Genomic DNA, 65,839 nt, shown 5'->3' on the forward strand with positions numbered 1-65,839 from the left:
CATGAAGGGTTCATGTGTGTTCAAGGGATATTTCAAGAATCAAGAGAAGACCGATGAAGCTATTGATTCTGATGGTTGGTTACATACTGGTGACATAGGGGAATGGCTACCAGTAAGTAGATAACACTCAGTCAAAACAAATTAGTCAAAATGACTAGACAGGTAGTCAGGTGTGTGCAACTGATAGTCTAGTCACATTCCTGACATATTCTAGTCAGAAATAACTCAATTCTAGTAAAATACGACTAGAAAATAGTTAAATACGACTAGAATAACAGTTGCACCAGCTGACCCTATTAACTAGTCATTTTTGACTGATTTGTTTTTAGAGTGTACACTCTTCATAATTCATGGTAAATAACGTTCAAAACTGCTCCCAAGGCATCAATAAATGCCTGATAGCTCAAGATTGTGTTGATACTGAACTTGTTGAATGGTGAAATTGAGATGTTGATCAGATTGTGAAAAGTGTTTTTGGTCAGTTCATTTTCATTACCACCTTATTCATTATCATCATCATCATCATCAACAAATTCAAAATTAATTTTCGACGTCGTCATCATCATCATCATTATCATCTTTATCATAATCAATTATGATGGTGATGAAGATGAAATGAGATGATAATGACGATAATGATTAATAGAGGGTCGTGGGTTCGAATCCCACATTGATCCACATTGTGCTGCACTCAACCCAGGTGAGGTAAATGGGTACCGGCGGCAGGAAGTATTTCGTAAAAAAAAACTGTGAGCACAGGAAATCGGTTGCCGATTTTAGCCGGGGTATACACGTGCGCCATACAAGTATCCTATTATATTATTATTATTATTATTATCATTATTATTATTATTACTATTATCATTTTATTATTATTATTATTATCATTATTATTATTATTACTATTATTATTTTATTATTATTATTATTATCATTATTGTTATCATTACTATTATTATTTTATTATTATCATTATTATTATTATTACCTATGATCGTCTCTCTCTAACTCTCTCTTCCAATCTATAGAACGGTGCACTGAAGATCATCGACCGCAAGAAGAACATATACAAGTTATCCCAGGGTGAATACGTTGCTCCTGAGAAAATCGAAAATGTCCTCATGAGAAGTCCTTTGGTCGGACAGGTTTTCGTTCACGGGGAAAGTCTCCAGGTAAGGATTCCTTTAAAAGGGTGTTGCACCCCCATCATGGGGGGGGGGGGGGGGGGAGGGGGGGGTCCTCCGGGTTCAAACCCCTCCCCTCTGCTATTATTCTTACTGGTTTTCAATTCATTTACCAGATTGGGGTCGATTTCCTGCACCGATTGAGTGACCATTATGCAAAAGGTGAATAAATTTCTTGAAGTAATTTCACAATATATTATATATTGAAAGTGATAGAATAATTCAATACTCTTTAATTTCGTTTCAATTGTAATTTATAGTAAAAATTCAAACTTGTTTGTTCGACTGATTATGATGCTGATGATGCTTTCTTCTAAAATTTGCAAAATATGTATGCCTGAAATGTCCTTGATTCTTAAATTGTCAAATAAATTACGGAAACCAAACTCAAATTCAATATTTGTTTCACGTACATGACCTGTAATATAAATCCTAAATGTAACAAAATGTTAATTTACTTTCAGGGGAGTGAAAGCTTTAAGCCCACTAACTGGGACTGATATTTTCATAACAGTTCGGGGGAGTTCGGGTCTCATTAATTTTTGGTACGAAACAATTGCTTTAATCGGAAGAGATTTAAATTCGTCAACTTTTCCTCTGTGTAAGGGAGAGGGTTCTCATAATTACAGGACGGGAACAAGTACTGCATCAATCAGTATTTTTCTGTTTAACATTATTTGCACATTGCTTCAATTTATTCAGTCCTACAACATTGCCGTCATTGCTCCGGAAGAGGAAGAACTCAAGAAATTCGCAGAGAATAACGACATCAAAGGCAAGGTAGAAGAACTATGCGAGAATGAGGTATGTGAATCTAAACAATTTAAGACATACAACTTCCAGCAAGTGCACACCAACATGAAAACATGATGCCATCATACCAATTAAGTAATGATTGGTCCGTGATTGGCGCATATTTAAATTGGAGCGCCGCAAAGAAAAACAAAGTCAACAACAACAACCATGAATCAAACTTTGCATGGCATGAGTGAATCTGATAGAAGTGGTTTTGCCGAAATGTGATATGCATGACAAAAATATCAGTCTTTTGTCGAGGGCTGCCAGTTTGATGTAAGACCGACATGATATCAGTCTAGGATCAGTAATTGATGTTAGTATGGTATCGGGTTGATTTTGGTCTGATATTGGTCTAAAATGCCTTTCCGAATTCTGATGCAAGTCTAAAGGCAGTCAGATGTTGATTACAGTTTGTCTGATTTCAGGGTGATGTTGGTGCTTCGATTTTTGTCTGATGTCGGTTTAATCGATGTCTGTTTCATTCCGTTGTAACTTGATCTGCTGGACATCTGTCTGCTGTACCCTCTCCGATTCCAGCTTGATATCGATGTGATTTCAGACTGATGTTCATCTAAGGCTGTACTTGTATCCGACTCACACTGTTAAAAATGATTTAAACAACGCTGTTTATAAGTGAATCGCACAATAGTCGTTTAAACAGTTTAAACAAGTGTTTAAAATCTTAAACAACCTTGCTTTAAATTATTGATAATTAAATATTTGAATGTAAAGTTTGTTGTTTAAGTGTTTAAAATGTTTAAACAACTACTGTGCGATTCACATAGTTAGCAGCGTTGTTTAAATTATTTTTAACAGTGCACGTTATGGTGTTGGTCTCTTTGGTACCAATAATGTTCAGTCACACCAACGAAACTGACTCCAAACCGATCGATGGTATGTCATTGGTAATAACGTAATAAGTTTGGTCGGTATGGGGTCAGTTTCGCCGGTGTCACGGTAGTTTAAAGTACAAGCTACACATCATTGATATTCTAAGTGAAGGGTAAAAATGAATTTTGGTAAACCATCAACATTTAATATAATTTTTGAAGACGTACTTTATATATCAGCGACGCACATTGATTGAACACTTAATATGTATATACTTTTCTCTTCTTTAATTCTATTTCGTGTTCAGACCGTTCGGAGGGCTATCCAGGCGGACATTGATAAACAATGCACTGCTGCAAAGCTATGTGGCTTCGAGAAGGTAGACATAAATCTTGAATAATTAAAATTAAAACTCTCATTAATATTCTTGCTGTCCCTGTAACATTTTGTTTATACTTCCTTTTTATATACACTTTTTATTATTCATATACTAAGATAGGCCTATTTATCGTATCTCAACTGATTGCATCTCTTAAGCCCGGCTCACACTATGCGATTCGTTGCGAAAAGAAATTGTGATAACATTTGATATGGACATAAAATCTTACGGATCAGAGATCAGATTAGTGGTAGGACTACTGAAATCGAAATTCCGTCCAGTTCGAGTCTCCCTGAATGAATAAAAACAAATTCAAATTCAAATCGTAATGACATCATCGGCTTCTTAAAGCCGATTTGGACTTTACTCCGACCACAGGGCTTGTATTCCTTACATTATGCCAAACTGTTGGAACTTTCATATTTAATGCAGAATGCGATTTCTTGAGAAAAAAAATGCATCGCAACGAATCGCATAGTGTGAGCCGGGTTTTATTTAATAGCATTTTAATCCAATTCTTATTATTATACCAATTGATTGCATCGATCTAAGTTAATCAATTACAATATGCATAGCCTAAATTTATCGAATTCAATCCAAAACTGAATTAATTTTGATCTTATTATGACTATACATTAATTGATTGAGCGAATATTGATCGCAAACTAGTTAATTGATTGCATTTCGACAGATCACACTCACGCCCATTACTGCGACTTCTCAAAGGATGCTTTGTTACTGATCACTCTTTTGTTATTGATGGCATTTTATTTGATTTCACTACATCTCAATTGATTGCATTTCAATGCATTCAAACAGGTAATCATGTTTTGACTGATTGCATTTACAGGTGAGAAAATTCATCCTTCATCCAGAGCCATTCTCCGTCGAGAACGGACTTTTGACGCCGACATTCAAAAATAAACGAAACGTCATCAAGGCCATGTTTAAAGAGAAGATAGATCAACTTTACTCGGAAAACTAGAAAGTACAATGTCATGTGTTTAAAGAGAAGATAGACCAACTTTAATCAGAAAACTACAAAGAAAATACAATATTATGTAGTCCATATTAGACTGTCACGCTGCTAGTTCGTTGCTGTTTTAAAATCTTGGGCGAGATACTGTCCACACAACATTATTGGTTAAAAACTTTCATCCAACTCTGGGTAGATATAGAAACCAACGCTTTACGGTTTTAATCCAATGCAAAAAAAAACATTTGTTGGGTAGATTTTGACCAATATTTTTGTGAAGAGTAATAATGTTACCAAGTATTGGTTAAAAGTTTTGACCAAGTTTTACAGAGTGTATTCAGCAGATGGTCTAATTCGCATATTATTTATGTAACACCATCATGGGAAGTTCACCCTGACACAAAGGTTATTGTAAATATTGGCGAAGGTTTGAGAAAAATCCATCACAGAATTAAAAAGTTATTAGAATTGTAATTATTTGATTTTTGACGTCACTTGCGAGCAGCATTCCTACAGAGCGAATGGTAAAAAATCAATGAAATGCCATTTTCTTAGAAAATTGAAAATGGTATTACTGTACCTTTTGTATATCAAGAGACAAATCATTACACACCCGATCTTGAACAGAAAACAAAAATAAGTCAAAAGGAACCATTAAAAAAAAAAAGAGATTCATGCATTTTATATTACATGACGTATGGGGCAGCTGCTCGTTTATGACGTCACAAATCCAAAACTTAAAATTATAATAACTTCCTTAATCTATAACGGATTTTTCTCAAACCTTCACCAATATTTTTAAACTATATTTTCTGCTATTTTACAAGAAACTTTTCTTCAGGGTGAACTTCCCTTTTAACCCATAAACTTGTCAGTATGGTCTGATTACTCTCTGGTTCGACCATTACCTGATTAAGTCTTGGCCCGGGGGGGGGGCACTCAGTATATAATGCATAGTGGGTATGTGCCGCGGAGGGGACCCCCATTTTTACACTCAAATTTCCGTTCCAAGGCATAGCATTTTTGTCTTTTTGAGAAAAAGAACAAAGAAAGCCGCTCCAAGGCATAGCATTTCCTTCTTATCGAGAAAAAAGAAGAAAGAAATCCGTTCCAAAGCTTCGCATATTTTTCGTTACGCCGTTCCGGTCGCATTGATCTGCTACAAGGAGCTGCAATTTTGGTGAAAAGCGGCCGTAGAGCGCTTTTCGACCATCGCCTAAGCGCGAGCGCACCCGGCGGAGGCCGCGCTAGCTGCGTCATGCACGATTGCCCGTTCCATAGGGATGCATACGCACTCACAGAGATACGGAGATCCGTTCCGAGGACCCCCGTTTTCACAAACATTTGTAGTTCCGAAGCCCGTTCCGAGGACCCTCCTTTTTACAATAAGCCCGCTCCAAGGCCCCCGTTTTTTGCCTCGCCCGCGGCACACCCCTACCACTTTTTTGGTCGAGTGCCCCCCCCCGGGAGTCTTGGTCTTTTGGAGAGTGACGTTTGATGGATTTGTATTGTCTTTGTTAACTCCCCACATTTGTAAAAATTTCTTCTGTATTCATGAAATACGTTATAACTGAATTTATTATATTTTGATTATGTTGTGTTGTTTCTGTTTTCTACTCAAGTTTTTTAAATAAATTCGAATTAAAATTTTTAATTCATTTAGTCGGTCATTCCTTGTCTAATTTCCAAGTTGTCTAATTGCCACTTCACCTATTCATATAGACTAAAAGACTAAGTGCGGTTAGACAAAGGCAAGTTAATCATAATAATATCAGACGAACTGGGTAAAGCCTAAATGTTTAATGGACTAAGTGGCAATTAGACTAATTAGTTAAAGGTCAAGTCCACTCCAGAAAAATGTTAATTTGAATAAATAGAGAAAAATCAAACTAACGTAACGCTGAAAATTTTTATCAAAATTGGATGTAAAATAAGAAAGTTATGACATTTTAAAGTTTCGCTTATTTTTCACAAAATAGTTATACAGTATATATGCACATCTCAGTGACATGCAAATGAGAGAGTTGATGATGTCTCTCACTCACTATTTCTTTTGTTTTTTATTGTTTGAATCATACAATATTCATTTTTTACAAATTTGACAATAAGGACCAACTTCACTGAACCATATAGTATTAAACAATACTAATTCCGCATGTTCAGAGAGGAATCAATCGTTGTTTCACTTGACCATGAGGAGAAAATTAGAATATTTCATACAATAAACTACAAAAGAAATAGTGAGTGGATGACGTCATCAGTCTCCTCATTTGCATACCGACCAGGATGTGCATATAACTGTTTTGTGAAATTAAGAGAAACTTTAAAATGTCATAACTTCCTTATTTTACATCCGATTTTGATGAAATTTGGAAATGTGGATGTGATGTTTCAATTTTTTAAAATACTTTTCAGTTTTTTATTTATTTGGGATTATGGTTATTCCGGGATGACGGTTTTCTCAAAACATATAGCGCAGACAATATAACAATGTAGGTACCACAGAAGGGTTTTGAAAGTGGGTGTGTGTGTTCGTGGGGGTGAAACCCCTAGCCCCCCCCCCTTCCATGCACACACAGAAAATTTTACACAAGTTGTGTTAAATTTTACACAACTGTGATGTACGTATAGAACTCCACAACAATTGTGTGAAATTTTACCTAACCCCTATTTTGTAAAATATACAAAACTATTATGTAAGAATTTACATTTCTGCAAAGTAAATTTTTTACATAATTGCTGTGTAATTTTTTCATTTTGTAAAAAATACACATCTGCGATGTACGTATAGAACTCCACAACAATTGTGTAAAGTTTTACCTAACCCCTATTTTGTAAAATATACCAAACTATTATGTAAGAATTAGATTTCAGCTAGGTAAAAATTTTACATACTTGCTGACTAATTTTTTTTAATGCATCATTTTGTTGTAATTTTTCTTCAGTATTCTGTACCCTTTACTCTGTTATTGTGTTCACCCAATAGGTTCTCCATGTACTAGCAGAGTAAAGGGTACAGAATACAGAAGTAAAATTTACACCAAAATGATTCATTTAAAAAAATACACAGCAGTTATGTAAAGTTTTTACCTTGCTGAAATGTAAATTCTTAAATAATAGTTTGGTATATTTTACAAAATAAAACAATTATACAGAAAATCATGTAAAAAAAGAACATATATTGTAATATTATAATGACACAGACAAGAACACATCGATCATTATATACATGTAACAACTTTTTTTATATTTATATGTTTATTTAGAAACAAAATTACATGAATTATTTATACAAATAATTATAAGGGATTAGAAAAAATAACTATTAATTACAATATTTACAAATAATTAGGATGATTCTATAAAAACAACAACAAGGAATATAAAATGGTAGAAAAAAATTATATATGTACTTTAAGTCATGTTTTGAAAAACTAGTAGGCCTCCCATGTAAATTGCTGAAAGATGCGGTTGCAATATTTTGAGTAGGAAAAAATAAGAAAAAAAATTAAGAGAAAAGAAGAAAAAGAGGAAGAAAAAGAAAGGGTGAAGGGTAGATAATTGTAAAAATAGCGTTTTTAATCATGTATAAGCCATTTTACCCTGATTTTACCCCTGTTGTTCAATTTTCAAAAAATATTATGATGTCACCCCCCCCCCCCCCCTGGAAAGTTCGCCCCTCCTACCAAAACACCCTGGCGCCTCCCCTGGCTATATGGCATGTTATTGCTTCTACATCCGAACTATTGGAAAAATGCAGGCACCCTACACTTTGGAATTCTCTTTTTGGTGACAAGCTAATGAGTCAAGTATAAAACACCTATTGAAAATATCAGGTCATTTAATTATTAACGATAATTAGGGCAAACAAACAATCATTATAGATGATGGAAATGAGAGAAGTGTTTTGAAATATACACAGAATAATTATATCACATACAGGTGCATTTCTACTCTAGTTTACATACAATTTAACTGCCTTTATAAGTTCACCACCCAGATCAGGCCTTAACCAACTGGGGGGGGGGTGGGGGTCTATTTGATGACCCCCTCCCCCTCAACGATTCACACAATATCTCCATAATGCATAGTGGTCTTGGCACAAGCTTTCATGAATTTTTTTTTAACAAGTATCGCACAACTTTCAACAGTGTCAACACCAAATTTATCGTGACTGCACATACAGATTTAAGGCCACGATCCTTTGAAAACTTTTCATCAAGTCAAAAAATGACTAAAAAACATGATTTTGGGTACAAATTCAATGCAATATTTCTATGTTTCAATAAATCAATATAAAAATTCACTTTTAAAATTCAAATGGCTGAAATGACTTAATTTTAGCATAATCATACTTCAATTCAAGTATGCTTGCAGAGATCACTGCGCATTGTGGAGTTATCACGTGAATCGTTGAGGGAGGGGGCCAAATTGACCCGCCCCCATTGGAATAGGGTTAAACAGTCTACAAGTTGACATTTACTAAGTCAGGTTTGAACAGTCTACAGTTTGACATTTACTTTGTCAATTAAAAAACAAAAGCAGTTTAAAAAAATGTTGACATCACTCAACATAGGAACTTCTTTAGAGCAAAAGTTCATTGGAAGAAAACAACTTAACAAAATATAAAATTACTTATAATTAAGACCATACTTCATACAACTAAAAACTTTCTGACTTAACCCTAAAAAGACTAGGTTAGTTTGGGTCCTGTGAAAACTTTTTTTTTGGGGGGGGGGCATCAAGTGCCACCCCTCCCCATGCGCATTGTGGAGTTATCACGCAGATTGTTGAGGGAGGGGGGGCCAAATTGACCCCCCGCTGCCCCCAAAGGAAAAGGGTTAAACAGTCTACAAGTTGACATTTACTAAGTCAGGTTTGAACAGTCTACAGTTTGACATTTACTTTGTCAATTAAAAAACAAAAGCAGTTGAAGAAAACAACTTAACAAAATATAATAATTAAGACCTTACTTCATACAACAAACAACTTTCTGACTTAACCCTAAAAAGACTACGGCCCAGGATCACTGTGAAACTTTGCAGGTGCGTAAAGCATTGCGTACACTACAAAACAGTGTCATCACTACTGAAGTTGAAGCGAAACAAAGTATAGTTATTGAATGCGGGCTGCAAACTGGCTTCAGATATCAGATAACGAGTCGACTAAACAGTCTACAGTTTGACATTCACTTTGTCAATTAACCGCCCCCCCCCCTCCAAAAAAAAGAGAAAGTTTAACAAAACATTTATCAACACAGGAACTTCTCTTAAGCAAAAGTATCTGGAAAGGCAATAAACTTGCTAGCTCACATGAGGACAGTTAGATGTTGGTATTCATTATTGACTCATAGGCTGTCTCGAAGATTCTGAACTCCCTGATCGCACTGCATTTTACAGCTCCTTTCATCTCATAAATGTATGTTTGTAGGAACTCCCACGCACCACAACACTGAGGCTGGTATTCTAGATCCAGGACATACACTGCTTTATAGCATGTATCTACGGCTTTCATTAAGCTACTTTGTTCCAATGCCCGCCTTTCCACAATGATGAAAATTTGCACTGGTTTAAGGAGAGACCCAATGACTAGTATGAACGGTTGAGGTCGACTTTCAGGTACAATATCTTCCAGGAACTTGTCTAGTGCAAGGTTTTCCTGAACAGAAGAATGAGAGAAAAAGAGAAAAATATTCATGCAAAAGAGGTTCAGAACTGGATTGGCAGGAAATATAATTTTGATAGATAATTCAAGCCAGGATTACCTCAAGTACAGATCTTCAAATGAAAAAAAATAAAAATCTGAATCAAAATTCATGGAACACACCGTTGACCAAGAGTTACTGACCCTGACCATTGGCTGGTCACATGACATGAGGTGGCTATTTTCCCGAAACAAAACATGTTCAAGTTCAAGCATATTTTATCCATTCTTGATCAGGAACTTGCACTACACGTAGTCCTCTTCGCTGAAAGAAATGACATTTGCTCGATGTGAAGAATGAACTATGTCGATTTATAAATGTATTATTCATGTCTAGAACAAATCAGGAAGTTGGGACTTTTTTGATTGAACACAAGCCATTTTTATGGGTTCGTGATTCATGTTCCTGATTCTGTCTAAGTTTGGGGGGGGGAGGGGGAAAGCTGCACACTGTCTAAGTGTTTTTACCGGGTAATTGCACATAAAGAAATGTTCAATTTACGAGAATCACAAAATCAATTCTTGTGAGAGTGGTTATGAGAATCAAAATTTATTTTCATGGAATTTGCATTAAACAGTGTGGGTAACCAGATCAGAATCATACATACAATACAAATGTCTCTCGCAAAATTAGAGATTTCTCCTAAGCTGCAACATAATTGAGCCTCTGTTGTATCTAGAATCTCCACTATAAGATACACACTTTATAACATGCTAACTAACAGGACCAAACAGCATTACAATTTTAAAAAAAGCAAGCTGACCCAACTTACATTTTGGACATCTATGAATCCTAGTTGTGCTTCCCGGGTTGAATATCTGCCCCCTTTCCCCTTTCTTCTACCTGGAAATAGTACTGGTAACAAGCCAAAGGCTAGATTGTTCTTTTGCTCTGAATATAAAGAAATAAAAAAAACAGTAACAAAATCGTTAAAAAACATCTCATTAATTGTTAACATATCAAAAAATCAGTCTCTTTCCCCAGATTTATTTCAAAGACACTTCTATTTAACCCTATTCTAACTGGGCATTTTCAGTGCTTGAGATTACTGGGGGGGGGTGGATGTGTCAATTTGACACTCCCCCCCCCCTTAAGACCTTAAGCAAAAAATCTGGTTTCATCACACTCACCCTTTCTTTCTCATTTTTACAGCATTAGCTTGAAGAGTTCAGAGACTTATTCTATTGAGTGTTATTCACTTCATTCTAATAATTTTGTCAGTCTTTACAAAAAATATTTACAATTCTTGACTTATTTTCCTTTCATTTAATATTTTTCTTTTAAGTAAATTAAATTTTAAAGTAAATTTTCTCTCGCACCCCCTTTGAGAACACCACTGAAACTGGTTAAAAACAGCCGATAACTTAAAAATTTATTTTCCCCATGGTGTTTGCCGATTTGAAGACACCATTGCAAAAAAATTGGCTCAGCGAGACGCGACGGGCCGCGGCGCGGGGACGCGACCCGAGTGTTTAGTAATAGCCCGGGGAGCGATGCGAGTGACGCTGTATAGGCCTACGTCCGCGTCCTATTCACTTTCTTTGATATGTGAAATTTATCTGTTCATCATTGATTATCTAAAGAAAATGAATCTTGTCCTCAGATCTGCAGATTTATCTTTATTGCAATGCCTGGACTCATATAAAACTTTGGTGTTCGGGTGATGCAAATTAAGAGCGACCACTAATTTACAACCGCGCTGCAAATAAAGCAAGCGGGGCGAAGGTTCGCGGTTGGTCATCAACGCGACGCAACGACCGAACACGACAGAACACTACACTGATCTGTGGCTAAAGTCATTAAATTTTAAGTCACCACATTCACGTACATGCATATAATTTACCTCTGCAAGAGCTATAACTAGCATCAATCATTTGTTCATGAAATAAAAAAGAAGTTTCTATTCTTACCTTCAAATTTGTCCACATAATCCCCAAGCCCCCATCCTCGCAGCACCGTTTCGACGTACGCCATGTTGCCAGAGTACGGTATTTTGTACTTCAAAATTAAGAACTTCTGAATTTTACTCTGCGCGCACGTGTCAATAAAACAAAACACAATTATGTAGAAAAACTAAATACACAATCGCCGTGTATTTCGCATATCAATAAAACAAAACACGATATGTAAAAAATCTAAGTTCACAATCGCCGTGTATTTCGCTCATATACAAAACACCATTGTGTAAAAAAAAATAATAAATCACAATCGCCATTTCGCATAACACGGATGTGGAAAAACTTTTCCCAATCATCATGTATTTTGGACTCCATTACTATGTAATATTTACCCAAACGAGGTTAAATACCCTTTTTACAATTCACATATGTATTTTAAATGCTTACAAACTGGCAAAGTAGACATTTTTTACCAGATCTTACATAGATTGTGTATAATTTATTCTTACATGCTATTTTTTTACTTAACATTGGCAATATTTCTGTGAGTGTGGCCAAAGGAGGAAAATGTACATTTTTGAAATTTTTAGATGTTCAATTGAATCAATTTCCTGGTATGAAAAATATACAAGGACGCAAAATATATATTTTTTATTGAGAACTCCACTTGGGGAAAATCTATATCAATTAAGTCCTCCAAAATCTGATGCATGGCATGATCTGTTACCTGTTGTTACAGATCGTTCTGTAACGTGAGTCATTACAAAGATTTTCATGAATTGCGTGTTCGTGTTAATTTATTCAAAAAAGGTTTTTACGAATGAGAAGCAACATTTATGCTTTGTGATGAAATAAAGATTTGTAATTAACTCCTAGTATTGTTATGAAATTTTAGCCTTCAAATGTAACGTGACTAGCCATGGGAATGCCTTTAAATGTAATTCACGATGTTATTAATGAGTTGCAAAATTCATGTGTAGCTAATATGTGTCCAATGTCGATTTTCAAATTCAAACAGCAACGTGAATCATGATCGAAAACTCAATTACAGAACACAAACACGATCAGCGGTGCACTGTTCAGTGTCGGAAATATAAAGCTGATTATTTTGTTGATCGCGTTTAAATTTCCCGCTTTCGTGAGCGCAGTATGACCTATCACCAGAAGGGTAAATTCTGGCACCTGCTTGTGTAGGCTTCCACTGCGAGAGCAAATCTAAAGACATTTCAAAACTTTCGTGTTCAATGTCGCACTCGCGATACTGAAGGTCGTGTTTACAAACTCATCTTTTTCGACGTTTGAATTTTACTCCGATCGTGATTTGAAAGACGTTTACTTTTACGACCGGGAATGGAGGACATTGACCACACCCTTTATTTCTTATCATATCCCCGTTTTGTAATCACGTTTTCAATCATGATTCATGTTTCCGTTTAATTTGGAAACCGACATTGAACACACCCTGAATCTAGATGCAATAGATTTTAATGATGTCACGTGTTCATCAGCTCTGTTTAATCACATAATGTTCTCCAGTATTACATTATTTTCATGAAACCTTTCCAAGGATGCATTTTATTAAGTCTCATGTACTTATCAAAATGATTTTTAATGTATAAAAAGGAAGATGAACTTTCTTTCACTTGCTGGGTATACATTCTAATTTTCAATAAATATTATCAATACGTCCTTAACAAGTTAGTTTTTGCATTTGTAGAATGACAAATTCGGCAAATTTAAGCACTTTGATGGCATTTGAAAATTGACAGAAGTATTAATTATTTGATGTTAAAAAAGAAAAAACTTTTCTGTCTTGAAAAGTGAGGGATGATTGTACATACCACCCCTCCCTCTCAGGCTCCGAAGGGGGGGGGGGCATATCCCCCACCAAATGGCAATATTGGCTCATGAATTAGTTATAATACATCATGCCTACATGCATTCTTTGACTCACTCTCAAAAATGGTAGAGAAGAATAAGGTTCTTTTTATCATAACATGGACATAAAACCAATCATACCTATTTTCAAACTTTAGAGTACCTAGTCTAATAAATTGAAAATACTTAGAATATTCATGATACTACACATCTACATATATTATATGCCACATCGGATAACTTCAGCTAATCAAGTCGAATTGCTCAAATAAATGCTACTCTCTAGCTAACACACCACGCACCATGCGAACTGCCAATTCTCACGTACACACTATGGTCCGTATTCTGAAGTCAGGTTTAACTTAGACCACGGTCTAACTCTGTGCTAAACTTATGGGGAGCCAGAAATTCAAAAATTCTGTTTATATTGTATATTTATTATGTTTACTATTTTGTTTCGTTTTGCTTTCATAACGAAGAAAATACTTCAGTTATCATTGCCAGACAATTACGAACAATTTGAGTGTCTTATGAGTTAATAAATTGAATGTTATACTTTTAGGGATTCGTGCCCCAGTTGGCGCTCCATAGTTAAACCACAACTTTAAACCAGGGTATAATTTAAACCCGAGTTCAGAATATGGGCCTATGTCCCTCTCTCCCATTCACTCTGTTACACTTCTCTTTCCTTTTTCTGTCCCTCTTTTTCCTCATTTCTTAAATTCTAGTTGTGTTACTCTTCCTCTACACCACCTCTCTCCACCCCCCCCTCTCTCTCTCTCTCTCTCATCCTCATCCAAATTCGGTTACCATGGTCACATCATGTGAATACTAAATAAACTTTATCAAATCACGAATGAAATCAAGATGAAATCATTTGCTTCTATGATGATCTATAAATATGCAGATTTTATTGCTTGTTTTAGATTTACAATAAACATTGATTAAAGTATAAACAAAATTATTTTTCTTTTGTTACAGACATATGTGCTATAACCATGATGATACTAATTCATGAATACAGCTTATATTGTGTGATTTGCCGAAATGATTATGGTTTGTTACTTCAAGTAAGTCTACCAATCATAAAAATTTGTTGGACAAAAAGTAATGAACTTCATATAGGCTTGTCACGATTACACCTCGGAAGATTTATATATAACCATGAGGATGTATGTATATATCAGTATAATAATCTAATCTCTCAGTATACCACTGAAAAAAATAGATTATGATCGGGTGCACGCTGTAAATAACTTTCATCTGATTCGTCAAATCAAAAATAAGTGTTACAACTTGAGTTAATCCTGGAATAACCTAATCTAAAATAGAGGACGCTAATCGAGGGGGGGGGGGGCTGAAGGTTTTTTTTTTTTCAATAAATGTCTACAACAGATGGAAATGGCAATCTTACTGAGATTTTTTTTTCACGTTCACCCCGGGGCCTCCCACACACTTTTCGCTCAGCCCGCTACTATACTTTAAAAAATAACATGTGCAGTCCCTGTAAAACTAACTAATCTTCCTTATTAATGTAAAAAGATATTTAAAAAAACCCGTGCACATTCACAATATTTATATCATACATATATTTTCCCTTTCTACACATATTTGCTATTTACATAATTTCTGTCAAAAGGATTGCATTTATAATGATTTTCCATGTTATATACAATGCCAATACATGATGAAGGCAATGAATATTAAGAAATGATACAAATGTTATATATAGGCTTATAGACACAACAAAACGATATAACTGCAATTTTAGACTACACCGAACGGAAGTAAAAAATAGCTTATCGACAAAGAACAGCACAACTATCGCGTATACATTTCAAAAAGTCGATTATTTTAAGAGATATCTGTAGAGAAAAACTGCATTATTTTGAAATATATTTTCTACCTAGCTATATAAATGCAAAATCTACAGCTAGAAAAAAAGGTGATTCAAATCATAATAAACAAATGAATGTCGTATCGGTTTTAAAAAATATTTTCGTCTCTCATTGTCAGAGTTAATTGTAAAAAGGATATTGTAGTCTTAAAATGTAATTTATGATCACTTCCCATAGAGATTATAATGGTAAATAAAATAAGAAAAACGTATGCTCTTATTTAGATTTCTTGTACTTGTTTACGAATAAACAAAATAGAAATAATTGTTTTCATTAACTACAATAAACTATAAAGCTATAATGATAACGATTTGTTTTAATTACCCAGGCAAGCCGACATTTTTTTTACTCAATGTAAATTTGTATTATAGGTCAATGTTTCCCCCTTAGAAATTAAGTTAAGTTCTAATATCAACATGATTGCATAGAAAAGACATGCTCGAAGCTATAGGGCGTCCTCATAATCTCACTGGGCCCTAAAGAATGTAACATAAAAGACATGAAAGCAGTGGCGTACTTGGACAAAAAATTGAGGGAGCTCGATATGGCGTATCGAATAAGATTAATTAAAAAGTTGTGAGCGTGCAAGCAAAATATTCGACATTTTTATCAAATCACAGTTTATGATAGATTTGGACATAATATTCATAAAATAATATCACATTTCACCCTTATCGCTTTCCTTTTCTTTCCTCTTCTCTTTTATTTTCTTGATCGTGAATTTTTTTTTATTGGGGGGGGGGGGGCAATAGGCCCCAAGTCTCCCATCTTTACGTCAGTGCTTGAAAGCGATATGCGTAATACTGATACATTGTAACTATTTGCACATGGTTTGTCACAGGTTCAATTTACGCCTAATTGAACAATAACCTTTATTGTAATATATACATGCCCGTATACTTTAGCAGACTGAATATTATACAAAAAATGCACGTAAGCGCGTGCATGCATGGCCAAATAATGAACGATGTGCGAGAAGAGCCAATGGATATACCGCACCGAGGTCCGCAGGACCGAGTGCGGTACATGTATATCCATTTGGCGAGTACAGCACAGAGTTCATTATTTAGGTCCTCTATGCACAAGAATGTGTGTATTGTTTGTTTTATACCCCCCCCTCACCCATGTTACTGAGTTGCCCCTAATGATATATTTTATCTAAACTCTAGATAATTCCAGAACTCGTAGTATCCTGCACTCTGACGTCATGCAGATTGCAGGATAGTGCATTTTGGATGCAATAGTGCAATTCGCTGAATATCATGTGATCCAATTTGGACCAATCAGATTACAGAACATTCTTGGGAGTTGTATAAACACAAATGTTCACATTAACATGCAGCGACATGAACATTATCAAGAAAATTCACAATGGAATTAATATAAAGAACATATCAAGACCCAATATAATAATGGTACATAAAAGAATTTAAAGAGAAATTATTTGCATTCATTCAGTTGTTCATAGCTTCAGGAGATTGCAAATGGAAAACTACCAGTTTGATGTATACTACGAAATAACAAGCAAAGAATTTTTGAAGTACAATGAATATTCTAGATGTCACAATTAAGTCTTGTCACAACAGTGTATGATAGGTTTGTTTACTTTTGACTGCATAATGAAGCAACGGAACGACGAACTTAATCTCAGCAGACCATAGTGATCACTGGCAAGCAAAAAGACGATGTGATAGGTATTGTATGTTAATTATGCTGTTAATTACACGGAAGTCAAGTGAACTTAAAGAAGAATGAAGAACGTTCCTATTATACAACCTTGATAATGTTGGTGTTTGCGAGACCTGGTTATCTGCTGATGATGAAGCTGTGATAGCAGGACTTAACCCTAGTGGATACAATTTCAAGCACATACCAAGAACGGGAAAAGGTGGTAGTGGTGAAGTTGGATTTCTCTATCAAAGTTCTCTCGATGTTAAAGTCCATTCGTCTGTCCAGAGTGTCAAGTCCTTTGAAATGAGTCAGAATCTGAATGTCATAGAGAACTCGAATGCTGTACACCTGGCTGTTTTCTATAGACGGTCAGTGTCGTCAGTTCCTTTCAGGTGTTTCCTTGACGAGTTCTCAAACGTACTAGATGATTACCTCTTTAAGCAAGCCAGTTTAATCATCTCGGGAAACTCATGAATGCGGGCATACCCTGGACGTGCTGATATCACGGTCACAGAAAGAGACTTCCAAGAAAGTGCTCTATGGCATCAAGGCCTTCGATGCTATTTCGGACAACTCTGCTATATATCGCCTGTAATGTGCATATGGCGAGCCAGGAAGATTGTTGTTTCACGTAACATCCAGCCAATAGAGCTGAGTTGCTTCATAGAGGATTTGAAAGAAGCCCCACTGATTGAAAAATGCAAAACAAACAGCTTGGATAGTTACTCTAAATCAACACGCTCCAGTAAAGAAGCGTGCAGTGACTGTCGGTCCATGGAGCTATTGCTCCATGGTCGGTCCAAACACTCAGTGGTATACACCGAAAATCTCAGAAGAGAGCTTCATCGTAGGCACCTTGAGTGACAGTGGTGCTCATCAGATCTTGAAGTACACATAAAAAATATGTATCGACATCAGTGCTCGAAAGTCAAATCCATGATTCGTGAAACAAAGAAAGAGTACAATCTACAGCGATTCAAAGGCTGTTTCGGTGACTCAAAACGACTCTTCAGAGTTACTGGAGATCTTATGAACATAAAGCAGGAATCACCCCCCTGCCCGACATTTCTGCTGAAGCCCTAGCTTCTCGTTTCAATTCATTCTTTGTTTAAAAGATTGAAGCTGTCCGTGCCAGCTAACCAGACATCAGACAAGTTCCAGAGACCAGTCAGACTACTGCAGTGTTGGACTCATTACACCTGCTTCTGAAGGTGAAATTCGCAACATCATTTCAAAGTCATCAGCAAAGTCATGTTAATTGGACCCCATCTCTATAAGAAGTGTATGTCTGCTATTCTTCCGACTGTCACAAATATTGGCTGGGTCTCTTCAGAGCCATATCCAATCTGCCATAACCACCAATCAGCCTACCGGTCTTATCACAGCATAGAGACACTTCTGACCAATCTGATGATGTCCTGCGTCAGACGAACAAAGGCAACATCACACTTTGATACGATCGACCACGGAATACTCCTTGACCAGTTGTAATACCTTAGCGTCGATGGTACTGCTTTATGTTGGTTCAGAACTACAAGTCCTCTCTGATGAATCGCTGTCAGTGTATGCAAACTGGTGAAGCTAAGTCTGAGGCTACTCCTATGACATATGGCATCCCTCAAGGGTCAGTATCTTCAGCTATGTCATTGGCTGCAATGCAGTTGGAGACTTGCATGAAAGTATATCAACAGGTGGATGGACATGCTCAATCATAATAAAATCAGAGTTGATTATTTTTGGATCAATACAAAATACAACAAAATACCCACAGAGGACTTTTGTACCCATGTTGGGAAAATTGTCATTTACCCATCCACCAAAGTTCGCAACCTTGGTGTGATATTTGACACAAGCATGTCATTCGATGACCATATCTCAAATATATCAAGAGCTGTGAGATATTAACTTAACAACCTCAGCTTTGTCCGCAAGTTCCCGATTTGAGACGCAACTGAACATGTAGTCCATGCCCTCATCTCTTCTTGTCTCGATATCTGCAACTCCCTCTTTCCCAGCCTTTCTCAATAACAGCTATCCAAACTTAAACGCCTTCAGAATTCTGCAGCTAGACTGGTGACCCTCACCAAGAAAGCCTGTCACATAACCCCTGTTCTACAGTTCCTTCACTGGTCACAAATCGATAAGCGCATCATCTTCAAGCTCATGTTGCTGTATCATAGAGCGTGTATACCACACAGTACATGGCTCATCACCCGGGTCATCACCAGTCTATCTGCAGAACTCAATACAAGCATACCAACCCTTTCGTGTTCTACGATTATCAGACTCTTCTCTACTCAAAGTTCCTAGATCCAAGCATCCCGCGGGTGACCATAGCTTTTCCAATGCAGCCCCTTCTCTGTAGAACAGTCTTCCTCTTCCTCTCCGCCGGACTTCCTCCGTCTCTTCTTTTAAACAATTACCTAAAACACATCTTTTCATCTTGTAATTTTATTTTTTCACTTGCATTAATTGTATTAACTTTAATAAATATAATTATCCTAGATTATATAGATGTTAATTAATCATTCTTATTTTCATTATTTGATTAAAAAAGAAATGTTTCTGCTAAACTAGGTTATACCTGTATTAAATTTCCTCCAGGATTTAGCTCTGTATCATTTAGTTTGAAAGTTTGTACTTAATTATAAGGTGTAGGACAATTTGTATTTATGTCCTCATTTTTATGATTGTAAAGAGTGCCCGGGGGGGGGGGGCCAGTTCCATTGACGCGTGGATACCATGCGCGGCCATCGGGTCTCGAAAAGCACCCTAAACACGTATTTTCCATATTCTGAAAATGCACCCCTTAACAAGTATTGGCGTGTGAAACCCTACCCTTAACAAGTATTGGAAACAAAACGATACCCTTGGCAAATATTCCCTGAAATGAACCCCTAAACAAATACAGGAATATTTTATTGTTATGTCACGGGTCCTTCGGTCGTCGGTTTTACCTTTACACATCATTTGGTTTAGTATGACCCCACCTTCCACACCTCGCGCAAAATCAGACTCTAAACACGTAGTGTTGGGGCAAAAAGGACATCCTTTATTAAACATTTTAATTTTGTTTCATCATCCCCGCAAATTTGACCTTAAACATGTACCTTTCCTAGCGAAATAGATACCCTTTTTCATTTTTTTGTGTTTTTGACACCCTTATCACGTTACGTACGTAACGTGTCCTTGAAAAAGACACCCTTTTTACGTGTTTTTTGGTCGCGCATGGTATCCACTCGTCAATGTAAGTGGCCCCCGGGAAAGAGTGCCTTGAGCGTCATGCCTGACGGATTTGTGTGCTTTGAAAGGAATCCACCATTATTATCGACATCGTAAGTTGATGTGAGTTTTTATGATAATCAGCAGAAATTGGAAATCAGATCTGTGTTCATATAACTCAGACCTTATTTTTGTACTAAACACCAACCACGTAAGGTGTTTACAAAATTTATGATAGGCCCACTCTTCAAAACTTCGATATGTTGATGAAATATAACTTTTCCCAACAAGCAAAGGCGAGTAGGTCCGGAGAGAGGGAAACCAAGTAGCACCAAGGATAGTCACATATGATATCAAGTGCATTGAACTTAACCCTTTCTTTCAGGTTCAGCCCATCAAGATCATAGAGCCTGATCACAACTTCACTGTTCTCGTGATCAACACTCGCTACATACACCCTGTCCTGCTCATCCACGGCAGCATACAGGTAGACATCCTCCGGAGCTTGCAGAGACTTACCTTCATTCCTATCCCTGTCATAGACCGTCACCACGCTTGGATTGGTGAGATTACATGAACTGGTGACGATCAAACCCGAACTGGTGGATGATGCCTGCCATGTCTTGTGCTTTGTTGGAACATTGTCCTTGAGAGTGGATCCCGTTGGGTCGTAGATGCCCAGGTAACAATACAGCGTTGGACCAACGTTGGATCAACGTTGGGAAATTTTTTCCCAACGTTGCATCATCGATAGAAGTGCACGCGCATACATCGTCAGACCAACAACATTTCCAACGTCAGTTCAACGTTGTCCAGCAACAATGTTTCAACGTTGTCTGGCAACGTTGATCCAATGTTGGCTAAATAGTCAAATACAACATTGCTACAACGTTGGTAAGCAACGTTGCATCATCGATAGAAGTGCACGTCCATACATCGTCAGACCAACAACATTTCTAACGTCAGTTCAACGTTGTCCACCATCAATGCTCCAACGTTGGTATAATGTCGGCTGAGTCATCAATAACAGCATTGCTGCAACGTTGATGGGCAACGTTGAAGCAGCGATGGACGTGCACTTGCATACATCGTCAGTCCAACTATGTTTACAACGTTGGTTCAACGCTGTCCAGCAACAATGCTCCAACGTTGTCTGGCAACATTGCTCCAACATTGTTACAACGTTGTCACAACGTTGCTCCAACATTGCTCCAACGTTATTCCAACGTATGGCAGTAATTAACAAAACATTAATTGGTTTCAAGGTGAAGTCCACCATTACAACTCTTCACTCTAATCTTTATCATCATGTCTTATCCTATCCTAAAATCCTACATCCTAATCCTATATCCTATTCCTATCATCCTACACCTATCCACTGTATCCTGTCATTGACTCCTATATATAGAGCAACTTTGCTATACTTGGCAGAATACAGTTAATATCATTTTCCACACTTAACCTTGAATATTTCACTTAGAATAATATGTTTTGATTATAAATGATATGGTAATGGAGCCACATACTTTTCTGAAACTTTTCATGGTGGAAATATTGAATAAACATAAATACTCTAATTATTATAGCAATATTACCTAAAATTTTGGTCATTTACTGATGTAATGAATATTCATGAGTGCATAATCATTGTCCAGATGAGGCAGGTTTGGCAGTGTTGGTCCAATGTTGGTCCAACGTTGGGTGACATTGATCCAACGTTGGTATAATGTTGGTCCAATGTTGATGGAAAGTTGATTCAACTTTAGTCCAATGTTAGCGTAAACGTTGATTCAATGTTTGTCTAATATCGGTTAAATGTTGTTGTAACGTTGATTCTTTGTTGGTCTAATTTTAAACAAATCCAACGATGCACCATCTCCATCAAACAGTTTTCAACACTGTGCCATCATCATCTGTAACCTGTTCATGATTCTATCAAAAAACATTACAACTATTATTACAGCTATTTATTTCTTTTCATTCTTTCTGTTACAAGTCTCTTCACATAATTAAGAGGAATCAAGAGAATTACGTGTGATATTTATTTATCACAAAAACTCACGTGTAATTGCAGTCTCTCAGTATTTACAAAATCTAAAAGGGAGGTCGCGTAACTTGGCCTCACTCAGAGTAACGTAACTACTGCCTACTGTAACTAAAGAGTGCCTCTTTTTTATTAAGATAGAAGTCAACTGATATCTCAATATGCATGGCCATGGCCCAGTCTCGCTCGTGCCATAACTATTAAATGATATTTCAGCGTCAAGTGTAGCATGCCTCACATAGCAACTACAGGTTTGACTGCAGTTGGAAAACACTCGGTCCAGGCTAGGCCAGGCAGGACCGACCAGGTCAATTCAAGGCAGCGTATAATAAATAAGGCAGGAATGCCAGGTAGCAAGTCATTGGGTGATTTCAAGTACGGTGTACGGTGTTGAGAGCGTGAAAGGGCTGCTGAACTGAGCTCCAACACCAAGCGTAATATTATTTTTCATTGAAATGTATTAAAACTCTAATGATTTGCTCTCATCTTAAATGTAAAAGATAATTTTACGGAGATGGTTCGTCGTGTTCGCCCCCTGTTCGTGAGCTACAGTTCATCAACACCAACACTGAACTTTAAATCACGATTCTCCCAATCCCTGGGGGCCGGTGTTGCTGAATGGAGAAATTGCTTGTAGATCATCAACACCATGCAGCCATAGTGCAGTGTTGGGTTCAGCAGATGACAATCAACACCAGCCTTCAACACAAACTGCCGGAAATACACCATATTTTCCAAGGTCAATCTCAACACCAGCCTGATTCAAGTACGGTGTTGTCACAACTCCAACACCAGATTTCAACACTGTACTTGAAATTATTGAAATCACCCAATGACTGTTGCCTTGCCCTTGGTATCGCATACTCGTTCCCACTCACACGTATTGCGAGGTTAGTATTATATTAGTCACTCACACAAGCTAATTACGAGGTTAGTTAGTATGTTATACTGTGCAGTGACTGGTGTTAAGTAATACTTTACTACTACTTACACGAATATAGTAGCGTCGGACTGTACGCGCACAGAAGCTGACTCCGGGATCTTTCGGAGGGGATCAATGGTTGCAGTTACCGATTATCTGCAAGTGCAAAGAAAATTCCACTGTAGATTGTAGGTCCTAAATATGCAGTACTGTTCCAGATCACTAGATATTCTGGAATTCAATTGTCTATATCCACTATCCAGTCCAAATTCTACCAGATTCTTCAAGTTCAAAATTGAAGGAAGCAGACTACACAGACATGACAGAAGGAGTCCGACGTCGAGACTAATTCTGCGCATCAGAATAGTATGGTATTTTTAAATAGGCACATTTGATGCTTGTATTTCCTTCTTCAATTTCTTCTAGTTATGTGACGGTAGGCCTATGAATTATCTCGTACTTACTGTGAAAGGCCGAGCCAGCTGCAAAGGACGAGGGCGTTTCTGGAAATTCTGGTCTTGAACTACATTTTTTTTCTTGTTTTTCTCCTTTATTTTCTATATTAATCGACACATTTGCATCCCCCGGTGCATGCAGCCTCTCTATTCTACCCCATCTTTATTTTTGTTTTCCACTTAGACTTAGTTTTAGTTCCTCTTTCCCTTCCCATTATTTTCCTTCTCTCTCGATTTCTTTTCCCCTTATTGCTGGGGGATACCAAGGGTGACATGGATAGACAAGCAAACTTACTTGATCGACCCCCCCCCCCCTTGGCCCCATTAATAATTATGCGAGTAGTCGTCTGTATATCATTATCAATTCTCCAATGAACCAGTTTCTAACGTTCTCAACACTGTATATATTATGCCGGGATATTATGTTGACTGTCAAACAAATATCCAACAAACTATAGTTTCCAACATTGTGTCAATGTTAACTGTCAACAACTCTCCAATAAACTATTCCAATTACGCTGTCCACGTTGTGCCATTGTCCGTTGTTCAACAACTCTCCGTCAAACTAGTTTCCACTCCTTTGTCAACGTTGTGCCATTGTCGACTGTCCAACAAATCTCCAAGAAAATAGTTTCCAACGTTGTTCCTTTGTCGGTTGTTCAGCAACTCTCCATCGAACTAGTTTCCGACGTAGTCAACGCTGTGCCTTTGTTGGCTGTTCAACACCTATCCAATCAAACACGCGTTTCCAACGTTGTGACGTTGTTGGCTGTCCAGCAAATCTCCAACACACTAGTTTCCAATGTTGTGCCATTGTCTGTTGTTCAACAACCTTCCAACGTTGCCAACGTTGTGTCATCGTCGACTATCCTATTGATCTCCAATCTACCAGTTTCCAACGTTGTGCCAGTGTCAGTTGTTCAACAACCTCCCATCTAACTAGTTTCCAGCTTTATCAACGTTGTGTCATTGTATACTATCTAACTAATCTCCAATCTACCAGTTTCCAACGTTGTGCCATCGTCGACTATCCAACAAATCTCCATCGAACTAGTTTCTAGCTTTGACAACGTTGTGCCATAGTTGGTTGTTCAACAACTTTCCATCGAACTAGTTTCCAACGTTGCCAACCTTGTGTCATCGTCGACTATCCAACTAATCTCCAACCTACTAGTTTCCATCGTTGTGCAATTGTCGACTGTCCAACAACTCTCCAACTAACAAGTTTCCAACGTTGCCAACGTCGTGTCATTGTTGATTGTTCAACAACTTTCCAGCGAACTAGTTTCCAACGTTGCCAACGTTGTGCCTTTGCTGGCTGTCAACAACTATCCAATCAAACGTGTCTCCAACGTTGTGACATTGTCGACTGTCCAACAACTCTCCAACTTACTAGTCTCCAACGTTGTGCCATTGTCGACCGTCCAACAAATCTCCAACAAACTAGTTTCCAACTTTGTCAACGTTGTGCCATTGTCGGTTGTTCAACAACTTTCCAGCGAACTAGTTTCCAACGTTGCCAACGTTGTGCCTTTGCTGGCTGTTCAACAACTATCCAATCAAACGTGTTTCCAACGTTGTGACATTGTCGACTGTCCAACAACTCTCCAACTAACAAGTTTCCAACGTTGCCAACGTCGTGTCATTGTTGATTGTCCATCATCTTTCCATCAAACTAGTTTCCAACGTCGATTCAACGTTAATCCATCAAGTTTTTCCAACGTCCAACGACTTTCAAGTTTCCAACGTGGAGCCAACGTTGGCTTGTTACCTGGGTGGAGACTTGGTGTGCACCATTAGCAACGAGGACCTCATTTGAGCGACTTCTGTTTAATCTGAGATTACAAATCATGTTTCTCACGTGGATTGCTGCTTTCTTGGAGCCATGGGGGGAATACATGTGTACTTCTTCCCTCCCAACTGATACGTATAACTACCTATTTTGATTAAAGAATAGATCCCAACACTTCATATCATTCGGTATGTTTCTATACGGCTGTTTTCCACCAGCTGAATCAATGATATCAATACCTTGTGCATTATCCCCATATCCGACAGCCACACTCTGGTGAGAGTGCCGGGTCATTCCGCACATCCCTCCCCGTAGATCCACATCCTTGATAACTTTCAGCTTGGGATCTGATCCCGAGATGAACCCGAGGTCATGAGAAGGTATATTTGCGGGATTGAACCTCTTCCCCTGTGCTTTCTTTGTGATAGCTTCCGCAGAAGTGCAATCAGTATCCTCTTTCAGCATGGCGTTTAGCTCATCACAGAGCAAGATATGAGCAGACAGACTATCTGTCTCAAGATTACCCAGTTTGTGTTTATCTATCAGTGCAAGCGAATTACAAATACTCTTGATCCTCTGCCGAACCTTGGATTTTAAGATGTTAAGATCATCATCGAAACTCCGCTTTAATGCATTTATTTCTTCAGTGAGAATTTTAAGCTCTTCTTCGAGCCCCGCTTCCAGTTCCTTGACCATGATGCTGTAAGCCTGCCTGGCATCATCTTGTAGTTTCTGCATGGCAGTGTGTACCTTATGACGTTGTTCTTCTATATTCTGAATGTTCATCTCCAGCTCTGCTTTCTTATCTGCACAATTTTTGGTATAGCCCGTTACCTAATAAAATAAAACAATAGTATCCAAATTAAAATCAAATTTCCGTAACGTAATTATAAAAAAAAAAGTAGGAAGCAAATGAAAAGTGCGGATCTTGTAGAATAACTTTCAACGGGTTTGAAAGAAAAAACAATTTTCCCTTTCCATTAATCATGTCTTTAATTTTGCTCCATGACATGAAATAATGAAATTAACATGATTGTGATTGCCATTCATAAGTAAAATCACGATTCAGATCAGATTTAGACTTGAGTTTAGATTTATATTTACTTATTTTCCATCAACAAAATACAAACATTATACAGAATCAAACATTTTCAAAATTTGTATTCAATCATGAAAGTACAAAAATAAACATAATATTCAGTAATCAAAAATCAAATCAAGGACTAAATTTAAAACTTAGGGCATAAAGTAAGAATCATTGCATTACCGCGCAGGCAAGGTCGTTAACCTTAAATAATCACTCAATATACTGTAGAAATTAAAACAATCTAGGCACACTACTTTGCAGAGCTCTGGGGAAGATATTTTGACCGGGGTTGCTGGTAAATTTAATCAGTATATATTTATATAATCGATTCGTTAATCACGTTGAATGGGGTGGTCACAATCATGCCCAAGCTGCAGTTTGTTGACGACGGATTGCTCCTTAAATATATATATATATATATATATATATATATATATATATATATATATATATATAGATAGCCTGTCCTACACGAATGACCCACCAAGACGGAAAAGAAAAAACAGGCAGCGTAATATTATCTGGTTCAACCCACCATTCAGCAAGAACGTATCAACCAATATCGGCTGCATCTTCTTAAAGCTGGTCGACAAACACTTCCCAAAGAAATCCAAACTCAATCGCATCTTCAATAGAAACACGCTCAAAGTGAGTTACAGCTGCATGCCGAACGTCGCCAGCATCATCAAAACTCACAACAAGCAAGCCCTGAAGGTAGACAATAAGTCAAACAGCAAAACGTGCAACTGCCGGAAAAAAGACCTCTGCCCTCTCCAAGGGGATTGCTTGGCTACCAACGTCATCTACAACGCGGAAGTAACAACCCCAGACAAGAGGATGACCTACATTGGCCTCACGGAGCCCCCCTTCAAGTCCAGATACTATAACCACCTCCAATCCTTCCGACACGAACGGTACCAGAACAGCACGGAACTGTCGAAGTTTATCTGGGACCTGAAACGATGCGACACGCCGTATACCATCAAGTGGTCCATCGCCAGCCATGCGCAAGCATACTCCAACGAGACAAAGAGATGTGACCTGTGCCTCACAGAAAAACTTCTCATTATGAGCGCTGATAAGCAGTTACTGCTGAACAAACGCCCAGAACTCGTTTCGAAATGCCGCCACCAAAACAAGTTCAAGTTATGCAATTTCAAAGACAATATTCCGTAATCACCATGCACGCACATCGTATAATGCAGTGACATCACCAATACTAGTGATGCAGCCTTTATAGGCATAATTTTCATTTTCACTTTCATTCTTATCAATTCTATGGCATCTCATCTTATCGATTAATCGATCAACCACCCATCGCGGAGTATCGATTATTTGGAAAAAAAACATTTGAAAAACATTCAAATTATAAAGACCTCAGCGCGCACTGGTTACCTAGTTTCCTGCGCACAGTATGTGCGTGTTTGGTGTAACGCGCTTCGCGCGATCGCGACATGCATTGTTCAATGGTATTGAAAAGTTTTATCAGTTGCCTGAAGATCGCACCTCACGTAGGTTGCGTGAAACTCAGAGTTGCAATTAAATTTGATGAACCTCCAGTCAACCTTGTGAACTTGTGTTTATTATATATATATATATATATATATATATATGAATTGCTCCTAAATTCTATTTTGGGTGTTTATTTTTCCTCCCTCGATCGCTGTGCTCGCTCGTATTCATTTGTCATCTACTGGATACAAAATGGTGTAAGGATGTATTTTATTTTGGTAGGCCAGATGACATATCATTGGATATTTCTTGGTGCCATTATAACAAAAGTACAGTTCTATCACTAATACCTCAGTCACATTTCTCCTACGACGGCCGTACGGCGAGTCGAAAACAGCCGTTTTAACATTTTCTTGTACCAGATACATTATAGGTGGTTAGAATAAAAATGAAGAAAACGGCTGTTTACGACTCACCGTGCGGCGCGCCGTACGGTAAATGTGACTGAGGAATAAAGAAAGTGTTTACTTTTTTCTCGCCCGCTGTCCCTGCTCGTCGTAGTTTTTTTTTTTCTTTTTAGCAACGGGTGCAGGAAGTAAGGTGAAGTTTGATGAGCGAGATGATAGACTTTATTAATTATTCTCATTAAATCGGGATATGGTCTATTTCATGAAAATATTCTGGCATCTGTTGAGTTTAAACTTAAAGCCCCAGTCACATATAGACACGGATCCTCACGGATCAACACGGCAACGCCGGCATGATCCGGGGAGGTCCGGGATCGTTTTGCCCCGGATTAAGCGTTGATGACTGTAAACACGGCATCTACACGGCATCTTCACACGGATCTACACGGACCATGCTGGCAGAGCACGTCGTCAACACGGACCAACACGTCAGCAACACGTCAGCTACACGGACCAACACGTCAGCAACACGGACCAACACGTCAGCTACAAGGACCAACACGGACCAACACGTCAGCAACACGGACCTACACGTCAGCAACACGGACCAACACGTCAGCTACACGGACCAACACGTCAGCTACACGGACCAACACGTCAGCTCAAGGACCAACACGGCAGCTATATTGACCAGCACGTCAAATGAAAATCTGCTCATAATAATGAGCTGATATTTATTTTTTCTCATCCTTGTCGTAACATTATATCATGTTGTTTTAAAAAAAACATATCAAAACTCAAAATTTCCTTAAAGGAGAATGAAACCCTTGAAACCAGCTGAATCCATATCAAAGAAAAAAAAATCAAAGAAACATATTGTTGAAAGTTTGAGGAAGATTGAATGAATAATAAGAAAGTTATGAGCATTTGAATATTGAGATCACTAATGCCATGTAGATCCTCCCATTGGCAATGCGACCAAGATCTGTGATGTCACACACTTACAACTCCCTCATTACTTTAGTACTTATTTCACTTATATTCTCATTTTTATAGAGTCTATCACAAGGTGAGGTGTTCTCTTTATGAGAGGACAAGTACATAGGTTTCACAACATTATATCATTGATGAATCGTTTGTCATATGATTAGAATGAGCAAAAATAGATGTTTTGGGGTATATTTTCAGTGTCCAAAAGGGGAGAGTTGTTCATCTGTGACATCTTAGATCTTGGTCGCATTGCCAATGGGAGGATCTCCATAGCATTAGTGATCTCGACATTCAAATGCTCATAACTCTTCTATCGCTAGTCCTATTTTACTCAAACTTTTGTTGATCTTATTCTTTGATTTTTCTGCTTTCACAAAAGCTAACTTGCTCCAAGAGTTTCATTCTCCTTTAATCAGTAAAAACGCTGTTTTTTTTTAATACAACACAGTTTACTGTTTTAACAGTAGTTGTTGAGTACTTTAAATCTTGAATGACAAATTTAATCACTTTATTAAAATCAGAATAAAGGAAAGAAATTTACAAAGTCAATAGAAAACATAATAAGAATTAAGATAGGCCCAGGTCATGACGCATAACTGTCGATGCAGGGCAGTAGTATGAAACTTAATGTACAATTTCGATGTAACAGGTACATAACAAATACATATAACATATTAAAAAAAATGAAATGTGAAATAATAATAACAGACAAAGTTGGGGGTAAATATTAGAGAAAAAAAGAGAAAAAGAATTATTAATACATGCACTAAGTTTACAAATATTAGGTTGGGGCCAATCTCCAAAGCGTAAGAAAGTATCCTGAATTATTTAATAATCCATTTAATCATAAATAAATTAAGCATGTTTGTGCCAACTGTTTATCAACTCCTGAAAATTTCATAAAGTAAATAGCGTTGTAAAGATTTGATAGGAAAAAAGAACACGGACTGCCAAGGATACTCCAGGCAGCCACACGGACCTACACGGCAGCTACACGGACCATCCCGGATGGCTTTGCCAACCCGGCAGTCCACGGATGACGCCGGATGTTTTTGACAGTCAAAAACTGCCGTGTTGGCCTCCCGGACGTTCAAGGACCAACACGGACCACCCCGGACCTCCAAGGATGCCCAAGGCGCCAACACGGATCTCTCCCCGGACCAACCCGGATCAGATCCGGGGTGGTCCGGGGTCTATATGTGACTGGGGCTTTAGACTGAGCCATACGGAATAGTACGGCTAGTAGTAGTAAACGTTTCCTGGCGAAACAAGGTGGCAAATGAGAGTCGTAATATTTATGTGGTATAAGGTGACCATACCAAATAATGTCCGTTTGTTATTTATATAACTTTCTTTTGTTTTATACTACAATAATGCGGACGTTTTCTGGTAGCTTGCTCGCAGACAGATTTTTTTTTTCATAAATGCAAGTGGCAAAAAACAACCCACTGGAATATGTTTGAAAATAAGAGAAAACTCTTCCTAGTCCCCTACACTTATTTGGTTATTGTGGGCGTCCTTGCGCGCTCATGACAAAAAATCCCCCCCCCCCCCATGGGGTGACCCACGGTCGGCCACTGATGTAGACCCATTCAATGGTATAGATACTGACATAGCAGCATACATGGCTCCATTGAAAATGTATTTGTTCTTCTTTCACCTCCCCCACCCCCATAATTATCATCCTCACATCATATATTCATGATCATTATTGCTTGCTTCCTAATTAGCATGATTATTGTTATGGCCATAAAATACGTCTAACGTGTCTACTGATGAATGATCTGAATTATCCGCTTACCTTTCGCCTCAACTCCTGCTCGAAGTCGGCCAGGTTCTTAATTTCATGAACCTTATGACCAGCGACCACGCAAAGAAGACAGACACGGACCTTACAACCTTTACAAATCATATCTTTGTTCTCTTGACGGTGGATGGAGCATTTCTCAAATTGATGACCAATGCTGGCCTTCCCTCCGATGACATCCTCCATGGAGGCAATCTCGTGACCTTCAAAGACTGTTAGATATTGATGACATTGCAAGCATTTATCACATATATAATTATTGCACATTCGGCAGAATGAGACAGCATCTTGCAAAAGCTTGCAACCAGTGCATTTTGGACGCATCTCAACATCGTCAAAGAGAGCATTCATCCCTCCAAACTTGGCGTTGTAATCGTCTACGCATCCCTTGATGGAAACATTGAGTCGGAGATCGTCGACACGGTTCGCAGACAACTCGGTGATCTCCCTGCAGAGAGGGCAGACCATGTGGTCAATGTCCTGGTGGGTCAGATCATATTTCTTGAGACACTTTCGACAGAAAGTGTGTCCGCACGTCAGGATCGCTGGTTTATCAAAAATATCAAGACATAGCGGGCATACAAGGTTCTGCGAAGAATTGGAGGCTTTCTCTATTTCAATCTTTTCAGCCATTGCTACATAAACCGTAGAGTCAAACTATTCCAACGGAACTGGGTAGTACTGAGAGTTTCTACCAGTACGTTTCCACGTTAAATGAAAGTCGAAATGGTTGTGTGCGAAACCGGGGCGAAACCTGTATAAAGAGGGAGCTGGGTATATTACAATAGTAGACAGTCTGCCAGATTAGTTTAACCAAACTATAAATAGAACTGGTTTTTCCCAGCTACCTTTGAACTTGATGGAAACATTTCCCATCTAATCGATAGAGGGAGTGTTATGTTTATCAATTGTTGGATCATTGAGAGGGGGGAGGGTGGCAAATGCCCCATCCCCTACAGTGGCGGATCCAGCTTCCACCAATAGGGGAGCCCGAAATGTTTTTTTTTTTTTTACCCATATTTTCCCCGATCGTGTACTCAAAGTTGATTTTTGTTTCTTTGAAGGGGTTGTCCCAGTGGCGTAATGAGCCATCAATTTTGAGGGGGCTCGATATGGCGTATCGCACAAAATTAATGAGAAGTTGCGAGCGAGCAAAAATTTGGACATTTTTATTTCAAAAATCCAAGTTTGTAATAGAGTTTGATATAATATTTGGAAAACAATATTATATTTCATTCACCCTTATCCCTTTCCTTTTCTATTTTATTTTCTTATTAGTGATTTTTTTTTTTTTTTGGGGGGGGGGCAAACGCCCATGTCCTAACAGTCATTTCTTGGCTATATTTTTATAAACAACATAAATGTAAATGTCTCATAAGCCTTATGCAAACTAAATGTTTGTGAACCTGAACAAGATTCGAATGTTACTAGACAATTACTGCGAGCGCGAAGCGCGAGCAGAAATTTTTAATATGCATTCTGGCCTGATCGAAAAGGAGCCTCTTAAGGACGTTTTGTAGTTAGCCATTAAGACGATACATATTTCAATGATTAAATAATGCGAGCGCGAAGCGCCAGTTGAAATTTTTGATAATCCAACCTAAAAAATTGACGTTCTAAGCACTTTTTGTAATCATGAACGGTATAGGTATATAACCAAACAATTGATGCGAGCGCGAAGCAAGAGCAGAAAAAAATGAGATTTAAAACCTCAAAATGGAACTCTCTATTCATGTTTTGTCAATCATGAAAAGAGAATGGGTAATTTGTTTTCTTCCTACATTAATAACGCGAGCGCGAAGCGCGAGCAGAAAATTTTATATTCTGATTTGAAACTGGATAACTTTAGCACGTTTTGAATAAGATCAAGCTGCATGTCTCATTAAACATGCGTGCGCGTGTTTTGGAGTTAGAATCTGGGCGTTCTGATAACATTTCATTTTTTATCATGAAAATTGATAATGCGAGCGCATAGCGCGAGCTGAAAATAATTGATATTCCGATATCAAAAAGGATCAATTTTTGCACTATTTAAAGTACGTGGAGCGCTGTGGCCCAGTGGAATAGTCTCCGGACTTTGAAACAGGGGGGTCGTTTGTTCGAATCCCAGCCATGGCGTAATTTCCTTCGGCAAGAAATTTATCCACATTGTGCTGCACTCGACCCAGGTGAGGTGAATGGGTACCCGACCTTGAACGCTTTAGCGCCTATTAATATGGCGGCTTATATAGCTACAGCTGGGGTAATAATATGATACCAAGTATCAAAGCGCAGTTGAGTATATGCACATAGTAACTGCGATATACAGTGCGTATCAAAAAAAAGTTTACACTTTGAAAAAGCCCTGGGAATAAAAAAAATATAGAACATGTGGGTAATTTTTTCACATATAATCTTGGGTTTGGGTCTCATCTATCCAATGGAAGTAATAGTTTTGACAGAATGTTACACTTGAGTGAGCACTGTCCATTTTTGTAAAGCTCGCAGAAATCTGTTTGCGCAGAAATGCTCATTTTCACGCTGTGTCAAGGGGAAAGGGCGAAATCAAGCTTACCATGCGAAACATTTCTCATACATTTCCCTTGCACTTTTAGTCAATTGAAGCATTTTGTAACAATTTTGCCACCCAAATTGAAATTTCAACACTTAGTGTTAGTAAGCACAACCTTTACCTTTTTTTTTGTCCCAGCTGGATCTGAGGACATAACTGAATCTGAACAAAATTTTATATCAGACATCTCCAGCATTTTTTCACAAAGTTTTTATCATTTAAAGTGGGTTCACATTTAATTTTTCATTTGATACTTGTTTCTCCACACCTTTCCCAAGCTTGACAATGATTAGCAAATTGAAAATCAAGCCATTTTAAGTAAATCACAGCTCAGTGTAAAGCAAATATCGTCACGATGGCCTCGGTGTGTGGGGGAGTCGGGTAGGGTGCAATGCACTCTTTGAAGTGTTTTGGGCAAGGAAACAAGTTTAAAAAAAGGTAAAAGATATCTTCAAATCAATTTTACTAGCTAAATTACATGTGTTCTTCATGATTAAGGTCTACTTTTATTCACATAACTATTTCAAAGTTCTGCGCAAATCCTTTTTCACTAACTTTTCAAAAGTAAGTGGTGCTCACTCTGACCAGCGGAAATATTTTTCGACAGTTATATCGTCATTTGCTTAAATGGATCTGTACCAATGTTAAAATGTGGAAAATCTTTCAGGAAAATACAAATGCATAATTTTAGAGGATTGTTTTCTAAGTGTAAACTTTTTTATACGCACTGTATAATGTCTAACATGTCCATAAGGATGTCTTCTGTGGTTGGTAAGCATACATCTAGTCATATGTGTTCTCAGCGGTGGCAAACAAACTTTGAAACATTTAAGAAATAATATGCAAAGTTTTCATCCTGAAAGTTTATTTGTTTTTAGGAATGAACAAAGTTTCACAGTTATTACATGGATTAAAGATTGAGACAAAAGATATTGAAATGACCAAGGCGACAATATTCATACACATGGTGATGTCCTTTGTCAGAGTAGGCCATATACAGTTATGGTTTACATGTTAGAAAATAATAGGTTTTAAAAAATATTATACTGTTTTTTGTTTTACGAAGTAAGAATGCTCGTCTGTAAAATTTTAATTAATTTGTATTACTTTATATTAATTTGTATTATGTTTTGAATGGAAATGGAATAAAGAATTGAATTGAATTGAATTGAATTGAAAGTATAGTTCAATTCATATTTAGTTCCTGCTCAAATTGGTATATACGTATAAGGAAAAAAAAAAATCAGGAATAAAAAGGTGTCCAATGGAAGCGGGAAATGTTGCCAATGTCTACTGAATAGTGCATGATGTGACTATAATCAATTGCATTTATTTGGTTGTCTCATCTAGCACACTTGATTGCATTTGATAATTTGATTAAATTCAAACAGGTGATCATGTTTTGACTGATTGCATTTACAGGTGAGAAATTTCATCCTGCATCCAGAGCCATTCTCCGTCGAGAACGGACTTCTCACGCCGACATTCAAAAATAAACGAAACGTCATCAAGGATATGTTTAAAGAGAAGATAGATCAACTTTACTCAGAAAACTAGAAAATACAATGGCATGTAGTCACTTTGATATCAGTTGGTATCCACTTCGTGTAGGCTAGTTTGAGCATGGGGAGGTGCACATCCTGCACTGTAAAAACTGTGGTGTTAAAACTGACACCAGTTGGTGTTAATAGAGGACCACGCCCTGAGGTGTTAAAACTACACCCTTGAGATTGAACATAACACCAAAGAGTGTAAATATAACAACCAAAGGTGTTGTAATAACATCTATGGGCGTAAAACTAACACCACCAATTTAACACCGGTGTAAAACAACTGGTGTGGTCCTCTATGTACACCGGTTAACAACACAGTTTTTGCTGTGTGTGGAGGTGGAACTTAAGGGGTATGGTGATGCACATCTTATAGGGAGGTGGAACTAAAGTTTGGAAAATCAGTTGTTGAAAGCAAAAGAAAGGCCGCTTTCATTTTGCTTGCCGGTGTCGGAACTCCTCTGCCTCAGCGGCAGGGTATACCCCCCCCCCCCCGCGAACGCCCTCGTGGTATTGGTGTTAGCAGTTGGTCTAATTTTTAAATCATAACACCATCACGGCTATAATGCCACTTGAATCTTTTATCAATTTGGTCTGATTACTGTTTGGTCCAACCATTACTTGATTACTCGGTCTACTTTGGGGGTATTGACCTTCATAGATCATTAAGAACTATGTCCATCCCCATATTTTGTATTTCTTCTGTATTCATGAAATACTGCACTATAACTGATTTATATGATTTCTGTGATGTTTCTGTTTTTTACTTAATTTGTAGAATTTGATATCAATTTGATATTAACTTTCATTTAGTCAGGCATTTATAATTATTATTTCCAGGTGGTCTAATTTTCGCTTCATCGAAGTATATCTAATCATAATTAGGCCTATAAGGTGATGAAGTGGAGTGAGAACATTAAACGAAATGGCTAAAGCCTAGTCGGAAATTAGACAAATTGGTAAATGAGGTAAGTGTCAGTTAGTCCCACTGGCGGATCCAGTGGGGAGGCACATCCGGTCCTTGCCCCCCCCCCCCCCACCTTGAGAGGCATAATCAAAACTTGTAATGTAAATTTGCCGTTCTACTACAAGTGTGCCCCCCCCCCCTTTGATAGTGAGGAAATTTCTTCTTTTTTTCTTTCCTTATCAAATTTTTTTTCCGTGGACGCAATGATCTGAAACTTTGGGTGAAATTTTCCTCTGGGACATGTGCCTCCCCCCCCCCCCCTTATACGGAAAATCCTGGATCGGCCCCTAGTTAGATCAAAATGATTAGTAGACGAACTGGTTTTGGACAACTACGATTAGACCAAGTGGAATGAGACCAAACGGAAAAAATAGACAAAGCCAGTGTAGACCAAATGGCAATAGTTACGGATATCTCATTTCTATAGGTGTATCGCTGTCTTTTGAATTTGAGTGCGAATGTGGCAGTGTGGGGCTATAGTCTATTTTCATTATATTTATAAGCATTTTCTACCAGGGTCAAGTTAAACAAATCTTGCCATCAAAAACAATTGAAAAATTGGTAAAAGTAAATCAAATGCGAATGATTCCAGTTGCTTTACGAATCGTGGTTACTTTGTTATGAAATTGTTTAATGTAATAGGATCATTTGTCCCAACAAGTAACCCAGCTAGACTCAAATCATGAAAATTAATAATTCAGAAATAATAAGCCAGAGTTGTAATATTTTATATGTTTATAATACATCACAAAGGAAAGAGACAAGTATTTAAAACAAAAATAATAATGGAAGCAGTGGATTGTTAAGAGTAAAGATTTATTTTTAGAGACAGTTCCTTAACAAGGATATCAATACAGCTTCATAGTACATAGTAGGCCTATAAGTGTTTTGGTGGAATAACAGTATGTTTCAACTTCCCTGCAGTAGATATGCGGAGTAATTACATTTTTGAGGAGACATGCAGTATATCCATGAACTTTCAGTAATTTAGTTTACAGCAAACAGTAGAATATGTAACCCCGCTATGCAACTCAAAAGTAATAACTTTTTTGTATATTTATATATAATGGGAAAAATTTGATGTGTCTAATATTCATAGTTTTATTCATTTTGATTCTTAAAGGTTCCGGTTTCTCAAAAAGCACGTAGCGCGGACAGTATAACAATGAGGAAAATGTAGATAATCAATATACAGCCGGGGTAATAATAGCAACCCTTTGTATCCTCTAGCAAAAGGCGCTTTATACATCAAGCTATTATTATTGTTATTATAATGTTGATTTTTACTCGAAATGAAATAAAATCTCCAAGCATGTGAAATTGCTTTTTTTTAGAGCTCCAACTTGGGGAAAATTTTAATCAAGTCTTTCAACATGGCATTCGGATCATTCTGTAACGTGAGTAATCGAGTCATCTCAAAGATTTAGGTTTTAATGAATGAAATGAATTAATGAGAAACAGCATGCTTTGTGATGATATAGAGACTTCTACATTATGGCTTATAGTATGACTTGTGACTCTTTCATCAAATCTTGTGTATTAATTGAAATGTTTTTTTAAACAACTAGAGTTCATTCAAATATTGTTATCTAACATTCTTATATTTTAAAGGATAATTGTTATTAAATGCTAATAAAAAAATTGCTGTATAGGCATATATACAAAAGGTAAAGTTTGTATCTTATTCTTGTTTGACTGTCTTGTACAACATTAATTCTATCAGTGTGGAAATCAAGAATAAATTAAATTTTCTGAAAGACTTTTTATAAGCCTTCCCACACTTTAAAAACACTGAGTAAAATTTTACCCAATATTGGATAGAAAGGGAACATGCATGTTTGCTGAGTATTTTTTTTTACCCCATATTGGGTTATTTCAACGCAACATATTGCGTAAAATTTACAAGATATTGGGTATCTGTTACCCAGCCAACAAGCATGTTCCCATTTTACCCAATATTGGGTAGACCCTTTTTTTAGAGTGCAATGAGTATAATGATGATCACAGTAATGGCATCCGCCGTGTCTTTGCAGGCGAACATCACAACCATTTTAGGCGCCGTTTAGGCCTACACCATGATCAATGATGGGGCTAAAGCGTTTTGCAAGGTCGTGAATGTCAGAAGTAGCAAAGTCCAATTCGTATTTTATGCGACAAAAGTGCACAGAAAGAGAAATGATAATGTTCGGAAGCTTCGACAATATTTTGCAGGGATCGCTTCCAAAAATCTTAGGTGAGCTTTTCGTTAGCGGAGTAGTTTTACTTTTTAACGTCTATTAAGTGGGTCTATTTTATACAGGAGCCATATCGCTTTCATTAGTGAATAAAAGAGAAATTTCCGCGATAAAAGTCAAATTACAACCGTTTGCAAAAACTTATATAGGCCTACGACTATATTTGCAAATAGGGCAGCAACTGCTCGCGGAAAAAGGATTTCCAAAGAAATTTTGCAACAATGAAAACTGTTTATGATTTTTTTTTCTTTCTCAAGCTTTTACGAATCCTTTGCAACTCTAACGTTTGCGTCCTAGCTGGCAATACCTTCTCAAAACCTGCATCGGGGTGGGGGGGGGGGGGTACTCGCGTGTATATCGCATAAGGGGATTTGCCGCAGCTCTATAGTTGGTCGTTTTTTGCAACAACAAGAAAAAATCCTTAGACATGGGTCTTGCTATATTGCAAGAAAGCCATTGGTCCTATTTTGCAGTTGAATAATCCTTAGACATGGGTCCGTTTCTGAAAAAAAAACCAAATATGCCTATACTTATACGAATCCCCGGGAAAAGCCCCCGGAAATGTCTATGTTAGTCCCGGTCCAGAGTACGAGTAGCCGGTACCCATGGACGAGTAGATTCTACCTGTATAGTATTTCCACATCTTATTACGATAGCAATGGGCACCGGGGTACGTCACTCTAGGCACACTCGGCCGACCATATACAGTAGGCCTACCCTATATAGTGCATGCGTGCAGCGCATGCATAATTAATTATTGTTGTATTGTATTTATTCTACATTCATAAAAACATGCAAAGTACGAACAAAATACATCAGATATAATTACAAAATAAAATGAATACATATGAATGGCTAGATTGCCCACTCACATTGGTAATTATTACCACTCTGTTCTGCCTAGGGGTCCAGAACGTAATAAAATAGATCAAATTGTATGATTGCAACAACAAGTGTTTGTAATGGCAAATTTTCAGGTTGGAAAATCCAAAATGTTCAGCTTTTCTGAGCACTTCTTTAGAATCAATTTGTAATAATGAAAACTTGATATGCGGCCTAACTTATGTTTGTATAATTTTTCGAAACCGGATATTCTAAGCTTCTATCTATTTAATTTAACACTCAATGCGTACGTGGAATTGTTTTTTTCCCCCAAGTCTTCCCCTCCACTTATTTCATCTACTTGTCTTCCTCTCCTTTCCATTTTCCTTTCCTTTTTTCTTGTTTTTCCCTCTCCTCTCCTTTCCAGTGGCGTAGCTACGGGGGGCCCGTGGGGCACGTGCCCCCTGAGATTTGGTGTGCCCCCCCCCCCAGGTGCCCCCCCCCCCTGAAAAAAAATTGGCAGAGCCAAAAAAAAGAAAAGAAAAAAGGAAAAGAAGAAGAAAGACAAGAAAAAAAAGAAGAGGAAAATAAGAGGAGGAAGACGAGTGAATGAAATAATGTGAAGGGAAGACTTGCAAAAAAAAACAAATCTTTCATGTTACTTTACAAAACTTTTGCTTGCGCTTCGCGCCAGAATTGCCCTTTCGATGAGATTCATATCTTGCTCAATAGGCTGATATGGAGCAATTTTTTAAGTCAATATACGAAATATATTTTAGCTCGTACATCGAGCTTTCATCTTTTTTTTTTCATTAACAAATTCAAGTGCTCTAGCTGTAAAATGTCACTTTTATATAGTCTACATATCAGCATTTTTAAGCTCACGCTGCGTGGTCAAGTTGTTTGATTTGCCAAGTTCCTATTGTCTACGTGTATTCCATAATGTTCCATTAAACTAATGTATTCATACTGCCCAGATTCTAGGTCTTAATCTAAAACATGCGCGATAGCCTGCATGTTGTGTATATTAAATGTACTTAAATTATCCAGTTTCACATCAAAATATCAATAATTGTCTGCTCACTCTTTACGGTCGCATTATTAATGATACCCAATTAACTATATCCTTTTTATGATTTACAAAATATGAATAGAGTGTCCCGCTTTTAGGTCTAAAATTTCAATTTTCTTCCTCTCGCGCTTCGCGCTCGCATCAATTGTTTAGTAACATACCTATCCCATTTATTAATACAAAAAGTGCTTAGAATGACAATTTTTTAGGTCGGAATGTCAAAAAAATTTGCTCGCGCTTCGCGCTCGCATTATTGAAATATATACCGTCTTCGTGGGTAACTGTAAGCAGTCCTTAACAGGTCCCTTTTCGATAATGCTAGAACAGTTAATAAAAATTTCTGCTCGCGCTTGGCGTTCGCAGTAACCATCTAGTTACATACGAATCTTGTTCAGGATCACACATAACATTGCCCAGAATATTAAATTTTCAGGAAAAAATACATGAAAGTAACAAAAAAATCGCTCGCGCTTCGCGCTCGCACTTTTTATAAGGCTTATGAGATTATTTCATGTTTTTGTTGTTTTATAAGAATAAAAATAAGAAGTGACTGATCGGGGGAAAAATAGGTGAAGATAATTTCGGGCCCCGTCCCCTATTGGCGAAAGTCGGATCCGCCCTTGTGACACATACACACACAACGGAAAAAATTGTGCCCCCCTGAAAAAGCAAGGACCCCCCAGTGCCCCCCCCCCCCAGGAAAAAAATCCTAGCTACGCCACTGCTACTTTCCACTTTCCTTTCCTTTTTTCTTGTTGTTCCCTCTCCTCTCCTTTCCATTTTTCTTCTTTCTTTTTTTATACTTTGTCCCCTCTCCCTATTTTCATTGGGCCTTGAATGTGTTTCGCCCGGGGCACGCGCCCCTGCTCCCTTTCAAAAATCCTACGTACGCTACTGTCTTCTACCCCCCCCCCCCTAGAAAAGGCCTACTATAAAAATAAAAATAAATGTCATTAGGACTAAATTGACACAGGCCACAGTAACATTTCACTTTTTGGGGAAGTCTTCTATTTTTTTGTTTGTTTTTCAGTGCTAAATGCTTGCTTGTCGATTTTTTTTTTCTTAAATGGTACGTAGGCCTTCTCCAGGCTGAAAATAATGTGATTTGAACAGACAAATAAAAATCCGACAAACAAAGCACTCGAAATTTTATGAAAAATGGACAAGGAATAAAAAATTTATGACATTTTAGATATTCTGATAATTTCTGTAAAACAATGAATATTATGCATGTCTTCACGAATATTCAATGAGCAATCTGATATTTCCACGTGTTGTTTTGTATTTTATAACATAAGATCTCAATTCATTCGAAGTGTGACCTCGAAGAAAAAAATGGACTGGCAATTGATTTAATGCATTATAGATATTCATCACTGCAACTTATTTTATCATAATTGATAAGGGTGCCATATCATGATAAACACACAGACAGACAGAATAGATAGATAGATAGATAGATAGATAGATAGATAGATAGATAGATAGATAGATAGATAGATAGATAGATAGATAGATAGATAACTGGTTTATTGATTAAACATCATTGAGGCATAGCCGAATTGCGATGAGTTTAAATAGGCATGCATTACATTCATACAAACATAATAATACAAAAGGAAACATAATAATACAAAAGGAAACATAATCACGTATCGTATATTCACAATATCATAAAAAGGAAATGCATTTTAATTGTTATAGATAGGGCCTCATGCAATGGAAAAGTATATACGAACTTTCTACAAATTCAATTTAAGTATTGGACCATATGAAATCACAGAAGGGGAAAAGCACTGCATGTAGAGTGCATAAATCATACATGTATAGTCAATCACAATTTTACATAAAAAAGAACTTTACTATAGGGTTCATTTTGAAAGTCCATTTACTAAGGCGCATGGGTAACTCTGCGCTCGATCGATCGGATGCCCCTGCTCAAAACTTGCATCGGCTCCTAGCAAAAATGAAATCCTGATTTGAAGGGAAAATATTTTATTTCTCTTTGTATTTTTTGCGGGAATTATGATATCGGTCATTTGGTGGCATGATACCACGTGCATCAATATCACTGAAAAATACCATGCACATGCATAATCGCAATAGGGGGGCGTGTCCCCTTTTTTGTTATGAGCGAGCGGCATGCAGATATATCGATTGAAGGAAAAAAAACACCGGTAGCAGTTCTTATGAACTTTAGACTTTGGACTTTGAACTTGGATTGCAAATCTGTACATGCAGCCAACGGATACATGTGGAAGAACTGCACAGTTGTACTTTGGACAGAATAATATCACAATCAAGATTGTCAATCATCGTTTTTATCTGCAAAGATACCATTAATTAATATCGGCGCATGCGTGTAAATCTGTCCACATGTTGACTCCGATCCTCCGTCGTGTCCTCTCGGCTGCTTTTTCCCAGAGAACTTATTCCAAGATCTCTTTTACTCGCCATTCTCGACCTCGAATAGATTTGTCAAAACTTCAGTTCAGTGACTGTCGAATTTTAGCGATGGCTTATTCAGTTGAACCCAGAGGTGCACCCAATTCGCTCGACTACCGTCTGTTCTTCAGTAAGTACCTCCTACGGCTACGGCTCTTCTCTGCAGCAGTGAGCAGGTCGTCGGAATCGCGGCCAGGCGTTGCCCATCCGGGCGGCGTCAGTATCTTGAGTTGACCGCCCACTCGCTCAGCTCAGGAGGCCGGAGGCGATTTGTCATTGACATGTCGGAGCTGGAGTCTGAAACACAACTCACCTGTGGCAGTGCAGAGTCCCACTTAGCCAGGACTGAGGCTCCTAGACTAGAGAGTGAAAATCATTCACTAACGACTTAACGTGTGCTTACTCTCCATGGATGGAGCTTGGGAGTGGGATTGCGTCCCATTCATGTGCGTGTACCGCGAAAAAAACTGAAATTTTTGCCCCCAAGGCCAAGTCCAAGATTTATATTTTCGTTCTAAAAGATCTAACGTTAGCCCTAAATCATGTAAATGGGATACAACTTCATTTCCGACATTTATATGACATTGATTTCATTTTCAAACAAGAATTCATTAAAAAAATGAGAAAAATATTATGAAAAGACGGAAAAAACCTGCCGCGATCGCGATGTTTACATGTACGTCGCCATCTTGTTTCTTTTTGTTCTTTGTCAAGATACATGACGCATATCGGATATGCGTCTTGTATCTTGGCAAAGAACAAAAAGAAATAAGATGGCGACGTAAACATCACGGCAGGTTTTCTCCGTCTTTTCATAATATTTTTCTTGTTTTTTTTAATGAATTCTTGTTTAAAAATGAAATCAATGTCATATAAATGTCGGAAATGAAGTTGTATCCCATTTACATGATTTAGGGCTAGATCTTTTTTTGTTTTAGAATTAGAAGGAAAGGAGAAATCTCAGGGCGAAATTTTCAAATTTCAATTTTTTTCGCGGTACATGCACATGAATGAATGGGAGGCAATCCCTGGCTCCGTGGTGAGTAAGCACACGTTAGTGACTGACTTTAGAGAGTAAAAATTTTCTACTCTCTAGGAGCCTTCTGGCTAGTCCCACCGAACTTATCGTGCATGCTGTATGTAGTGTTCGTGAATTTTGCAAAAAATTTAGTAAAAAATCAAAAATGTAAAGTTTCAAAATTTCTGGGGAGGGGGAACTGCCCCCCCCCCCCCCCAGTGTGTATGATGTGGTTCCAAACTTCTCAGACTTTTCAAAAGTATTCATTAGGCTTAAATTTGTCCACAAAATATTCACAATTTATAAAAAAACCAAAGAAATTGTTAGGGCCTATCACGGCAAGATCGTAAACGTTTGCCAGTATTGCGATCTCAAAATTCTATTCCGATCGAGGAATGCGCGCTTTGGTGGAAAACCGTTCTGAAAAAGTGTGACCTAACTTCGTGGACCAAAGTTTTTGTGGAGATTTAAATAAAAACTCAAGCTCAAAAGGTGAGATATTTATATCAGATTGATGACAAAATGCTATAGAATTAGTACCATATTGAACTCACATTTTTTTATGATATCTGCTTGCAAACAAAATGATGATATCGTGATGCTTGTTGAGAATATCAAATTTCTTCGGAACGGGCACTAAAGGTGACAAATTTGCTGATCTTTTGTCAATATTTTCGTGAATACTGAACTCATCGTAAAAAAAAACTTATGCCAAAGGGTAATTTCAGGTCGCTTTTCACGTTGATGTCAGATTTTAAGGATATTGGCTAGTTTTTTAGATAGTGACCGTTTGCGAAGTATGGACACACAAAGTTTGGAATCACTGCCATACTGTGTATGGCCATGCACCGCAGTGTCCCGGAGATCAAGAAAAGGGGGGGGGGGGGGTAGTATCATAGCCATAGGAATAAAGGCTGGTGTAAAAATAAAACTGTAGACTGACTGTACTGTAGGAAGGCGACAAGTTGTAGAAAATAGTTGGTGAACTGGGCCCGATTGGAGGCCACATGCTTGCTGTTTATGTTACGTTAGGGAGAAATGAAAAAAAAAATGTCCTAAACATGATATTCCCCGCCAAGTGTGATATAAATTCCATGAATTTCCTTTTTTTATGGAATATGATAAACAAATTTATTTATCTTGTCAAAGGAGTTGAAAGGATCGCACAAATGAAATCAATTTCAGAATTTTGAGAAAATTGCATTTTATATGACACAAGATATGGAAGAGCTGATTGTCTTTCTGTGGCATCATAAGATCAAAACTTTGTAATATAATATTAGATTGATTTTCATAAAACTTTCGCCAATTGAAATTTTTCTCAAATTTTTCTGTTTTTATTAAAATCAACTTATCAAGGCAGACTTCTTACAAGTATCAATCATAAATGTGGACTCTTATTTCTATCCTCTACACTTCAGCTTAGATACCTATTTAGATTTTTGGTTTTCCTTCTTTTTTTTCTGTATTTCTAGGGAACAGCGATGGTCAAGTGATTTCACCATTTCATGACATTCCACTATATGCTGATAAAGATGTAAGATAATTATTAATTCATTTTTTCTCTCATTTTTAAAAATTTGTATGATGACCTTTTTTTTTGCTCTGTGTTTACATCATCATAAATTTACATATCTTTTATGGTTCTCTTTCTTACATCATGCCATAGCCCATCTATTTTCCCACATTTTCTTGTAAAAAATATTGATTCTGTGATATTTACAATAATTGCACTCTTGGAATTCTTCATATTTAATAAAAACAGAAGGTTAACATCAAACTTGCTGTTGCAATAAAAAAAATACATATATCTTCACATTTGTTTTAATATAAGGCCTTACTATGTGTATATCTTATAAGGTTGGATGGGCAATTGTAGTCAATATAGCTCTTGCTGAATATTTGCTTCATTAAATTCTAGTGAGTTCTGAGTTCTCCAATATGTTCAAAGATTAAAGGACAAGTCCACCCCCAACAAAAAGTTGATTTGAATAAAAAGAGAAAAAAACAAAACAAGCATAACCCTGAAAATTTGATCAAAATCTGATGTAAAATACGAAAATTATGACATTTTAAAATTTCGCTTAATTTCACAAAGCAGTAATATGCACATGTATCCTGGTCTGTTTGCAAATGAGGAGACTGATGACGTCATCAACTCGCTATTTCTTGTGTATTTTATTATATGAATTATTCAAATTTTCCCCTCATTGTCAAGTGAAAGACAGATTTATTACTCCATGAACATGAAGAATTACCTTGGTTTGAACATTGTATGGTTCAGTCAAGTTAGTCCTTATTGTAAAAGTGGTTTCTAAAAATTGAAATATTGTATAATTCAAACAAAGAACAGAAATAGTGAGGGACATCATAGACTCTCTCATTTGCATGTCACTGGATTTGAACTATTTTGTGAAAACTAGCAAAACTTTAAAATGTCACAACTTTGTTATTTCACATTCGATTTTCATGAAATTCTTAACATTTTGCTTGTTGAATTTTTCTCTATTGATTAAAATCAACATTCTTTTGGGATGGACTTGACCTTTAAAAGTTATCAGTAATTATTAAATTTCAGCGTACCTAGAGTGCACACACACGGCAGTAATTACTATATTTGTATTTGTTAAGGCAAAGCTCAAGTATTTATTCACACATAAATTATTAAGATTAATGTTTGTTGGAGTAATCAGATGGTATATTGATGTTATGAATGGTTCAAACATGCAAAGCTCTGCCAAAGATAGTCAAATCTTTATTACTGCTATACATAAAGATTTATCGATACTGCAAATTTTACGATGTACAAGTACATGTATCACATTTAATTTATTAGAGTTAGCGGTTTCTTTTTCTAATAATTATGTGGGATATCTGACAGTATGATCAAATCATAGACCTTAAAATTGAACCCTATTCCTCGATCACAAGGCAAAGGATCAATGGTAATTGGATCTAAAAGCAATGTCACCAAAAAAATAAAAAATCCCAAGCCATGGAAAACAAAACAGAGCCACTGAAATAATTGTAAGATGCAATGTATCTAATAAGAATTTGTTGGTAGTCAGACTGAAATTTTATTGACACCATGGATTTCTTTACGGGTATAGTTACAACAGAGGAAAGCATCATGAAAATAATTAATATGAATTAATATAAGCTGAATCTGTAAAATAATAAAATTAGAAAGATACGCATGCCAAAATATTTTCTTAGACAGGAAATATTTAAACTGATTATGATGTACAAGCTAAAGTAAGTTTCTTGTTTTATTAATTCAGTGTACGAACAAAATTGATTCCCTATTCCTCTAATTGTAATTTACAGAAGCAGATATTGAACATGGTTGTGGAGGTACCACGATGGACCAATGCCAAGATGGAGGTAAGTTGGAACAAATCTGTCACTCCTGGGCTCCGTAACACAAATCTTAGCGATGAATAGCAAATGTGAGAGAACACTTCTGATTGGTTCCTGGTCAGTATTTTGTGCCGAATGCGCGTGTAATGTTGATCTTGATTGGTCAGTTCATTTAGCGATTGATCGCTAATCTTTGTTACGGAGCCCTGGTCAATGTCTTACAAAGAGTTGTGATTGATCCGATCGATTTTTTCTGTAGGAAATTTGCAAAGTGTCCTTTTTGAAACAAAGATGGGCACTTTGAACTATCAAGAAAAAAGATGCATGTATGAATATTCATACCGGTATCTAGAAGATATTTTGAACAAACATGCATTTTAGATGTTGATTTTGCTGGCTTTCCATAGTTGTTGATTGGATCAATCGCAACTCTTTGTAAGATGGGGCCCCGGTATTTCTCATTCATCCTTTTAGATTTCCAAGTATTCTTTATTTTGTTTTCACTTCAAGTTCATGAACGAAAGGTAAAATCTTTGACAATTTCAGGCCCTACTAAAGTTTCTGTATTTCTAGGGCAATTTCTCTTTTCTGCGATTGGGTACAAAGTGACTTTGAGGTTTATTGGGGGGATCAAAGGCCATGGATTTAACCCCCCCCCCTCAAAAAAAAATAATTACAGGATGGGTGACGGGTCATAACCGTGCAAAGGTCATGTGCTTACCGGTATCCAGAGCAACCAACTATTTAGAAAAAGTCACAATTGTTATGATTTTCATGCCAAATTATGCCATTATGCTTTTGACTTTAATTATTTTGCTTTTGAAGTAGAATAGGTATGTACACATCTAATAAACACATAGTAATACATTGCGTAGTTGTACAATTTACTTGCCTGACAAGGCAAGCTAGTGCTTCACAAAAGTAATGTATATGTAGCACCCTAGATGAATATACCTGACAACCATCATGTAGGGTTGGCAAACTTGGCATTTATGAGCATTGTGCATCTGTTCTATCTAGTTTCAAGGGCACTGTACATCCCACTTTAATAGTCAAAATGAACAATATTTTACACAGGCTAGCTTCAATAATCTTTACTATTAGGGTATGTCAATAATTAAGAGTTTGGTTCAATCACAGAGGTGCTATAGCCCCTCACATCAATTTGTTTCAGAATCCAAAGTCACAAAATGGCAAAAGAAAGACCAATGAAAATGAGAGGTGTTTAAACAAAATATCGTTCATTATGACTCAGTGAAATTTGTGCAGTGCCCTCGTAAAGTTTTATCAGTTTCTTTTGGAACCCAGTGTGCATACTAGTATTACCTCTTCTTAGAAATTTATAGTACTACCTTGCATGTATGAAATTATGACTTTTATCTCAAAATTATGACTTTTGAGCTGCTGGATTACTACCTTGTACTTTAAAAGGTTGGCAGCTCTGCTTAATATCACAAGTCTGCAGATACACAGACACAAATTAACGCTTAAAAGTCAAGTCCACCCCAGAAAAATGTTGATTTGCATAAATAGAGAAAAATCAAACTAGCAAAACGCTGAAAATTTCATCAAAATCGTATGTAAAATAAGAAAGTTTTGACATTTTAAATTTTTGCTTATTTTTCATTAAACAGTGATATGCACAACTCATGAGACAGTTGATGATGTCCCTCACTCACTATTTCTTTTGTTTTTTATTGTTTGAATTAAATACAATATTTGATTTTTTATAGATTTGACAATAAGGACCAACTTGACTGAATCATATACAATGCTCATTCCATATGTTCAGGGAGGAATTAATCGATGTTTCACTCGAGAATGGGGAGAAAAATAGAATATTCTCTATTTCATATGATAAAATACAAAAAAAATTGTGAGTGGATGACGTCATCAGTCTCCTCATTTGCATACCGACCGGAATGTGCATTTAACTGTTTTGTGAAATTAAGCGAAACTGGAAAATGTCATAACTTTTTTATTATACATCCGAATTTTGATGAAATTGTCAGTGTTTTGCTTGTTGGATTGTTCTCTTTTTATTCAAATCAACTCTTTGTTGGAGTGGACTTGTCCTGTAAATCAAGAAATGAGTCCTTTACACATTTCAACTGGTGTGGAGAAGCCAGGAGTACAAAATTCACATTCAGCTCTTGTAGTCTAAAAATGCAGACCACTTTTTAATAGTACACATGTTTAAACAAACCAGGGACATGTGCTTGCAAACAATTTATCTAATCAGGTATGATGTTCAACATGACTTCTCAACGAAGCAGGGAATTATTGTGCTTACCAAATTTGATAAGCATATTTGGTCACAAGATAAAGCTCTCAACTATAAAGTTCTTAACAGTCCTATGTAAAAAAATCTGCTCCCTATTTTGTTTAGCAGTCTTTAAGAAAATGTGGAGCAAATTGTGATGTGCTACATGTACCCTTTGTAGATAAGTTCAGTTTATGGGTCCTACCCACACCTTTTCCTACCTGCACAATTACTGGACATGATATTTGTGCTGGCTATCAGTGGGATACTTAGACACATCATATCAAATTTGATTATATTCAGCATAACTTTGTGATTCTACTTGCAGCACTTGATAAATGTTTCTACTTCCAAACATGAATTAACCAATTATTAAAGCTTGAAAGTTGAATGTAAATTCCATCCTCCACTCAGATTCATGTCATTTTCTGAATATTGCCAGCTTTGTTTTTGTTGCTCCTTTCAAATTATTTAAAAAAAGGTCATCACATCATTGTCATCATTGACAATTATCATGATAATATTGCACTCATCATCATCATAATTGTTGTTGCCATTGCAACCATTATTTCATAAGCAGGATCATTCTTATTTTTAATGGCTACCTTATATTTTGTTGGTTTTTGCTATTATTAATATTCATTTTATTTTTAAGATCCTATGAATTTACAACCATTATCTTCACCATCATTATCATCATCATATTTCCTCCTTCTCCATCACAACCACCATATTGTTAATTTATTGATGGATCTCACTATTAACATCATACTTGTTAATTTTTTTAATGTTGAGATCGACACTGCAGCTCCCATGAACCCCATCAAGCAGGATGTCAAGAAGGGCAAGTTACGATACGTCAGGAACTGCTTCCCTCACCACGGTTACATCTGGAACTATGGTGCCTTCCCTCAGGTAACAAACACTGTTAGCTGATTCTGAACAATTTCATCAGTTTTTGCTACAAACATGAAAAAAATGATATTTCATTTGTTTATATATTTTTGTGTTATTTTCAGATTTGTACAATCTTGATACTTCTTCCCTCCTGAAAACACATGATACAATTATTTGAATTATTATATAGATTAATGATTTGAAATGACATACCATATTGGCCAACATTTTCTTGTATAGATCATTTCCTTTTTTTATGAAATCCTCATATTCACAGGATTTAATTTTTCACTGTAGCAATGATCTCACAGAATTAAACACAAAATCACTTAAAACACTTCACCTGTAAGAGGTCTTCATACACTTTGATGGAACTAAATTCATAAGAAGTGCTGAGGAAACAAACTATGGTTTGGTTATGATGGCTTGTGGATACAGAGATAGGTAGGGGGGACAAGCAAAAAAAAAAGGAAAGGCTATCATCCCAAGTGTAAGGTTATTTCGACCAAAATAAATTGGACAAGCAAAAAAAACAAAAAAACGGTTATCACCCAAAAAGTAAGGTCATCTCGTCCAAAATACATGTTTTATTTCGATTTTGGATGATGTATTTCTTTCCATCATAAAATACCAAAAATAGTCCCTTCTGTCCCCCCTGGGATTTCCTCCCATGATGACCTTTTATGATCCCTCTTGAGCTGTCTTGACATTTCATATCTCTCGACCTCTCATGACCTTTCTTGACCTCGCTTGACCTTTCACCTCTCTTTTGTTTTCAGACATGGGAGGATCCTAATCATGAAGACGCTAGTACAAAGTGCAAAGGAGACAACGATCCTCTGGATGTCTGTGAAATCGGGAGGAAGGTAAGAATCAGTCTCTTTCTGTAGTGCTACTTTTGGTTGAATAGTTAATACCATAAGTAGCGGTCTATTAATCACACTTTTTCCTTGGCAGGGAAGACACAAGTATGGGGGTGCCAAATATCCATGATGATAGGCCTGAGCCAGACTCGGCCTGAAAATGAATCAAGACCATATCCCGTTGAACTGAATGAAGGTTAAATGTTATTCACAGGGAAGTTGGTTTTACATGTAGTTTATATAGCTTGCATGATTTTTGATGTCTGTTTACTTGACAAGACTTGAGAAACTATTAATCATAGCAGCTCGTCTTCGCCTCCGTTCTGACCGTTACTCTACCAGTTTATAACACGTCGGATGTCTGGACTTAGCCGCATGGGCCAATGTAATTTAGAGCCGCGGGTAATGGGAAGCGACTATGACTTAATCAGGGAATGTCCAGTAAAGTTTGATTGACAAATGCACCTACCTTCATGAAACTTAAATTGACTTTGTGCATAGTGTGACTTTATTCTTTGGTCAATAATTCAATGTTGCAAAGTTCAAACAGACAGAAAACATAATGCCTTTCTCACCTCCCCCCACCCCCACCCCAGTAAAAACATGGTCTGAAATAGCCTAGATAATATTGGGTTAAACATTCAACCATTGTGTAATTACTGGTCTCCTCTTTGGCTGCTGCATTATGAATCCTATATGCTGTTGGGTTTGGGTTACTTATTTTTACTTTTCTATTTGTTTCCTTACCTCGCAGGTAGCGAAGAGAGGAAGTGTAATTCAGGTGAAAGTTCTCGGAACTCTTGCTATGATTGATGAAGGTAATTGATGTTTCTTGTTTCTTTAAATTGTTGTTTCCATTTCCATCTAAAAGTTCACTTTCAGTGGAAAAAAAAAAACCTTGGATTTATTAGATTTACAATCACGTTGATAGTTAGGAATAGCTAAATTCTTTAATCACAATCATCTTACAGCCTGTGTGTTTAGCTTTTGTAAATCCCCCAAAATGCAATTGTAATGATTTTAATTCATTACCAAGTCATATTTTTATGTATGCCCTGAAGCAGTTATGATGTGGAGGATGTGAAATGAAAATGTGTAACAATGTGATTATAAGATTTGAGGATAGGATGGTTGTTTTAATGTTTTAGTAATTCGTATTCATCCCCCCAAATATCACTGTTTTTACTTTTAGGTGAAACTGACTGGAAGATATTTGCAATTGATGTGACTGACCCATTAGCGAACGAGATGAATGGTGAGAGGATGTCTTTGGCATTTGCATGCCTGTTTCAACTTACACTATTAAGGATTCTATAGATTTAAAAAGCGTGTTTGATGTAATGCTTTAGAAAAATAGACCTATACATATTGCAAAAAACAAACAACAAAAGATGCATGCATTTTTGCAAGCATGATTTTATTTTGTTGTGCTTTGAATAGAAGTCAATTCAAGGCATTTGACAAAGGAAAAAAAATGAAATTGGTTAGACAGGTCAATATCACTATTTTATAATGATTTTGATACAAACAGATGAGTTTATATTCTTTAGAACCTTATCGCTGTGTGAACTTCTACTAGAAACCTTTGCTTGTTTAAATTATTTTGATTTATTAGCATTATCTCTTTTTATTATTCTTATTTTTTTCTTCCAGACCTTGAGGATGTTCGTAGGTTGATGCCTGGATTTCTGGAGGTGTGTTAATCATGAAGGGCAGAACATGTTTCAGGAAGTTTTTTTATTTGATAGAAGTTTGATAGATTCCCATTTTAATAGCTTGTGTGTTGAATCAAGGAGCCATCGTATCTCAGTCACATTTCTGGCAAAAGATTGCCCTTTGATATGACTAGCAGGTTTAAAGGAAACCAAAACCCAAGGAGAGAATCATTCTTATTGGAAATAGTAAAATAAGAGAAGCTATTCAAAACATGTTTCATCAAATTGTTATGAAATGAGAGAGTTATGGAAGTTTGAAAAGTCTTGTTGTTTTTCTATGGTGATCCTCAAATTGGCAAACTTGCTTCAAAATGGCTGATTTTGTGAATACTCTCAATTTGTTTTGTACACAAACATTTTCTGATTCCCCACCCCCCATTATCTTTCAAATCACCTAAAACTAGAAACTTGAGTAATCTTGGCAAATCAATCTAATCTCATCTCATCCCACTGTTCTAGACTGGTGTGATTAGTTAAATATATACAAGGTTTCAGATCTCTTTTGTTGGCTTATCATGTGCCTTCAATGGAGTACATTAAAGGCCAAGTCCACCCCAGAAAATTGTTGATTTGAATCGATAGAGAAAAATCAAACAAACATAACGCTGCAAATTTCATCAAAATTGGATGTAAAATAAGAAAGTTAGGATATTTTAAAGTTTCGCTTATTTTTCACAAAACAGTGATATGCACAACTCAGTGACATGCACATGAGACAGTCAAAGTCCCTCACTCACTATTTCTTCTTTTTTTTATTGTTTGAATTATACAATATTTCAGTTTTTACAGATTTGACAATAAGGACCAACTTGACTTAACCATAAACTGTTAAAATAATGGTAATTCTTCATGTTCCGCGAGTAATGAATATTTTTTTAACATGTCAATGAGGAGAAAATTAGAACTTTTCATATTTCATATAATAAAATGCAAAAGAAATAGTGAGTGGGTGACTTCATCAGTTTGCCAATTTGCATACCGACCAGGATGTGTACATAACTGTTTTTTTTTTAATTAAGCAAAACTTTAAAATGTCATAACTTTCTTATTTTACATCCGATTTTGATGAAATTTTCAGTGTTTTGCTTGCTGGATTTTTCTCCTTTTATTCAAATCAACTTTTTGATGGGGTGGACTTGTCCTTTAATAGATTTATAGAAATTTGAGTATTGTAGTAAATTTATCTTTTCTTGTTTTCTATTGTTCTAGGCTAGTGTGAACTGGTTCAAGATCTACAAGGTCCCAGACGGAAAGCCCCTCAACAAATTTGCTTTCAACGATGAGCCTAAGAATAGGGTGAGAAATCTAAGGTGTCTTTCATGGGGGAAATAAAATTGATATTTTCCTTCAATAGGGGGTCCATTTTCCGACATTTATTCTGTCTGAATTATACTACAGAATCATGGGGGATCTCTTGCAACTGGCAAATTCTCTTTTGTGACCCCCCCCCCCAAAAAAAAAAAAATATATATATACAGTGTATTCAAATAGATATGCATTAATAAATTGTGGAAGAAAAGAAGGAAAACTTGCTGAGAAATGAGATAAAGAAGCTTGGCTCTCATTTGGGTCGAAGGGTCTCTTTCCGGTTAATTACTAGTTCCTAAATATGTCACATATTTTTGTGTCAATATATTTTCATGATTTTTCGTGAGCTTAGTCATGTGAGTAGCCAAAGATGCATTTATGAAAACTTTTTTTTGCAGGAGTTTGCCATGGGTATCATTCAAGAGACGGCGAAGCAATGGGAAAGTCTCATCAACGGCCAGTCAGATGCTGGCAAATTAAGCTGGTGAGATATTTTTTTTATAATAGTGATGTAGTGCATTTGACTGTATTTCAATAAGCTTGTGCTTTTGCATAATGTGAAAACCTGAAATACCTGCATCATCATGAACATAACAAATATTAGAATGTGCATAAATTGCCATATAATTGGAGGGCAGAATATTTTTTTTATTTTTTATGTTCAAATCCCTCCAAATTTTCAAGGCTTGCACAGATGATGAGGTTGTATCTGCTTTCTAAAAAAAATTGTACTTGCTTGTACTTGTGATAATTTGGAATCCATTTACTGAACAACTTCATGCTCTTGTTCTCTATCACGAAATGGCTGGCTATTTGTAAGACCTTTCTCCTATTTTGCTTTTATCAAAACAAAGTCGATGACAGTATGAACTTCCCCTGTAAGATCACCTGTTTTCTGTACATACCATGCTATTGCTATATATCTGAAATTGATAACTTTTTTGTTGTACATCATGATAATGGGCATCAGTATTAAATCAGATAGCCAGGGTCCTGATCCATATTGTCACTGAGGTGTTAAAACATTGTATCTCAATATTTACAAATTTTGAGAACAGCTCAAAAGAAGCTTGATTTTAGAGTCGTGACATAAGGAGCATCCTTCTTCTGCGAAGTGAGAGTTTTCTATAGGAATTAGGAGGCTGTTTTCAGATGATTTGAGGTCACCACCATTGCCATATTTCTAAGATACGGCTTTTTGTGAGCTGCCATCAAAATGTGGGGATCATATACCGTAAGATTTTAACACCCTTACTAAAAAACTGAAAGTTACTAAAATCATAGCATTTGATTGTGGTAACCAGTTTAATAAAGTAGGACCCAGATGCTTGCCTAAACTTACCATTTATCATCCTGTTTTTAATTTACAGTCAAAATGTTACAGTGGAATCTAGCAAGTACAAGGTGTCTCCCGCAGAAGCACAATCAGCTTTTGACAACGTAAGTCATCGCCTTTTACCATACATATTACATTGCTAAAATGCAGTAAATCTGGGTCAACCTTTTTACTGCTACAGACTTGCCTATGGACTTGCCTTGGCTAAGGGATTTTAACACACATCACAAACACATTCAAATGCAAATCACACAAAATTCAACGTCTATCATTTCATACTCTCCATCATTGCTGAAGGTATTATGTTCTAAGTTGTCCATCAGATTATCTGTCTGTTGGTCCTGTTTTATTCTCGTGATAACTTAAGAACCATTTGACCAATCAATCTCCAACTTGGTCGAAGTATTTATATAGGATTGACCATCTGATTAGATTTTGGAGTTAGAGGTCAGTCATTCAAACACACTTTAGGAGCTGGATGTGTGATAAATTCCCGAGTCCAGTCTTGCAAGGTGTGATTGAGACCATCAACCATGTCTATGGAAAGCCAGCAATGTCAATATCTTAAATGCATGTTTGTTTGAAGCATGTTCAAGATAAGATTCATGCATGCATTGTATATTCTGGACAATTCAGTGTTGCGGTCTTTGGTTTACAAAAACACATACTTCAAATTTCCTGCAGAAAATATCATGACATTGATAGTTTCCATACAGTTGAGGTTATTCGGATCAATCGCACCTCTTCGTAAGACGAGGCCCAGATCTAAAAGTCATGGATTTTAATTGTGCTGTTGAGAATCCATCTAGTTCTCATTGAGAGATAGATTTAATCGAAATGTGGTAAATGATAATAATGTCGCTGAAATTTTTCATTGAATTATGAACAGGCGGAACCTGTCGCAGAGGCTTTACCTTTGGATCCAGAAGGTGAGCATTCATACATTATTATGTGTACTTCCATCTCAAACCCAACAATAAGTCGCTGGGCAAGGTTCTATGCAAATAGCCAAATAGTATGGTCAAAATTCATGTTGGGCGACTTTTTGGAGGTTTTAGGGTGAAGGATCACATATAATAGTACATGGAGTAAAGGGTTTCTCTGGTATCGAGTTGTTTTGAAGTCTTCTTAAAGCCAGCATGCCTGAGAAACTTTGACCTTCACCAGCTCAAGAAGTCATTGGCCCGTATTCTGAAGTCGGGTTTAACTTAAACTCAGGTTTAAAGTTGTGGTTTAAGTATGGACAGCCAATTGTTACATAATTACTAACAGTAGAGAAATCAAACTTCAGCTCATTCGGCTCTCAAATCATTCATAATTGTGTAGGAAGTATAAATAGATGATTGTCTTCACCATTGATGAATCAGGAAAGAGCACAGTAAACATAAGAAACATACAACTTAATACAAAATTTGATACTTTTGGCTCGCCATACTTAAACCACAACTTTAAACCTGAGTTTAAGTTAAACCCGACTTCAGAATACGGGCCAAAGGGTTTAAGAACCTAACTGAACAATGGCACACTGTGTTGCTTTGGGAAAGCGGCGGCGGAACCAGGGGGGGGGGGGGTAAAGGGGCCAATGTGCCCCCCACTTTTTAATGTCACAAAGGATGATGTCCTTGGTTGTCTTTCTATGCAGTATCACTTTTCCTCGTCAGACCACATCGTATTGGTAGCCATTTAATTGAAATTGAAATCCTGTAAAAATGTGAGATTTAAATAGGTGATGACACATTTTAAAAATGGAAAAAAATCATGCCTCAGAATTTCTAATGGACATTTGATTCAATGTAGAATCCGGGCTGTACTGTTCCAGGAACCTAACCCCGAATGAAACATTTTGTACGTGTAGTTCATGTTCTGATATATTCCTGCTCTGTTGACAAGTGGTAATAGATGAAGCACTATAAATGAGTAATGATAATAGTAATTAGTAACAGTAAGCAACAAATTAATTAAATAGCTATTAGTTATGCTAATTGATCATGGTTATTGGCAACTAAAATGATCATTGGCCCTGCTGCTAGATTGGCAATTGGTTATGGTGAATTTCCATTTACCATATTGGTAAATGTACTTTTCATTACCAATGGTAATAGTAATTGGTAATGGTGAATTTATTGATACTGGTACTGATAAGTTAATAAATGATCAATGAACTGAGTTTATTTTTTTCTTCCATTTTCTCTCAAAATTCCAGTGAACGACAACAACAATTTTGTGAGCCTAACAGCTTGACTACGTGTCCCTCTTCATCCCAAGAAATGTGCCTCTTCAAACCTGTAGTCACATTCTGTGTTGTCTACAAACCTTGGAAGGAGAAGTCTTTTAACATGCACCATGAAAGGAATTGATACCACTACATAGCTGCAAGCAACCACCATACCATTCTAATATGGTGTCGGAGATGCCAACGGTTACGGAATATTAATCAGATAAGAAATTACAATGTGAATAACCAAACGGCTGAACCAAATGTATTCTTACGAGGCAAGTCATGTTAACAAAAGTTTTTCGCTCAGTCATTCAGTCGGGATGTAAACACTGAATTTACATTAGAACACATCTCATTAATATTCCGTAAGGGTTGGCAACTCTGTGTGGTGTTGAGAGAATTCGCAAGTCCATTTCAAATCTTGATATCAGTCATAATTTGTTCAATTCATTGTATATTTGCAAGTGATTGCTGGTCACTTTTCTTGCATCTACAGAATATATATTGGCGTGCTTTGGCTGATTTTGATCTATCACTTGTAAATTTGCAAGTGAATTTTGAAAATAATTACAATACTCCCTAAGTACACTTATATTTGACTGTATTATGGTTATATGCTGAACACACAATCATCTCTATTGGTTTTGTAATGTCATATTTGTTTGGATTCTATTTATTTCATTCCAAAGGTGTAAATCTTATGGTATATGTCATCTATCCTCTTCTTCTGTGTTTAGATTGGGAATAAAGTTACACAATTGTGGGCCATTCTTGGTCATGTGTGTGACCGAACTTATGACAAATATTGACTTAAGTAAAGTATAATTCTGAAATTTGTAAAGATTTAGTAATTCAAAGGGAACATTAATATGTTAAGCCAGCTATCATTTGGAAATATGTTTTGCTATCTCCACTATGCAGGTTCAAGGTCAGAGGTCAAGGGAAGTGGGTCACATGTGTGACTTCACATAGATGCATGATTTTGACATTTTAATTTCGTTTTGAAATTCCTGTGATTTTAAAAATGAAATTTGACTTTTAAAGTCATCATAATTAGTTATAAATCTCTAATAAAAAAAAAAATTTATAAACTGATTAAAGTCAAGATTTGTCATAATTACGTTCACACACGTGACCAAGAATGGCCCAAGTGCATAGTATGATGATAAATGATTGTGAGATAATTATATTTCATATATGTCATGAAATTTGAAAACAGTGTATTTAAATCCTTCAAGGCACTGGCTAAGACTGATTTTCCCCAGATTTTATGAAAAAAAGTGTTATTCAGTATTTTTACATATACTTGTGAATACTTATGGATGCTTCTGAATGCAGGCTTAACCTTAAAAGCGTTGAGGGCCCCCCCTCAACGCTTTGCGTGATATTTCCGAAAAAGACAGCGCCGCGAAATCACTTTTTTCTTTGAGGTCTCGCACAACTTTTGAGATCAAATTTGCAACATTCGGGTATAGCGTCGCGACGCCACATGACTTTTTGCAAGACAATGTCATGCCGAAAATGGCTCGTTATTATACTTTGTGTACAAAGTCTATGGGAGATGAAATCCATAAAAGGGTGATTATTTTTCGTTCAAATTGGTCTGCTTAATTAATTTAGGGTTTAATGTAGTTGTTAAATGGTCTGTAGTCATTTCCATTGAAAAAACAATGAAAAACAAAAGATGAAAAAACAAAGAAATACTTAAGAAATTCTAAAAACAAAGATATAGCTAAGGAAAAAATTTGCTTTCCCAATTTTTCTTTATGGAAACCTTTGAATTAGATTACAAAGATGACATCTGGAAAAAAGAGAAAATTTGAAGTGTAATCGGGTGTTAAATATGCAAATAATATTTTTCACAAATAAATTTGCATATTTTATTCATTATTACTAAAAAATAATTGTTTTCAGAAATTTTTTATACTGGCTTGTAGTTTATGTGGTAAAGAGTGTGCATGCGAAATTTTGGCGCGAATGGCGGCCAAGATCAGAAGGGGGGCCATCATGCCCCCCCCCCATCCTTTTAGGGTTAAGCGTCTGTATTCAGGTCAGAGACAAATTCTGTCTCTTTGTTAACATAATAAATGTTAGCCAAATGAGATTAGTGTAATACTCGGATCTTTATCAGTCTCTTCAATGAACTGGATAAATATTTTGCAACAGTAACATTACAAAACTATAGAAGTATTTGTCATATAAAACTTACAATTTATCAATTTTGTGGATAATTTTTGGACAAAATATATTATTCAAGTACCGTAATGATTGACTATCATTTTCATTCATCCAAGTGGAAAGTTGCATAGCTGATTAATAACTTAAGTGCAAACAGTTTTGTTATACTTAAATTAGTATGCAAATATGATCTAGGGTGTGTTGGAACATAATATTTTCATTATCTTTCTTCAGATAATGTTTTGGTATGGTATATCTAAATGCAATTGTTTGTAGTATATATATTATATATATTGTGTATTCACAGTCGATTCATTCAGAATCAATCGCTGGCTGTAAGCAGTGTTGCAAAGCATCAATCTGGTTTGGAGTTTGGTTCTGTTACATTTGTATCGTTGATTGAATCCTTATAATATATTGTCCATGTAAATCTGTGTGTGGCAGGCTAGAATAATTAATTGAAATATAAAGTGCTAATAGTCTGACCTTGAAGATGACTGTCCAATTGTTTTATATACATGTATTGGCTGAAGGAGGCAAAGATGAGATGATTTGTCATTTGTGAATTGTTGGCAAAGGTTATGAGATATTGAGGGGGGGGGGGGGTAATTGCAAGAAATTTGCGATCGATTGCAAGTCAATTTTAGGTTCGATTTAAAGCTGTGCATTTCATTGCCAGCTTGCAATGGATTGATAGCCTGCTTCTTGTATCAACAAATATGAATTGATCATTTGCTTTAGTTAAAATTGATCCATCACTCGTAAACTTGCATATGAAGTTTGCAATTGATCGCAAATATTTTCTTGCAACATCCCCTTAGTGGTTTTTCACTTGATCCTCAATGCAAGGGACAGGGTTTCAAATCTCTGCCCAGCACTCTACAGTCCTCTAATTGGTTTGCCTTTGGGCAGGTCCTTGCTAGCTGCTTGTCTGCCGAACTGGGTTTGAAAATAGACTAAAGCAGTGTGCGTTTACGATAGTGATCGCTTAAAGAGCGTGAGCTCAAAATTTTTGATTTTCCATTATGAAAACCGAACATTCTAAACACTTTGCAATCATGAACAGGACGGGTATCTAATCAAACGGTAAATGCAAGCATGTTTTTTTTTTCATCTTAGGGAGTTTTTGCAACCACTAAGCAAATGCTTTCTAGAACGTAGAAAATCTATTTTCAAAAGCCCTTCATGACAAAGAAGTCTGGTATGTCGAAAATAGGTGAATCAAAACAGTAGTGTTGTGGGTAACTCTGGACAAACGACATATTTGTAATGTTTCATCAGATCAGAATCTTTGAACGATCATGATCAGCTGTCCTGATTCACTAATTTTTGACAAAGTCCTCCCTGGTTTCCATTGTGATTTGACTTGCATTTCCATGCATTTGCTGTGTGCTTAGCCATTGGCGGCGGAAGCCAAAAATTGCAGGGGGGGGGGGACCACCAACAATTTTTGACAAGCAAGCAAAAAAACAAACAAAAAAAGGTTATCAACCAAAAATTTAGGGGGGGACGCAGGAAAAAAAATTGACAAGCAAAAAAAAAAAAAAGGTTATCAACTAAAAATTTAGGGGGGGGTCGTCCCCCCACCTAAAATTTAGGGGGGGGCACGTCCCCCCGCTTCCGCCGCCTATGTGCTTAGCTGGGATTGATTCCGCGTTTTTGAGCGGACACACAACATTCGATCTGAAAATTAAGGGACCTAAGACGGACCGTTATTCGCAGTTACTCATAGAGAGGATACCTATCTTATCAATCAATAGATGTGAAGCGCGACCTAAAATTTTATTAACATTTTAGACCTAAAAAGGGGAACATTCTATGCACTTTTTGTAATCATGAAAAGGAAGGGTATCGTACGTAATAAATTTGTGATATTCCGTCTTGAAAACTGGACGTTTTGATTTTAACACGTTTTTAAATGTATCAAACAACAATGTAACTTGCAAGCGATGTCGTTTTTGATATCCGAAAGGGAACGTTTTAAGCACTGTCCAACATGTTGGCAAATTTTAAAAAGGATCTTGATCTCAACAAAATGATGCGACTGGCTGAAAATGGCTATTTTATTAGACCTAGAAGCGGTATTTTTTGGCGAATTAGACTTAAAACCCACACATTCTTGTCATTCTCGGTACAGAGAGCTACTGACATTGGCTTTGGGAAAAATCGTGAGAATTTCGATAAAAGTGTCTATTATTTGACCACTTTTACCGACGACAACGATGGTGGAACTCGAACAGTGTCAAAGGCCGAGGACAAGATGGTTGATATGAAACTTAGAACAGCCCGGCGTGACCCGACCAGGGGCCGCGGAACGGTTTTCAAAGTGGGGGGGGGGGGAGGGGCTGAGCCAAAAGTGTGGGGGGGGGGGCTGACCATGCAAAAAATCACAATCCTATGGTCATTTTTACATTTTTGTACACGGTTTTGGGAAAAAGTGGGGGGGGGGGGTTGAAGCCCCCAGCCCCCCGCTTCCGCGGCCCCTGCCGACAGCTCATCAATTAACCGACAGGCGTCGGTCCAAGAGCCCCTGCGCTTGCGTTAACAGATATTTTATCATTGAACAGATGACATCTTTCACTTAATTGGCATCTTTATTTTTTGCACCGACAAATTCAAAGGTTTACCTCAGAACCTCGCCTATATACCCAGTCCCCTTCCCTGCCCCCCTTTATCTCTTTCCTTTAGTTTTCCTTTTATTTTATTTTTGTTTTCCTCTTTCTCTTTGCAATTAATGCTCCAATTTCTCCCGGCCATTTAATTTTTTGTTCTCTCTCTCCTTCTTTTCATTCTTTCCCTTTTTTCGCTTCTAACCCCCCCCCCCCTCTCACGTACCCCTATTTTTCATCATTTTCCCGACGAGAGTACAGATTTACCAACTCTTTTGTTATAAAGAGTATTGGGGGCGTCGCAACCCCCCGTGCTTAATGACGTAGCATACCAACAATATTTCTAGGGGGGCTATATGCACCCCCTGAAAAATTAGCCATTACAGTTTCATTTTTTCACCCTTCCCTAGCTCGTGGGGGGGGGGGGGTACGTACGGGGCCTTTTCTCCCCTGGCTCACTGACATTCTGCCTCTCTTTAATTATTTTTTTCTTTCTTTTCCCTTCTTTCCTTCCCTCTATATATACTCTCAATTATTCCATTTTCCTGGACGTTTTTAAGCATGGTGGTATAGGGACTAGCAATTAAGGGCACAAGGCGCACGTCACCTGATATTTATTTCCAATATACGTTATCTCAGTTTCTACTTCCTCAGATTTCTTTCAGTCTAGGCGGATCCAGCCTTCACCAATAGGGGGCCGGGGGAGCCTGAATTTTTTTCAGCCACATTTTCCCTGATCGGCAGCTGGAAGTTTATTTTTGTTTGTAGGGTGAATCAAATGGTCACTTCTAAGCTTTATTCTTTTAAATCAACATAAATTTACAATAATCGCATAAGCCTTATCTAAATAGTGCTGGCGAGCTATTTTTTCATATATTTTGTCCTAAAATTTAACATTCTGGGCAATGTTTGTGATCCTAAACGAGGTGTGTATCCAACTAAATAATTATTGCGAGCGCGAAGCGCAAGCAGAAATTTTTAATGTATATGTTTTGATCTGATCAAAAAAGGATCTTTTAACGGCTGCATGCACTTAGCCATGAAGACGTTACATATTTCAACAATCAAATAATTCGAGCGTGAAGCACAAGCTGAAAATTTCGAAATTTTTCTACCTGAAGAATGGAAATTCTAAGCACTTTTTGTAATCGTGAAAAGGATAAGTATATAACTAAACAATTGATGCGAGCGCAAAAATTCGAGATTTACACCTAAAAATGGGACACTCCATTCATGTTTTGTAAATCATGAAAAGAATGAGTAAATGGAAATCTTCCTACATTAATAATGCGAGCGCAAAGTGCGAGCAGAAAATTATTGATATTGTGATTTGAAACTGGATAATGATTTATTAGAGAACAAGCTGCGTATCTGAATAAACATGCGCATGCGTTTCAGAATTCGACCTAGAATCTGGGCATACTTTTTTATCATGAAAATCACAAAAGCGAGCGCGAAGCGCGAGCTTAAATATTTGATATTCCGATCTGAAAAAGGGTCAATTTAAGCTCTGTATTTCAAGCACTTTGTAGAAAAATTGTGAGGTGGATATGGATCACAGTTAAAAAAAGGCAGTTTCGTTATTATTAATTTGAGTTTTTACATAGGACCGGGACATTTCAAGAACATTATTTCTCTTCCTATAAGCGCGAGATGAAATTTGTCAATATTCCATTAATTCTGAAAAAGGAACAATTTGATTATTAAATGAATACCTTTCATTAATCTAATAAGCCAAATGAGAGCGCCGCTCTGTTAATATCATGGCCTGAAAACTAGACATTTAAAGCACTTTTGTATTATGAATTTTAGATGCGTGAGTTAATATATTTCAAGCAATCAATGCGAGCGCAAATCGCCAGCCGAAATTGTTGATAAACTGTCATGAAATGGGGATTTAATATTGAGATACATATCTCACCAATCAAAATGCGAGCATGCAGCGCTAGCTGATACGTTTCAAAATAGGGATATTTTGAGAAATTTATGTAATGCATGAAAATAATATGTACCTATCATATTTTGCGAGCGCGCAGCGCGAGGACAAAATATTAATATTCAGACAATAAAAAAAAAAAAATACAGAGCACTTTTTAAAAATCAATTTGTAAATCAAACAATAATGAAAGTGTCGATTTCGATCCGAGCTGAAATATGTTTTGAATATTGACTTCAAAATTTGATATGAAGCTCCATTATATTGAGCAAGATATGTAAATCACCTAATAGGCAATGCCAGCGCGAAGCGCGAGCGAATACTTTATATAGTGACATATATGAAATTTTTTTTGTTCAAGTCTTCTCCTCATCTTATTTTATCCACGCGTCTCCCTCCTCTTATGTTTCCCCTTCTTTCTTCTCTTCTCTTTTCCCTCCTTTTCTTATTTTTCTTAATTTCTTTCCCCATTTTTTTCTTTTTTTTTCTTTTTTGCTCCGTCAATCCGGGGGGACCCGGGCCCCTAGCCCCCCCCCCCCCCAGGATCCGCCTATGGTCTCTCTCTCTCTCTATATCCCCTTCCCTTCCTTTATTCTCTCCCATTTTCTTGGATTTACACTATCACTATTTCTGGAAGAGGCCGGGATATACCCGGGGGATAGGCTATACTACCCCCCCCCCGGCCCGACTCCTTGTGATGCCTCCAGTTCTCTTAATTCCCCGTCCCTTTTCATTTATCATTCTTTATTTCTCTATATTCTAATGTCGAAATATTAGTTTATATATTTATTCATTCATTCCATTATATACATGTACGTTGTACCTATTTAAAAAAAATAGATTTTTTTTATCTACCCTTTTCCCAGCGCTCTCTCCATAATCTTCGTTATCACCCGAACTTTTTTTTCCTCCTTCAGATTTGTACCGTAACAAAATTGAGGAGAACAAAGCGTTTGATCTACAAGTCATGTCATCCGCGTGCCTTCATGAATTCGTATTTTCACTTCCGGATCTGTGCATGCATTTACGGTTCATTTTACTCCGCGAGCGGCGAATTAGGCTACCGAAAGAAAAGGTTCTCCAAAATGTCTTCATCAGATCG

General features: G+C 36.9%; 3 protein-coding genes across 4 annotated transcripts in view; 2 read left to right on the forward strand and 1 right to left on the reverse strand.

Moving 5' to 3' along the window:
* The window catches only part of LOC129281269 (long-chain-fatty-acid--CoA ligase 5-like), a 25,294-nt gene extending 20,335 nt beyond the window's left edge, over nucleotides 1-4,959 (forward strand). Inside the window, exons 15-19 of the mRNA XM_064113262.1 lie at nucleotides 1-112; nucleotides 1,029-1,172; nucleotides 1,887-1,988; nucleotides 3,121-3,192; nucleotides 4,043-4,959. The exon at nucleotides 1-112 is cut by the window's left edge and continues 5 nt beyond it. Of these exons, the coding sequence (XP_063969332.1) occupies nucleotides 1-112; nucleotides 1,029-1,172; nucleotides 1,887-1,988; nucleotides 3,121-3,192; nucleotides 4,043-4,177 (565 nt within the window). The 3' untranslated portion in view covers nucleotides 4,178-4,959. The remainder of the gene's footprint in view (nucleotides 113-1,028; nucleotides 1,173-1,886; nucleotides 1,989-3,120; nucleotides 3,193-4,042) is intronic.
* Nucleotides 4,960-9,193: 4,234 nt separating this feature from the next.
* LOC135157504 (uncharacterized) lies at nucleotides 9,194-11,877 on the reverse strand. The gene is made up of 3 exons (XM_064113310.1): nucleotides 11,783-11,877; nucleotides 10,645-10,763; nucleotides 9,194-9,826 (listed from the first exon to the last, which is right to left on the reverse strand). The coding sequence occupies exons 1-3, from the start codon at nucleotides 11,844-11,846 to the stop codon at nucleotides 9,491-9,493; spliced, it is 519 nt and encodes a 172-aa protein (XP_063969380.1). The 5' UTR covers nucleotides 11,847-11,877; the 3' UTR covers nucleotides 9,194-9,490.
* A 30,881-nt stretch (nucleotides 11,878-42,758) lies between these two features.
* On the forward strand, nucleotides 42,759-60,684 carry LOC129281987 (inorganic pyrophosphatase-like). Of its 2 annotated transcripts, XR_010296425.1 has the most exons (14): nucleotides 42,844-43,166; nucleotides 45,530-45,591; nucleotides 47,382-47,438; nucleotides 50,473-50,592; nucleotides 51,354-51,440; nucleotides 52,192-52,255; nucleotides 52,630-52,692; nucleotides 53,091-53,131; nucleotides 54,362-54,448; nucleotides 54,859-54,944; nucleotides 55,831-55,900; nucleotides 56,686-56,725; nucleotides 58,000-58,774; nucleotides 59,155-60,684. XR_010296425.1 is itself a non-coding variant. In XM_054917919.2 (13 exons), exons 1-13 carry the CDS (start codon nucleotides 42,968-42,970, stop codon nucleotides 58,035-58,037), a joined length of 1,014 nt encoding a protein of 337 aa, XP_054773894.2. In that variant the 5' UTR covers nucleotides 42,759-42,967; the 3' UTR covers nucleotides 58,038-60,684. The 2 variants fall into 2 exon arrangements, 1 of the variants encoding a protein (XP_054773894.2); XM_054917919.2 differs by having other exon boundaries at nucleotides 42,759-43,166; nucleotides 58,000-60,684.
* The last annotated feature ends 5,155 nt before the right edge of the window (nucleotides 60,685-65,839 follow it).

The sequence above is a fragment of the Lytechinus pictus genome, chromosome 18, assembly GCF_037042905.1.
Source record: "Lytechinus pictus isolate F3 Inbred chromosome 18, Lp3.0, whole genome shotgun sequence".
NCBI lineage: Eukaryota > Metazoa > Echinodermata > Echinoidea > Temnopleuroida > Toxopneustidae > Lytechinus > Lytechinus pictus.

What these genes read in the sequence shown, in the direction of transcription:
- LOC129281987 (XM_054917919.2), top strand. Translation starts at nt 42,968, where the DNA reads ATGTTGACTCCGATCCTCCGTCGTGTCCTCTCGGCTGCTTTTTCCCAG. An exon ending in TCTTGCTATGATTGATGAAG is followed by an intron (nt 52,256 to 52,629) that starts GTAATTGATGTT and finishes TTTTACTTTTAG; the next exon opens with GTGAAACTGACTGGAAGATA. An exon ending in ACGATGAGCCTAAGAATAGG is followed by an intron (nt 54,449 to 54,858) that starts GTGAGAAATCTA and finishes TTTTTTTTGCAG; the next exon opens with GAGTTTGCCATGGGTATCAT.
- LOC135157504 (XM_064113310.1), bottom strand. Translation starts at nt 11,846, where the DNA reads ATGGCGTACGTCGAAACGGTGCTGCGAGGATGGGGGCTTGGGGATTAT. An exon ending in TTATGTGGACAAATTTGAAG is followed by an intron (nt 10,764 to 11,782) that starts GTAAGAATAGAA and finishes CTTTATATTCAG; the next exon opens with AGCAAAAGAACAATCTAGCC. An exon ending in GATTCATAGATGTCCAAAAT is followed by an intron (nt 9,827 to 10,644) that starts GTAAGTTGGGTC and finishes TCTTCTGTTCAG; the next exon opens with GAAAACCTTGCACTAGACAA.